The following is a 72,089-nucleotide window of genomic DNA, read 5'->3' on the forward strand; positions in this document are numbered from 1 at the left end:
TAAATATTCGTCCTTGCTCATAAAATGACTTTAGCAAATACAGAATTCTAATCACAGTGTAAGAGTATCATAATGAAATTGTAACCTTCAACAATGACAAGTCTGCAAGACATAGCAAGATGCAGTGATTCATTTGAACTCTGCAGGTACTTTGAAACTCATTTAGCCTGAAGTAACTGAGAGAAAGTTCCGTATGACAGAAGTATATCTCATCTCTCACTTACAAAGTAATACAATCCAGAACAAACAAAGTAATAGTCAGGAAAAATTCTCTGATAGAAAATAGAAGTCCTGGCTTAAGAACTCAGTGTGTGCCTACCAGATTTTAGTAATAAGAGAAAAAAAAACAAACCCAGAAAACAAAAATTAGGGTGATTATTTGTATTTAAGTAGATTTTTCAGAGTTGTTGTGGGGTTGTTTTAATCAAATATTCATCATGATTTACGGCTCCATTTTTTTTTTCTGCACCCAAATATTTAGGGAGAGGTCTAACACATAAAACAAACCAAGTATATCCTATTACCCATTTATCAGATCAGCACATCTTTTCTGACTCTTCTTTGAATAAATAGGTGTTACTTTTTCAGCTGTGACTTAAAGAAATGGCCATTGACACAGGGCAGGTCTTCATGACCCTGCAGGATGGAAAGTCAAGGACTGTTGTTGTTTACATTTCTTGGACAAGCACAGCTCCTCTGCCTGACATGCTGTGTCTATGTGATTATGGAACATGATCTATGACTCATTTTTGCTAAGAATGAAGTATTTCCTGTGTCTACAGTCACTGAGACCCACGATTGCCACACACGGTCGCTTCCGCCCTTGGTCTCCCTTCTGCTCACCTCAGAGATAAGCTTCCGGACTTCTCACGAGAACAGCATGCGGGTGCCTGATGTGTTTCCAGTGGGAGATCCTGGGTCACTGAGATACACCCAAGTATTACATCCCGGTTCTAGCTGTGACGTGAAGCCTGGCACAATGGGATTGCTGAGAGGCAATTTCTTCTAACTACGAGTATCTTGTCCCTTTCTCTTCTATCCTTTGAATTATTACCCCCTTTTCCCCTCATTTACAGCATTACTCCTGCTCACACGGAGGTTAACACTAATTCTGATATTAATGTATAACTTTCTTACTCAGGGTCAAATACCGCAATTGATGCACAAAAAGTACTTGTTATACAAGCCAGACACTGGTCTAAATTATTTTAAAATGTTAATCTTCGTAACAACTATGGGAGGTTAGTATTATCGTCCCCATTTTCCATCTGAGCAAACTGGCACAAAACAAAAGGTGAGTTCACTTGCTGAGGCTAGGCAGTAAGCAAGCGGTGGGGCTCAGATGGAAACCCGCACGAATCTGGCTTCAGAGTCCATGCTGCCAACCATGTCGTTCTGTTGCCTGCAAGAAATTCTAAACGGTCCTCCAAGGTCGGTATATTAATGTCCTCATTTTGCTGATGGAGAGACTGAAGCACAGATGGCCCATGTCATCTTTGTAGCATCATACACTGAAACCTAAGCCATCCAATTTCAGAGGCTTCCAACTTTTTCTCCTACGTGGGCTCCCTGAAGGCGATATTACTGGAGACTGTCTTCTGCCGGTTGTGTTTATGAAGAACCTCCATGCAAAGGTTAGCCCTTTGGTGGTTAACAGCTACTGGAGAGCCAGCTATTAAGAGAACCAGAAAAGGTTGTCAGTGCTTTCCAGGCTGCAAATACCATGTCTACATCCTACTGAGTCTCAGAGGCTTTACCTGGGGCCTTGACTTCAGGGACAGCGGGGGAATTCAAACCTCCGTGCTCTGACGCTCGGATTCCACATCTTTAGGAGTCAAAGCTTTCGTCTGGAGCTGAAGCAACGTCTCGGGTTCAGTCTGCAGCGCACCTGCCAATTTCCCATTAAACTGCCTGACGAATCAGGAATAATGATTCTCAGGGGGAAGAGATATTATTTGCATTTGAATTAATGTTGAGTTCAGAGCCACAGCTTCCTCATCAAGAAGGATTTAGAGCAATTGCTGATATCCTGGGGATCTGTGACCAGCTCATTATTTTCATCTTGCAGGGTAGTACTAGGATTTTTAATTTTTTTTTTTCCAAGTCTTCTTTCGAAAGTTTGGCTCTCTTTATCCCCATGATCATAATTATAATAATTTTGAAACACCAGCCTGCTCAGATATCAAGGTGTTGAACGGGTAATTTCACATTAATGAATTTGTCTCGTATGGGCTTATTTTCCACATCTGTCCTAAGCTGAATAGCTAACTGGTTAATATGAGAACTGTTCCGTTTCATTAACTTCTCCCCGTTGATCTACTTGAGGTGGAACTGATGCATTGCCAGTTGCAGAGCCCTGGCAGCTCTTTCTTTTTAGGCAAAACGTAACTGCAAATTCTATTCTAAGGCCCTGATGCCAACTACGGGGAATTAAAAAAATGAAATAGTGTGATCATTCAGGTAAACTGCAGGGTTCCGTATACTGGGTGGCTTCCGAGAGATTAGCAAGTCCCTGTCATGGACGTCACAAACACTTGGACCCGAGGCCATCTTGGATAAAATGCACACGTAAGGCCGCAAAGTCCTGGCAGGAGTGGAGAGGGAAGAAGGTCTGACGGATGAACTCAAGAGGGGATAGGAGAAGAAAAAGGCAGGCAACAGGGTGGAAGGGGACCCAGCAGACTTTGCTGGGGGTCTTGAGTTGCAGTCTAACGATTTCTAACCTTTTAGGAAGGAGGTCTCTTGATTGCCATGGTGGGCTAGGAGGATGCTTCGGGAAGGAGTTTAAGGTAAAAGAGAAGGTGTCGGTGGATTACGGAGCCTCTGGTGCCTCCCTCATAGGGCCCTAAGTTCTGCCGAGGGGGAGAAATGATCCGTTAAGATGCTCTGGGCTGTAAGAGAAAACACAATGCAAATAATCAGATAATCAGCAGGTATACTGTCTTTCACATCCAGAAGGTAGAGTGAATGCACTGCGGGATTGATTGATTCAATGACTGTATCATCGAGGACCCAGTTTTTTGTGTCTTTCTGCCCTATGCTAGCATTGGTTTCATTCTTAAGCTGTTCTCCTCAACGTTGTATGAGGACTGCCAGCAAAAATCGGGGCTGTGCACTTCCCTGCTCACTTCCCTGGGGTTTGGGAAGGAAGAGACACTCTTCGTTGGTGGAAGAAAAATCCTTCACTTCAGTCTGATTGGACCAGTGTAGGTCTTGTCCCGCACCGGCACCGGTAACTATTGCCAAGAGAATAGAATCGTGAGAGGCCGGCTGAAGGCTGAGCTCCAGGACCCATCACTGGGGTGTGGGGTTACCTAGATTATGCTGGACGAATCAGCGCTGGCTCTTGGGGCTGGTGATGGCATCAGCTTTCTGTGAGACATGTGGGCTCTGCAGAGAAAGGTCTGCAGGAATGAAGCAGAAAAGAACAGAGTAACAGTACTCACTGTGCCAATCTACAAAACAGAGCCGCTAACTCTACCGTAAGACGGTAATGATCTCAGCTCAAGTCTGCCGACCCCAGAGGGAGATCAAGGCCGGACCGCCTTCCCCTAACGCTTTGACACCAGGCTCTTTTGCTCCAGTGCTTATGAGCCCCACAAACAAGATAAAAATAGAAATGAAACCAGAAAACAGAAAGCAGCACCGAGAACTGTGTGTGGGAGGCTGTGTGTTGGGTGTGTCAGGTTGTGTCCTCCGCCATGTCCCCTAAGTGTTTAGAAGGATGGAGACTTGACTGGGGTCTGCTCTGTACCTCTCAGGACTCCACAAACCATTAATATCCAACCAGAAGAGTGAGCCCCAGTCTCCGTGTTCACACGTAGAGCATTCTTGCTTGGTGAACCTGGCAAACCTAACTCTCTAGCAGTCATAGACTCCTTTGAACATTTAGTTAATTTTTAATGCACATCATTTCAAGTGTACTTTTAGTCCTACCTAAGTATACAGAAATGTTTCACCATTGTCCTTTCTATGTATTCTTCAGTTTACCTTTTGGAATAATGGATACGTATCATCTTTTTTCTTTAAAGTTCAGGTGTGCATGAGGAAATCACCACCTCCTCCCAGATTATCCAATATCTGTGTCACTGGTGTAAAATTTTAAGGAGCTGTGAAATGGATGATTGATGTCCTAGGAAGAGCTGGATGTGGGCAATCACTTGGTGCTTTCAAATAGGATGAGCTTAAACTAGCCCATGTCCAGTGAGAGACACAACAGGGGTCCTATGAGAACAGAGGATAAAAGTTTGGTATCAGAGACTAGGGACAGTGGTAGAGGAGGGAGCCATTGATGTTGCAAGTAAGAAAGAGCTTGGCTTCCGGTGCGAGGTGTGCAGACTGGCTGGAGAGGAGGTGGCCCAGAGGGTAAGGTCAGAGACTCAGACCCCTGACAACAGCTAAGAGAGAGAAAAGACAGAAAGAAGCAGGAGACACTAGGGTCATGGCTGGAACCCTTATGCACCTTCCTTTCTCTAAAATGGCAGCGTGACTGATGTGCTGGACACACAGTGGCTCTCCCTGTACCCGCCAAGTCATTCCAGGTGTGAGGTAAGCACTGTGACAACCCAGCCAGCAGAAATGAATAGCCAGGCCATTCCACAGGGGCTTGAAATTCCTGATGGGCCATGAAGAGTTCAAGACACTTGAAGGACCCCTGTGATGGGGAATGGAAGACAGTGAGCAGAGCGGGCATATGGGTTTGTGGTGAAGGGACTGCTGAGACTGATACCCTGCAACTTGAATCTAGAGCAGGATTTCTCAGCTGCAGGACCACGAACATTAGGGGCTGGACAATTTTTGCGGTGGGAGGCTCTCCTGTGCATTGTAGGATGGTTAACAGCATCCCTGGCCCCTACTCCCTGGATGCCAGTAGCATCCTCCCACCACCCAGTTGTGACACTCAAACATTTCACCTGTCCCCTGTTGAAAGCCTCTCCTCCCCGACCCTCAGAGAACCACTGCCCTAGAGTGAAGTAGGCACTCAAAGGGTTGGGAATAATTACGGGGTTGGTCAGATGGGTGAACCGCTTCTCCCTAAGATCCCGAGGCACTGGTGAAGGTGATCAAGAATAGGCGCAGATTCCTTTACAGCTAAAGAATAAACTTTGGACCCCGGTGTAGGGAACGTTGTAAAGGTGGTTTTAGGACCAAGAAGTCAACTGGATGAAAACACTGGCCTGGACCAGTTTATACAAAAAGTGACATGAGGATCCGTTGAGAACTGAATTGGATGTAACTAAATATCTAAGAGTGAACAAAACCCACAGATAATTTTACATGGGGATCACAACAGCCGTGCTGATGACAGGACCCCGAGTTACCATGCACCTGGTGCATGCCAGGCGCTGCGGCAAATACAGACTGTACCCATTTATAATCCCACACGGCCCTGCAAGGCAGGAACTGCCCTCGTTTTGTTCATGAGGAATGTGAGGCTAAGACAGTTTTCCACAACTTGCCTGAGGTCTTGCCACATCTGTGGCAGAGGCTGGCGAAACCCAGTCTAACGCCAAAGCCTGTGCTGTTTTCTCTACAACACATTAGATGTGATTAGAATATAGGGTGCGTGTGTTCCACAGAAACTACCATGAGATCCTAATTACCATGTATGACAGTGTGTGTTACATACACACATACCGCACAGGTGCATACCGTAGAAGTTCACGTGGTAGCTCATCAAACTATTAAACACAGAAGGCAGCTGATACTTACTATTGGGACCTCTGACACCCTCATTTCCTGGGAGCCCAGAGTTCTGAGGCTCCCTAAGCTCTTTTGAATCCAAGTGGGGAGGGGGCTGGATCACAAAAGCCAGCCTGCTACTGTGTAAGGGAAGTGTCTGCTGGTGGGGCAGGGGTTAGGGTTGAGGGGTGCTGCTGGGGAGGAGCCCCGGGGCCAGGGCTCTTGGGGTCTGAGATGAAGATTCTCTAGAGCAGCTTCTTAAACTTGAATGTGCAAAGAAGTCAGCTACTGTTCTTGTTAAAATGCAGGTTCTGATTCAGAACCTGGGGCCCCGGAATTCTGCATTTGTAACAAGCCTCCGAGTGATGCTGGCACTCCTGGTGGGGGTCTAGTAGCATCGGAGAAGGAAACCTTATTCTTCTTAATGTTTCTTTGTAAAGCAAGTCAATTAAGAAAGGACCTGGCCATTAGCTACAGGACACAAGAGAGCCAAAGACAGAACGCTCAGATGTTGAGTGGGGAGGCCGGGAGAAAAGGACAAACAGGACCTTCCCCTCTGACAAAGAGCTGATCGGAGACAGAGGCACAGAGTGGCCTGAAGTGTTAAAGAACGAGCGTGCCAGGCAGTTTGTAAAATTACGACTTCACACAGCAGGTAGTGAACCTGTGGAACTCATTAGCCCTAGGCTTTAGTAAAGATTAAAATACAGTGAGGACAATGCTATAAATAAAATAGTAAATTACATGCTTGCAGTGGGTTACTGAGGGAAGGAAGGATATTTTGGAACACCTCCCTAGCTTTTGAGGTTGACACACATGTAAGCTCTGTGCTCATAGTTTCTCAACCAAAAATAGGGGTTTATGATTCACAAAGAACTCCTACCTCCTCTGCCCCCCGCCCTGTCTCTGGGTTTAAGACAATAGTGGAAGATACAGTATGGATGCCAGAACATGACCATTTCCAGGGCTTTTTGATGGTTTCTGAGAGCGGAGTGCTAAACATCTGAAGTGAGCATGTCCTGGGGAATCCAGGGTCTGTGTCCGCCCTTTCAGATACCACATTGGGCCAAGTTGGGTTGAAGACCTGATGAGCTTGTGTTCTGCACTTTGGGGCTAGACCCCCGGGACCTCGGCTCCCACACGCCAGCGCTCTGTTGGTTCCAGGGTGTTAGCTCCTCTGCTGATTTCCTAAGGTGGCTCGTAGGACGTGTCTCAATGTTCTGGTCATCGCATCTACTGAATTCACTGGTTTATTCCAGAATGACTTGTAAATGATGACATGCCCGACACTGGGTAAATGAAAACACACTAGCTCTCTCCTCTGATGACCCTCACAATCAAGAGGGGGGAAGGGGGCAGCAAAGTTTGTCTTTTTTTATGTATCTTTTCAACAGCTTACTAAAGAAGGATGGTTTACGATCACATACACCGGGGGACGTTCTCAGAAGGGATGTTTCGTGGAGGGCTCCTCTAGGGAAATGACTTTCAAGTAGAAATGCTGAGGGTGAGCAGGAGTTAGCACGACAAAGAGGGAGAAGAAAGCTCTGGGAATAAGTAAGGCAGGAAAGAGCCTACAAGTAGCATTGGTGGACGTCCTGATGGGAGTAAGAGTGCCGTCTGCCGACACCTGGAGAGACTATTCATGGAGAGCCCTCTGGGCTGCAGGAAGTTTGGGTTTCCTTCCAGAGACCCTGGAAACCTGTCAGAAGGTTTTGCGCAGGGGTGTGTCCTACCTTGCTCCAGAGCTCAGGGCACTGCAGCCGTCAACCCCGAGATGGAGACTTGAGACTGTGGCTTGGGTTTAGAGCCAAGCCCAGCAGACAGAGGGCCGCGCCCGTCACCTACTGGATGGTTCTGGGTCACTGTCCAACCTGGAAGGCACAGGAAGACGCTGTGGCAGAGAAGAGGGATGGCATGAACACGTGCAACGTGTGAAAGAAAAGAGCTGCCCGCCTCCCCCTCTGGCGTGGAGTAGGAGTTGGGGCACTCAGGGGTCTGTCACCAAGTATGTCTTGTGCCTACAAAGGCTTCTCCAAGGGTGACAACGAGAGTGCTGTAAAGGCCTCAAAAAACTGATTTTCTATTCCAGATTCTGTCACCTGCATGTAGTACTCCCTCAGGTTTGGGGGCATAATTTAGATTGTTATCTTCTTTTTTTTTGTTTTTCAGGGGGGAGGTAATCAGGTTTTATTTATTTATTTATTTTAGTTAACTGATTATTTAATGGAGGTACTGGGGAATGAACCCAGGACCTCGTGCACACTGAGCCTGTGCTCCACCACTGAGCTGTGCCCTCCCCTCTGCACTGTGACCTTCTAAAAGGGTCAGGCTCTTAGTGATAGCTGGTAGATGAAGCTGGGAAAAAAATATGTTTTTAATGGCTTCCCATATGAATAGAAAAAAATCACTTGCTTTGTCTCTCTTTTTAAAAATCACCTTATGATAAATTTAGTTTGAAGGAAATGAATGTGCATCATTCTCCTTTGCCTTATTCTCCTTGGTCTCGTTGACCTATAATCGATCTCTCAGCCTATAGATGGCAGCTGACTTTTAGCTCGCTATCCTGCCTTATGAATCGGGCATCCCTAAGCAATGAAGGGGCCCAGTCTCATACCAGGAAAGGGAAATCGTTCTTGTTTTGGCCTGTAGACCCCTAGTTAACATTTCTAGTGGTCTACGTGCGGTCTGGGAAACGGGGAAAGATCCCTTGAAAGTCTCCCATATGGTTTTCAGCCAAATAATTCACTTTTCTTATGTCCATTTTAGTACAAAAAGTTTTCAAAAAGAAATCCGTATACTATTATGGTATCCCCTCCACCTAGCCACCTCCCAAAAAGATGTCTCAAGGTTGGAATCCAGCAAAGAAAGGATGAAATTCAGTATTTGCCTCCACAGGAAGGCATATCTTGGACTAGAGAGACAGAATTTTACAAACTTTCAGATTCTAAAGTCGGCATAGCTGAGAACTTCAATTCTACTCAAGAGTTACCCACATCTGCTTGTTTTCTGAGTATGTGAAAGCAAGTTGGGAAGAAGCTGGGGCTTGGGACTCATTCTGCCTATTTTGATGTGAGGTTTCCCCACCAGTCACCACAGACAAGGAGGTTCTCCAGACGCTGTCTGCACTTGGAGATGAAAGGGAAAATAAACCCTGAGAAGACTGGCCTGTAACATGCTTAAAGAACCAGAGTGCTAAGTCTGGAGGTCTAAGGCCTCCAGCTCCCAGTGAGGCTCAGCTCGAGAGTGAGAACAGAAATGAACAGACACTTGAGCACTCAAAAGAGAAGCGTCTGTGGGCCCAGAAGCAACGTTGGAGAATGATCTTCTGCTTTGTATGGGTGGCAACAGTAATTAAAGGGTTTGGGAGCCTCAGTGGTCACCACGGCACTGTTTAATAGTAATTATTGGGTAATTACATATTATTATACGAGAGATATATAATTATATAATTGTTATTATTAAGTATGATGTTGACCATTGTGGTTCCAAGCCCTTCTTCATTTGTGGGGCCTCTCTGGGGATGGTAATTGAGATAATAAGGGCTAAAATAAAGATGAGGGAAAGTAATTGGGCGAGGGCATGTTTGCCCGGCTCAGCTAGAACAAAGGACGGGGAGACGGGACCTCAGGAATCAGTGACATCTGTACTGGAGCCGTTTGCCTGGCATCTCTGCCTGACCTGTGAGATAATTATTCTCAAAGAATTTCTGGCACAGAGTGTTCTGGCTTCATTTTTCTGTACCGCCTTTGCAGAGTGTCTAACTGTGGCCTCGCATGAGGACAGGGAACAAGTGTGTGTGATGCCCTGCGTCAGTCTCCATGCTGTCAGGGTGCCTGGAGACGGCCAGGGCTGTGAAACGGGACGTGGGCAAGGGAGATGGACACCAAAGAAGTGGGTTACCAGGGGCTGCTCTGACCGGGAGCGCCATTCCCTGAGCACGTTGACCTATATTATTTTAGTGGTCCTCCCAGGAGTTCTCACAGGTAGAGTGTGGAAGACTAGCATCAAACCCTAGTGTCAGCTCTTTTGTGCTGTGTGGCCTTGGGTGGTGACAGTGCCCTGGGTCTGTTCCCTCATGCGTCAAGTAGGGATATCAATGTCCTCTCTGCAAGGTGGTTGGAAGGATGGAGACAGTGTGCGCGCTGCACCTCGAGCGGCTCCAGGCCCGCGATGAGTGTGTAGTGAGTGACAGCTGCTGGTGGAAGGGGTTGTAGACGTCCGCTGCCCTTTGCTCATGAGGGAACCAAGCCCCGGAGAGAATTTCAGATTCAGCTCTACGAGGTTTGCCTGGCATCACCACAGCTAGCCAATGGCAGAACTGAGATTTACACCCAGGTCTTCTTGCTTCGGTGCTAATCTCATCCTCAGAGACTCCCGCCACCCTTGCTGGCCCCTCTCCGGCAGCAGTGGCCTCTTGGCAGCTCTAAGGCGGATGGTTGAGTCTCAGCTGTCAGTGCTGCCCTCTGTTTTGGTGCACAAAAGGCAAGCCCGGGCTCGCTGGCCTCCGTCTCCCGAGTGTAGCCCAGGTCACAGGGAGGGAGGTGCCCGGCAGTGAGTGGGAAGCTTCCCGTAGGCGGTTAGACTAGTAAGAGAATGGGACGGCCTCCCCCAGCACTTTTCTCCCCAAGAAGCTCCCTCTTGGGAGAAACAGGTGACTCCTATGGGGAAGAGTACAGTTGTTTCCAAAATGGGGACAATGCCCCCAAATCATCCCATAAATAATTCTATTCCTTATTCACCAGCACATCTCAAAGGCCCATTAGGAAAACGACTCAACGATGCACACGCTTAGGGTACGAGGAAACACACCATTCAGGGCAGGACGGAGCCCACAGCTGGGGTCTATTTAACCACATTCTTCCTGGAGAGTCAGGTGGAAAGAAAGCCATTCAAGATGAGACTGAGTGCGGAAAAATAAAGGACAACCGAGCTCATGAAATCAGGTCTTTACAACTAAATATTGAGTTTCTCTGGTGTTTTTCCTCTCCTGAGGACTCAGGCTACTCTCAGACACTTGGCATTCACTTGTTTATTTCTCCTTTTCATAGGGAAAAAAGTAGACAGCATAGCCAGCCCTTCTAAGTGTAGGCAAAATTACATCTTAAAATAAGGATCTTAAAATACGACTTTCACCCCCTGAAACAAGTGCTTCTATACCTGGACTGTGTGATTCACAAGAGTTTGCTCTTTTTTTTTTTTTTTTTGGTCTAATATATATACAATTTTTCATTCATACTACAAGTTTGGTTGTGAGCAGGAGGTAAATTTAGCGCTAACATGAATGACTGGCCTGAGGGCAGGGGAGTCAAAGGGGAGAGTGTTCGTTCTGGGTAGGTCATTGTGGCCACAGGTTAGGAGGACTGGGTGTTTTTAAGTAGTATTTGACATTTGGAACTTTGGGCCAGTCTGGGTGGCCAAAGTCACACTGAGTAAAGCCTCTCTGAGTCAGGAGAAGGAGTCACCTTTGAAGGTGCCTCCATCACCAGGAAAAGTTTCTTTGTCCCTGGTGAGTTTCACTTGATTCATCGCTGGCTGTGGTCCCTGGTGAGCCAGAGGAGGGGAAACTCTGTTCTGTTGGCCTGCTGTGTTGGAGATGTGGCTGCAATAGCCTAGGACTGAGAGTTGGAAGACTGGGTTCTGACCTTGACCTCTGGTTAGGGTGACAATATACCTTATCATTCAAGCCAGGACACTTTTGAGAGTTTAAGGAGACCTTTAATAGTTGCTATGGAACACCATGTGGAAACAGGACTGTCCTGGGCAAACTAGTAGATATAGCACCCCCACGTGAGTCTTGGGTAAGTCACTTAGGCTCTTACCTCAGTTTTATCGATTTTAAACTAATTAAAAAAAAAACAAACCTGTCCTCTATGACAGGATGTGAGGCTCAAATGAGGTCATAAATGTGGGAAGTGTTTTGAAAATAAGGAATCACTTACAAACCTCCAGGTTATTTCCAGATGGAAAAAGCCCAAAGGTGGGTGAAACAGGTAAAGGGGGTTAAAAGGTACAAGCTTCCAGTTTTAAAGTAAGTCCTGGGAATGTCACATATGGCGTGGAAGCTCTGGTTAACAATACTGTCTTTTCTATTTGAAAGTCGCTAAGAAAGTCGATCTTCAAAGTTCTCATCACAAGAAAAAAAATTTTAACTATGTGAGTGATGCTTGTTAACTAAACACAGTACACACACATATCAAACCATTGTGTTCTACACCTAAAACTTGTACAATGTTATATGTCAATTCTATTTCAATAAAACTAGAAAAATAAAAATAGAAAATATACAAGAGAGGGAAGTTTGCAAATAGTATTGTTAGTGATCTGTATCTTTTTTTTTTAAACAAATAATAATAATGATAATAAAGCCCAGAGGCTTAGCAAATTCGTAATAGTGCTAAACCCTGCAGACTCGCTCCACCAGTTCCGAGTTTTGATTACAAATAAACAGCTTCATTGTTCTTTTCTTAACCCTGTGCACCTGTGGAGCCCATTCCATGACTGGATTTCTCTCTTGGTGCAAAGGAGGGTGGTGTGTCCCCAGTGGCAGAGATGACCTAATACCGCCATTTCCTCCTCTTGATCAGAGTGAGGAGAAGAAATTTCCTTACCAGTGTTTTAAGACTCTCTTAACCGTGGTCCCAAGAATTAGCATCAGAAAGCCAAGGAATCAGATCCAGCTTGAGGTTTTCGTGTGGTTTTTGAAATGTTTAGAAAACAACTGGATATCCAAGCTTGTCTGTCTCTGCTTGTAACTCTCGTGGTGGTCTCTAAGTGGCAATACGTTTAAATATTATTTATTGCTCTTGTGGCACATAATTTCCCCATAACACAAAGCCTAAATATATTCCCCTCAGCTCCAGGGGAAGAATGTTGCTACAAGTGCAGGCTGTGGCAGTCTCTGTGTTTTCACCACCTAGGATGGAGTGGGGGCGGGCACTTTAAGCATCCCTGGGCCCCAGAGCCTCATTCACTCACTGCTACAAATGTGGATCTTGACTCAGAGATAGAAGCTGGGGTCAAACTTTAAAAAACAAAATTAGGAAATGTGTTATAATGACACGGTGGTGGAAGCACAGTGTGCTTGGGGCCAGATGTTGATTAATGTTAATTTTAGGGTAAACAGAGGGAAAGAAAGACAGGGAAAGCCAGTGGACTCCAAAGCTAAAAATATCCTTGCATTGCGTCTCTGCGTCTATGGGGAAACAACCTGATAATTACTTCTGAATAGTGATTACCTGTGCTTATATAATTACCCTTGAGGTTCTCTGGACGGCTCCAGCTTCTCTCCTGGAAGGCACCCGCCACTGTGATTCACACTGGACTAAACCCAGGAATGCCCGCACATGAAGGAGCCCCATTCCACGCGTTCAGAACAAGGGTCTTCTCCTTTCTTTCTGGAATACAGGACGGATAGTGCTTTTTCGAGACTAAATCAGCTGGGAAGGCAATAAGACACTGAACAGCGTTGTAGATACTTGTCTCACAGAGGGTGATGGGATCTGGAAAGGAGACACAGGGAAACTCGCGGCTTATTTTAATGAAGGCTCCTTGAAGAGCCTTTCCAGCCTGGAGTCCTTCTCTCTGTTTCACTTGGGAAAGCCCAGAAAAGAAAATGTTAAGCGGCCCTTCAGCATTCTGGCACCAATTCGTACAAGCTGTATCCAAAATAAAGAGAAAGTGAGAGATCCAGGGAGGCAGAAGGATCTTGAAGTCTGTGAGTGTGGAATGAAATTGAATCCTTTAAAGTAGAACTGGGTTGAAATTAAATGGCAGCAGCGAGTGGGGACGGGGTGGGGGGGGCGGGTGGGACACTGTGCCCACTTCTCTTTCAGAGACTGTCTGAGATGTGAAGGGATGATAATCCATCATAGCTAATCGACTTAATTCATTTTTCTAGAGCAGATATTGCTGGTTGCTTACCAACAGCTATTCTCCCTTTCATCCTTATTAACAGAACCCTGGTTTTATTTGAATAATCCACTCTCCCTCCCACAGTCACATGTCTCAGTAAGACAGTCATCCCCACGTCCCTTCCAGGCACTGTTTTTGGCAAGAGCCTGTGGCACCATTTTGCGCAGTGAAATGTGAAGGAACGTTTGCTGGGGGATGGAAGCAGAACAAGGCAGTCACCTTCAGCCTCTGTTGGATGCTGGTGCTTACCTGTGGTACCCGAGTCTGCCATCTTGCATCCATGAAATGCGTTAACCTGAATCCCAGCCAGCCTGTTGAGGGACAGTGCTGAAAGGCGGGAGGAACTTTGCTCGTGACTGATGTCAAGGAGCCCATGAATTAACTAACCTTGGAGCTGCCCTGCTTTGACACTTCTTACTATGTGTTGAGTCAGGTTTCTGTTACTGGCAGTTGAAAAACATCCTAACTGATACAGTACTTTCTTAGGAGAATTCTATCTTTTATAACAAATCCATTTCTTTGCCAGTGCATGGAGCCTCAGGTCCTTGGGAGGGGGGTCTTCTAAACCCCACAGGACATTGCTCAAGACTAGTAATAACTGTAGTAAGAACCTATACTTTTTTAGGCTGTATGTTTCCCAAAGTACTTTTACATTGATCCTTACCTGCAAGGCAGGTAAAATGAATATCATCACTCCTATTTTCAAGATGAGAAAATAAACGCAAGACGGTGGAACGATTTACCTGACTCATCTAGTGACATGTTGATGACAGAGCTAGGATAAAACACCTAAGTCTGGCAAAGAGAAATGTTTTGACAGTGAGGAAGAATGAATGTAGGAAAAGATTCAAAGAACATGGACTTTGGGAGCTGCCAGAACCAGGTTTAAATTCCCACACTACTTCTTGTTAGACAAGTGACTTCCATCTTTCTGATCTTTTGCTTCCTCACGGGCAGAACGATAATGTTAAAGCCCATGTCTCCAGGATATTTCAAGAAATTATTTTAAGAATGAGAAAATGTCCTTAAAGTACTGAATCCAGTGCTTGGTACATTACAGAGTCCCTTCTCCAAAAAAGTGTCCATAAACCCCATTCGAAGCAATTGTTGTCACTCCATTCTCACTACTTTTTAAGGATAAAATGAGCAACCATGAGTTCCAACTAAGGCAACACTAGGTGGAATTAATTTCTAAAAATCCTTCAAGGTATAAAGAGTCCATGGTAAGAAAAAAGAAAAAGAAAACCATAAAACAGAGAATTTAAATTGGAAGTGTTTTGGTGGAGGTAAATGATATAAAACAGGATGCTACATAATGGAGACAGCACTGGGAAATTTATGTGGGAATGAAAATAAGACCATAAAAATGGGCTGGGAAGGAGTTGACAATGTACAAGTATGGAAGAAAAAGAGCCAGGGGCCATAGTGGTATGCCAGCTAAACCTTAAGTCAGCTGTGTTTTGCTCTTATTAAGGAAAAGGGAATCGTAGCCTTGGAATTCACAAACAAGCGCCCAGTATGAGGGAACTTTGAGCTGATCCTCCTACCCTGACCAGCCTCTGTCAGGCCTCTCTTAGAATTCTTTCTGCCCTTACTTTTTCAGTAAGACAAAATGATGGAGAAGCAAATCCAGAGAAGGCAAATTAAAACGATTAAATGGTTGGAAGGCAAGACTGAAGGAGCTGCAGTGATTTCTCTTGCAGAAATGAGGGCAGGCAGGGAACCCAAAGATTTCTGTGCCTGAAGGGATGTGTATAGTGGTCAGGATTCAGGCCCTTTCACCCTTCTGTATCCTCTGCACCTGGTCAGATGTGTGCACGCATGAGATGTTCAGGTAACCGTTTTGTTTTTGTTTTTTTTTTTTTTTTATATTGACCATCTAAGGTTTAAATGCCTTCTGCAAATTTAGGTTGAACATTATTTAAAAAAACTTTGTGGCATGAAGTATTTGAGAACCAAGAATATAAATGACTAAACTGTCTCTTAGGAACTTTTTAGTGTATACTGTAAGAAACTGTGAAGTTAATTTTATTCCCCTGTATTTCAGCCCTCAGAGAAAATAGGCCAAGTAAAAGGATATTAAAAAGCACACAGGTCCTCTGGGTTTATGTCCCTGCTCTCACTTCCTGACTGTACCTCTGGGTAAGTTCATTAGCCTCTCTGAGTCTCAGTTTCCTTATCTGTAAATTGGGGATGACAATAGTACTCATAGATCATAAGGGTTAAGCGCAGTAACGCCTTTTAGTACTTACACGTGGGAAAAGATTAAAAAGCATGGATACTGGTCCTTAGGAATAAGTCAGCCCATATTAGCTGTTATTACTGAGAAGGGGGAGAGTATCAGTTGCTCATTTCGGAAGGTATCCTAGAAATCCCTTAGTCGTGGACACTTCTGTAAACTGACTAACATCCCCCCACCCCCGTCATGTTCGTCTACTGCCCTGCCACACCCACACTTCCTTTCCAGCTTAACTGGGACCCCACCTGCAGCCCCCTCAGAAGGGGGAGACAGGGTGGCTGCTGTTGTAACATGCGCCCCCAATTCTGTCCTAATCAGACTGGAAGAGTGTACCCCTGACCCGTGAGGGGGCCAGAACCCGTTCACAACCTCCCCTTACTCTTCTGTTTTTTCCTCTTTGTTTAATGTCTGCAACTCAGACCCTTGGGTACCTGACATCCATTATTCAGCTGAACCCTGGGTCCTCCAGTTTAATAATTTTTGAGTTAACAGTTTTAGTAATTAGCGTCGTTAAGCTACCTTTTATGTTTAAAACTTGCGAAACTGCATCTTTTGGGGAGTTGGGTTCTGAAGTCAGCGTGTGAGGCAAAGACCAAGTACCCTCAAAATTACTATGGCAAGCCCCTTATGTCGTCCTAAGGCAGATGGTGGCAGATGGGGCTTGCTGTACAGTAATACCCACGTACGCTGGGTAATGTCACACATTTAATAACGTAGAGTGTATGATAAAGGGTTTTACACAAAGTCAGTTTGCTTCCCCCCCCCCTCCGTCTCTCTCTTAGCTGAGTGCAGGCGGCGTGACGCACCTGAGTTAGGTGCACGTGTGGGGCACCGCGCTGTTCTGAGCTGCGCTGCCTCTCCCAGCCTCGGGGGCTGCCGGCGCGGGAGGAGGTGCCTGTCATCTCGGGACTGTGCTTCCCACACTTGCCGCAGACACTTCTGCAGCCCCGCCAGCAAATATACTCATCTGAGGCCTAATCAGGAAACCAAAAGGGAAAAATGAAGAGCTGGGAAAGATGCTGAAATCATCAATTATCCACCTGGGGCGCCCACGCTTGGCTTCCCTGGTAGAGATGGATTATGATAAGGAGGCGAGGGGAGTGGAAGGGCGGCCTGGGGCTCTCAGCCCGGGATCATTTTACCCGCAGCCCCGAGCTCTGAAGGTCGGGTGTCAAACAGGCGGCCGGGGCCTTGGGTTTATCCAGGCTCGGCTGAGTTTCGTGTCAGAAACGGGCAATCCCTCTGGAAAACTCAGCTCCCTCTTCCAGTAGCAGTAATGACATCCCCAGGAATGAGAACGCCCTTGTTCCCACGGAGAGCAGAATGTCTGATGGTCCACGTCTGTCTGCGAGTTTTGCACTGGGCACGACTGACTTTTTAACTAAAAATCACGTGCGTGGTGTCCCATATGTCTGATGGGATATTGTAAAAATGAAATGCAGATCTTTGTCATTCACTCTTGAGCAAATACACATGCTGTCACATCTCAGAGCTATTCATTTCTCCTTGTTTTCAGCGTGCCCAGTGCCACCAGTCCAGATGCACATCAAATGCACCAGTAAAAATGACAAATAATTTCTCAATTATTTGAACATTTAAATTTTATTTGGAACAGGTAGCATGTTTTGGATAATAAAATAATGAAAAATAATATAAATAGATCTTATAATTTTATAAAACATAATATATTTAATTTATCTTATTAATATATGTTAAATATATTGTGTCTTATTTAGTATTATATTAATTTAATATAAAATATAATAAATGATTTAATATTAAATATAATAAAATTGAATGATGAAATTACAAATAATAAAGTAATATAATAAAAAATTCAGGAGAAAATGGGCCAAGCAGGTATGTGTCTCCTAGGAGATGAAACCTTGATTCAGGGACTTGGAGATGCCATTTGAGTCCTACTCAGGCTCTGTCATACCCTGTGTCACTGGATTAACCCTGGTTCTTCTCAGTGACTCAATTCCCTGAACTTCTGTGGAGAAGAATAATCGAAGGTCACATCATCTTGACATGGGATGATCAGGGGAGTGAGAGGAATAAGCACTTAAGAGCGAACCAGAGTTCAGAAGGATGGGCTTCCACGTGTGTGATTTCACGCATCTTTGGAAACTTGACAGCTGACTTGGTTCATTACTTTTAAGAGAATTGCAGAAAAGCTGTTCTGACACTGCTGCCCCAGACAGCTCTGAGCCTGTCGTCCAGGACTGAGTTGCTGAGTGGTCATGGGTGGAGGGAGGGCCTCCTTCATCCTGGGGAAGCTGGGGTGAGCAGGAGGCTGGGCCCCAGAACTTTGCTGCCCACTCAAGGGGCGTCAGGAACTGGTCTCTGCAGCCAAGTGCGTGGGGCTGGAGCTGGTTGCTGGCTGCCCTGGTCTCCTAGCTGCTTCTCAACTTGCCGGCTTCCTGTGTGGCCTGGCAGCGTCCCTGGGGAGGCCAGACTCCCAGTGTCCCCTGAGGCCACGCAGCTCTCTATAACAAAGAAGAGGTCACTCCACACCGCCAAGATCACACAGTTCAATCATCCCAGCATCCAGGAGAACAGTCACCCTGAGTCAGCCCCGGTGCCACCCTGACTTGTCAAGCCACCTCCTCCACGGGGAAAGAAAAAGCTGATTGACAGCACATGCAGGTCCTGGCTCTGGTTCTTGGTTCATTGACTCTAATGCATCTCCTGCCAGATTCTCCACAGAAATGATGGCGCATTCAAACCACTGAACTGCCTTCTTTGTCAACAGGACGTTCAGCTCAGCCCACACTTTCAACCAACCTACTCTTCTACTGCTGCAGGAATCCTGGGAGGAAGGGACCTGAACCTGAATCAGCCAGTCCTCACGCTCTCGTTTCCAAGATGAGACATTACCCAGGCTCACGACTTCGCTACGGACAGTCTGTATCCCGGCCTCGGTCCGGTGGGTGGAAATAACCCAGGACTCTTGAGTCTCGGCTTGGGGACCTGCTGCTGGGCCCTGCCCCCTCTGCGGAGTGGAAGCCCTGCGCATTGCTCCCTGAAGGCCAGGCCCAATCTCTCTGCTGCTGCCTCTTTCTTTAACTCACGAGGCCACCCCACCTCTGAGGAGGTGAGGACCTGTGTTTACAATTCTGGAGGCTGGAAGTCCAAGATTAAGGTGCTGGCAGGTTTGGTTTCTTCCGAGGCCCCTGCCCTTGGCTGGCAGGTGGCTGTCTTCTCCCTGTGTCTTCACAAGGTCTTCCATTGGTGTGTGCCCAAGTCTGGAGTTTCTGTGACAATAATCTCTTCTTTTAAGGACACCAGTCAGATTGGAAGAAGGCCCTGACTCATGGGCTCATGGGCTCATTTTAACTTCATCACCACTTTAAAGACCCCATCTCCAAATACTGTCACATAACCCACATGCTAGGGGTTAGGACTTCAACATATGAATTTTGACAGGGACAGAATGAAGCCCGTAACATCCTGCTTCTATTTCAGCTGTCTGAAGCGTACTCTCACCTTCCCTTAAGAAAATGCACTCCCCAAAACCCAGGAAATCATTGATCACCCTGGAAACGTGGAGATGGAGCCTGTCTGGTGGGCGAGGACAGCAGTGCCCCCACGGCAAGGTCTTCCCACCTGGGCCTCCTTTCCCTCCGCTCCTCTCAAAGGGAGCTCCAGTCAGGAAGGGGGCTACCTCACTAGTCTCCAGCGATGCAAACGGAATCCCCAAGTTCCCCATGGCCGCTCCTCCTCTCTTATGGAACCCACATGCCTGAATGTTAAAAGCAGCGAACCCTGCTGCCACTCAGAGGGACAACTCCTGGCCAGCAGCTCTTTGCTGTGGCTCCTGTCAGGTGACTGCTCCCATCAGTGGTAACAGAAGTACTTTCGCTTACTGAACGCCTGGCAGGTGCCGCTCAGCTGCATGCTGAGAACTTAGTGTGACTATTTAATAGTGTCCCATAGTGATCGGTGAGTCACTGTCCTTGCTCTCATGTTACAGGTGGGGAAGTGAAGATTCTAGATGTGAAGGAAACATAGCTGGGAGACAGAGGGATGCAAACTGGAACCCCGGTGACTCCAAGACTTTACTTCTAACTTGGCACTCCACTGCCTCCTGAGCTAACCCCATCAGCTCCTCTCTTAAAATCCTCTGTGTTTCCATGGAACTTTCTCTCACTTCCTGGAATGATTCTCAGGTTCCAACCTCAGTATTACCCTTTCAGTATCATCTCTAGAAGACAGTTCAGACAGCACAGTGTAAAGGAAAGGGGGCAGACTTTGGAGTCTGGGTGGGGTTCAAATACTGGCCATGCCATTCACTAGCCATGTGACCCTGGGTAAGTTATCTAACTTCAGTAAGCTTCTGTTTCCTTATTTGCAAAAGGAGATAACCTTTATCTTACAAGGATGAAATTAGATAAGGGATGCCGGGCCTAGCACGCAGTAGGCACTCTGAAAAGGTGATTTTGGATTAAAGGAGATTTAAGAAACAGGACAATTAAATGCATTTGAAATCCTTGGTTGAATCTTGGATTAAAATTTTAAAGTGATAATTTAATTATACTAAATTAATAATATATATTAATAATAATAATGTGTGTTTGTATGTATGTATGTATACACAGTCCACATTCAAATTCTTCCAATTGTCCCAATAATGTATATTTGTGTATATATACATACGTATTTGTGACATAATATATGTTATAATATATATAATTTAATATAGTACAATATATGTTAATGTGACATGAATTATATATATGTGAAGAATTTGAATACAGACTTTGTATTAGCAAAGAGTACGGTACTAATGCCACATTTCCCGAGGGTGACCATGGTATCGTGACCATGGAGGAGAATGCTCTTGTTCCTGGGAGACACCTGCTCCTACTTAGGGATGTATTTAGTGATGAAGTATCCCAACGTCTGCTGCAAACTCTCAAATGGCTCAGCTAACAAATGAATACACACCTGCATCCTATGCACCCATGCACCCATGCACACTGAGAAAGAAGAAGCAGTTGTGACACAGAGTATTCATTGTACTATTATTGCAGCTTTTTGGCAGGTTTGACACTTTTTCAAATAAAAACTTGCGGGGTAAGAGGATTGCACGCGGAGTGTGGGACGTGAGCCTGTGGAACAGCACCATGGGGCGTGGGGTCTTATGTTGGTTTTCTCCTGTCTCAGCCACAGTCGTGGGACTGCCTCTATCCAGCCGAGGGAAACTGCCTCATGGAGCACAGGAGTCAGCCCTCCTGCTTCCCCACAGGGCCCCCACCTGGCCCGCAGGGCAGAGCCCGCCTGCTCTCCCCATTGCGTCCCCACCCAGCATTTTAGAGATCTGCAGAAGCCCACCTTTAGGGTTGCCAGATTTAGAAAATAAAAATACAGGATGCCCAGTTAAATTAGAATTTAAGCAATGAATAATTATTTTAGTGTCAGTATGTCTCAAATAGTGCATGGAACATAACTTGTACTAAAAAAAATTTCGTGTTTATCTGAAATTCAAACTTAACTGGACGTTTTGTCTTTTTTCTGGCAGCCCTACCCACACCTATGCACCACCACCATCTCATTCTCATTCCACAACCAGAGGTCATGGTCACTCAGAAGACTCAGTCTCAGCAGTACAGAGGAAGGGATTCTCATCCCCGGGCAGGGTTTATGGCCTGCCTTAACCTTGACCCTCTGCCCCACGACTCAAGCAGGCACGCGAGCAGGCGGTGGGTTGAGTGGGGGCGGACCCATGGGCTGTAGGGACGGGGACAGCAGCTCCGAAGTCCTCCCGGGGCATCTAGGTGGACTCTTGCCCTGGCCATGCCCACACAGGTGTGCCCGAGCGCCGGACCCCTCCTCCTCCATCCCTCCCTGCTCTGTGCCCTGCTCCTCCGCTCCTCTGTCGTGCCAGGCAGCCTCCCCCGGAGCCCAGTGGCTGTGAGAGCTTGGGTTTGAATCCCAGCCTCACCATTTTACTGGCTGGGTGCATCTGGGCAATAAATGAGCTAACCTAGCTCAGTCTCCTCATCTGTAAGATACAGATAATAATAGCACCTTCCTCACAGCCTGGTTACAAGGATTAAAATGAGCCAATATTTGCAGAGCACTCCGGACACTGCCTGACAAGTAGGAAGCCCTAGATAAGTGTTCGTTAAATAAATAATCCACTTGTGGAGGGAGGCTAGGGTCTCCGCGGGGTAAACCTAACAGCCTGGCCCAAGCGCCCCCAGGGCACAGCCCAGACCTGCAGTCTGTCCCCTTCCTGAACGTCCTCATCCCTTTGAGTGGTAGTGGGGGGGTCTGAATTCAAGGGTGGTGTACAGGATGGTGGAGCTTTTGGAAGGGTTAAGGTTATTTGCTTCCCTGTTCATTTAAAAAAATAATAGCTGAATTTTTTTTAACATGACAAAATATTCTGTCATCAGAATAATTGTATCAAAGCGGCAACGTCCAAACATCAGGCCCCTCCACCACCACCACTTTGCTGACTGTAGGCTCTCAACCTCTACCTGTTATTACGGTTGTTCATTTAACCTGAAATTTAACGTTACTAATGCTTCAAAAGAGAAGGCAACCAAATGGCAGATTTCTCTGGTATTACGGATATGTGCACATATAGGCTCCCTTCCTTCCTTCCTCCTTTCCTTCCTCCCTTCCTCCCCCCACTTCCTCCCTTCCTCCCTTCCCACTCTCTTTCCTCCTCCCTTCATTCCCAATGTTGAATGACATTTGAGGTTGGCCTGTTAGCCATTTACAGCAACGTATTATGCGCATCCTAATGAACCAGATACAGTCTTGTACACATTATAAATACTGATCAATTTGGTTCAGTGATGATAATTTAAGGTTTTACTTGGCCAGATTTGGCACAAAGGAAAATATCTTCTTCCAGATGTCTCTAGGCGTTGGCCAGGCTACTGCATGGAGAAAACATGTTGGGTTGGATTGCCATGCGGTACAGGGCACATCAGAACATCAGAGTCCCTCTTTCTGGGGCGTGTTTTGACTGAAGCTTAATTCACCCTCTAAAGGAATCCAAAATATATTCTTTACCTGTAGCATATATTTGGCAACACTTTGAAATTTCATATAAACCTGAACAATGGAGACACAACTAAATCTGGCAGCTTATTAATGTCACTCATGACACGTTTGATTTATGGAATTTACCCTCTCCCCAGTTCTCAGTTAGAAGCCCACACACAGTAATTAAGCCATTATAAAAACACAATAGGACATAACATAATAGAACCATCCTGCTGTCAAGGCGCACGAGCTGGGAAATCAGGGTAACACAACACAATGCATCCAATTTAGCCCTGCTGCGGAAATGTCACAAACCAGTGCCCTCTGAAGGATCAGGAGGGGGACAAAGTTATTTCCACCGACAACTGGGGATTGACTCTGCATTTTCAGAAAACAGGAAACCAGCCAGCAGACTAATCAATCCACCCAACCAATCAAGCGAGGAGCAATTGTCCACCGCAGATGAGGAGTAGGTGTCATCTTTGTACTCCAGAGGTTTACAGTGCTTTGGGGAGTAAAGGCTTAAAACGAAAATACAGTGTGACAGTGGTTCCGGATGTATCACAAGAAAGGTGGGACTAAGCAAATAAAAAAGAACATCCATTACGGAAGTCTAAAGAAATACTGGGGCAGCTCTACTTAAGGAGATAGGACTTGAAGTGGTTCTAAAATGATGTGGAGAATTTGGATAGCAAGACAGGAGAAAGGAAATGGTATGAAGAAACAAAAAAAGTGGGAAGACATTCGAGAAAATGTTTACTGCAAATATTGGGTGAAGTCATTCACAAAATAAAATCTCAGACAAGTTGTGGATATATTGTCTTCCTTTTAAAATGGAGCAATGACAGATGATAATATGTACTAAAAAGCTGTAGATGCAATATGCACATGATCCAATCCATAAAAGAAATTCATGTGTAGCAGAGAAAAAAGACTCAAATGTTAATACTGCTTTTTAAAAAATGGGAGGTAAAGGTATGTGTGATTTTCATTTTTTTCTTTGAATTTTTCCATTTTCCAAATTCTAATCTAAGCAATAAAACCTCTACAATAAAGCAAAAACCATGCGAGATGAAAAAAATCTCAAAATAAAATTTTTAATGACGTCCATATACAAATTTTACATTCTATCATTCATTCATCCATAGACTAATGGGCAGAGTGTATTAAAACAATTATATGTATGGACTGAGTTGTGTTTCCCCTCAAATTCACATGTGGAAGCCCTAACCCCTAATATGACTATAATTTGAAATGAGTCTTTTAAAGAAGTAATTAAGGTTAAATGAGGTCATAAGGGTGGGATCCTAATCCAATACGACTGGTGTCCTTGTAAGAAGAGGAAGAGACATCAGGGATGTGTGTGCACAGAGAAAAGCCACGTGAGGGCACAGTAAGAAGGTGGCCATCTGCGAGCCAAGGACACAGACCTCTGGAGAAACCTAACCTGCCAACACCTTCATCTTGGACCTTCAGCCCGCAGAACTGAGAATGAGCTTCTGTTGCTTCCATCACCCCGTCTGTGGCGTTTTGTTATGGCAGCTCTAGCAGATGAATAATAGACCATCTTTACATATATTATGTGGATAATAAAATTTGTCCACCTATATTTTTGCTATAATATTAACAAAAAATAACTCATGACATTTGTCCATCAGAATGAACCTTCCATACCAGCTGTATCTCCTGCTCTTGGTGACTTCATTTGCTGAGCACCACCAGAAAACTGGCCGTGGATCAACACCTGAAGAAGCTACGGACTATACCGGGGATGGACTCTGCAGTGCCAGCAAACAGTAAGAAGTAATCCAGGCAGACAGATGATCAGGTGGGAGGTCTCACTTGCTGCTTTTCCTCTGTATACGGCTCCACCCAGCTCTTCCTTCAGGACTGAAAGAACTATTCACTCAGCGTCTGGCTGACAGCCCTCCACCTTCAGCCCTCTCTGGGTACTCTGGGAACTCTGTCCTCTATGAAGACAGCCCCTTGACCCAAGGACTGCCCCCTTTTGGGGGGTAACCTGAATCCGATGACCAGTATGGAGGCCAATAAAGGTCGGATCCCCTTGTCCCAACTGGGGACATCTCAGAAAGGCCAGCCCAGCTCCGGAGCGACCTGTGCCATCAGCTGAGACCTTTGAAAGTCCACAGTCCAATTTTACCCTCCGGTCAATCCTGATCCCTTCCCTCCCCCGCAGGTATGAATCTGGAGATCACACCCTAATAACTTCCTGTTTGCTCATCTCTGTTGCAGAGAGTCTAGGAAACTGACCTGCAACATTTCCTGATTTATCTGCTCTATCTCTTCCTGCCCCAAACCCACATTGCTTATCCATGTAATCTCAAGGCAATTACCTGCACATAAAGGATTATAGTTGACCTTTAGCGTAGCACTCAGGTGGCATTTCGTGACTTCGGGTGAGCCGGGAGATTTATTTTATCTCTGATTTGAATTCCTATGGAAACTGATGTTGAGCGCTGGGGCTAAGTCATGCAGGTTCTTCCAGCTCTCTCTGTCTTTCTCACCGGGTGGCTTTGTCCCCTGGTGAAATGGGGAGTCTAGGTCTCCTTTGGTCCTAAGTAGTTGCTCTTATATTAGAATATTAAATGTCAAAGCACATTAGAAATTATCTAACTCTAGAATGACCGGGGTGGGTTTAACACATGCTACAACTTGGATCAATTAGTAGTGGCTTTTGGAGAGCTGCCTTGAGGATTCTGAGGATGGCTGGGATTCAGTGGGAAGGAGTGGTGTGGTTGATTATGGATGTGCAGCGTGGGTGTGGGAAGGGGACTGGTAGCAGCCACTTCATCAACGCTCTTGACAGTCCTCGTCTCTTCTTTTACTGCAGATGAAGCTGGCTCAAGGTCAAACCTACCCAGGCTTGTGTGGCTGGTTACAGGAGTCTGAACCGTAGCCAGTATGTCCCAACTAGCAGTCCAGACTCCTACATCCCACAGATGCTGTAGTTAGCCTCTCTGGCTAACCTCCTCTGTTCCAGTTCCTGATCGACTCAAGCACTTGAGTCTTGAGCCAGCCCCCAGCCCCCCTCCTTCTTGGCTGTCTTCTGTTGCCATATGTGAGCATGATTCTTCCGGCCAAATTCCTACGAGTAGTTTCTGTTTCCTCTGTGTTTCTCATCATTAAGTCCAACAAAGTTCTAGCACTCTGGGATGGATAGACTTGGTAACAGTTCAGTTCTTGTCTCTGATCTGCCGTCCCTCTCACTTGTTTATTTAAAATGTTGTAGGCACTTGCCATTGAGAATATTAAAATTTCATCTTTTTGCAGGGACTTAAATGCGCAGTAAGGCTCATTCTACCTTGTAGTGCACAGTCTCCTTTTTTTCCCTCTCTGCTAACAGTGTCTTTTCCTTCATTAGGGAACTTACTTATCCTTCCTCTAGTTCTCTCGGAACTGTCAGTCACACCACTAGCACATGCCCTGGCAACACAGGTAAATATGCAACCAAAACCTGGCTGTGATAGTCCAATAATGCCACCAGCCCCCAAAGATGGTAATGCTTTATTGTCAGAACCTGTGAATATATTTTATATATCCATTGCCATTTACATGTGAGGATGCCATTTAATGTACACTGTTGTCACATGGCCAAAGGGTCTTTGCAAATAGAACTTTACGATGGGGAGAGTATCCTGGATTGTCTAGGTGGACCCAGTGTAATCACATGAGTCCTGAAAAGTGGAAGAGGAAAACAGAAGGGTCAGAGAATGTGATAACAAGAAAAAAGAAAAAAAAAAAAAATAAGCAGGAGAAATTTGAAGCATGAGAAAGACCTGACCCATCATTGCTGGTTTTGGAGATGGAAAAAGGGGCCGTGGGCCAGGGAATGTGGGTGGTCTCTAGACGCTGAGAATGGCCCACAGATGGGGAAGGAAATGGGAAACAGGGACCTCAGTCTTATGAACACAAAGAATGAATTCTGCCAGCAAACTGAGCAAGGAATTGGATTCCCCCCTCGAGCCTACAGAAGGGACTATATCCTCCCAACACCTTGATTTTTGTCTAGTGAGACCTCTCCTGGACTTCCAACCTTCAGAACCATGAGATAATAAATGTGGTCTGTTTTAAGCCACCCAGTGTGGCAATAGAAAGTGAAAACAATGGCCAAGTACCTGGCCACAGTGATTGGCCCAGAGATGGGCATGTGATGTGAGCTGAGCCAATCAGAATCCTTCCCCTGAGACTCTAAGAAGGAGAAGCCTTTTCTCCTGGTGGGAGCTATAAAGATGTCTGGTCTCAGCCCTGCCAGGGGCATAGCCCCTGCCAGCTGGAGAAGCTGATAAGAACTGGGCAAACACACAGGCAAGAGCTGTGATGGGAGCCAATGCAGGTCCTGACAAGTTCCTTTCCATCTGTGCTTGAGGCCAACTCCACCCCTGCCCTTCCCCATCCCATAATCCAATTAACTCCTTCTTTTGTCAAATTCATTTCAGCTGGCTTTCTGCTGCTTATTACTGACAGACGTGTGACCAATTCATGCCCCCTCAAAATACCAGTCCCTGGTCTCCCATACTGAAAAATCACTTTTTGCGCTAACACATCTTCTCCAAAACAAACAAACAAACAAACAAACAAACAAACAAACTGATAAGTGTCTATGTTTCCTGGGAGACTCGGTACATTAGCAGAAGTTATTTTATCAGATAACTCAGCTTCCATTGAGTGATGACAGAGCCCAAAGGAAATGGTACACACAACTAGGGGGTTTGATGGAAGATGGGGACCAGGAAAGTTCTGGATCATGGTGGACACAGACCAGAGAGGCGTGGGAGGACGGTGTGATGTTGCATGAATGAGTGAATGCAGGTGGGAGCAAACCCTGTCAATCCAAGATGTCAGGAGAGAAGTAGGGGCTAAAGAGGAGAAGGGAGATGACCTTTCTGAAACCTGCTGAGTGCCTCTCACTCACCCAGCCATTTTCAGTCATCCTTGGCTCTCACGGCAGTTTTAATAATGTGTTCCAATCACAAGTCCCGCAGCAGGTGGGCTAGCAGTGGACTCACGCTACAGACAGAGGACATCTGTTGCCGCACGTGTCCCTGGGCTGCCAGTGCTCCCGCACAGCCAGCGTCTCTGGTTTTCTTCCATTTGAAACATTTTTATATTAAAACCACCATGGAGATAATAGGGAGTGGATTATACAATTTGCATTACATTTTAAGATAAAATGTTGACACCAAAGGCATTCCAAGTTTTGGTGGCTGCTTCAGGCTATTGTCCCGGACCCCTCCCTCCCCGCATCTCGGTTTTGCATCACCCCTCCTTTGAGAAGTCTTTCTCAAGTTTTCTCGTCCTTTTACAAATGGAGAAACTGAGGCTCATGGGCTCCTGGAATTTCAAGATTTTTAGCTCATCCAGGTCCAGCCCCATCTTGTGGCTGTGGCTGTGGCTGGACCTGTTTATGCTCAAATCTCCTCCCTTGCATCCTCGTCTACCTGAGAGCCTGGGGCGCTCACTGCCCCCCTGCAGAGGGGTCCTAAATCCTCGTGCCTGAGTGTGAGGGCCATTGAAGTCCTGGGCTTGGGCACAGAGAAAGCGCCCATAGCTTTCTGAAATATCACAAGGTAGAAAAAGAGGAGCAAGAGAAAAGCAACACAAAACAATCTCCTCGTGCCGTTGGCTTATTGTTGGAGTTTGAAATTCTGCCAAGTGTTCATACTTCTTACTTGTCAGCAGTTTGGTTTGAGACAATAGTGAAAACAGCCCTTATGGCCTCTACCTAAACTTCAGCAGAGAGACAGAGAAAGAAAAAACAAAAACAAAAACAACCAAACAGCATCAGAAGTTGAACTGGAATGGTCTTCTTACCTTATTTGCCCTGACCGCGCGCTGCACTGAGCTCACAAGGAATCTAGAACGTAGGGCATGGAAGCGCTGTGTTTACGAGACGAGGCTCCGGTTTACACATTCTCTGAGTCAGAGCCTTGGAGCGGGTGGTGATTTAGTGGGGATGTGGGAGGGAAGCGCTTTGCCAATTCAAAAGCCCCCTCTGAGGCTGAGCGTCCTAAGCAAAGTTGAGAACGCAAATCTTTCAGCTTTGGGAGTTTATTTTCTCTTGGAAAATATCGGGATCCTTTTTCTCTGTAAGAAGGGAGAGACAAGGCTAAGTAAGAGTCAAGATGACAGGTTTACTTGGGCATGAAATCACTATTGGATAAGTCATTTTTTTCTGAGTTAAGTGTCAAAAACTCTGCAATTTGCAGAATAAGTTTCCCTGAAATTACACACGGGGCGGATAATTGAGAGGAAACTGCCTGGACTGTTCGGCGGGGGCAGAGCTGCCCTTTCTGGGAACTTGGTTCTCTCCCAGTGGCGAGTTCCTGCGGCAAGTTGTTTATTTCCAGCACCAGGGTCTGACCCGCACCTGCTCAGGTCCCCGGCTCCCAGCTTTGCCCACATGCCTGATTTCTCAGCAGCCACGAGGCCACCTTCTAGGTTGTTTATGAGATCTGCAAGCATTTATTTTTATACTGTCACTTGATCGTTTTTATGTGAATCGCAGGAAAACTGGTCAAGAATTTTCCCATCTTTACATCAGGAGTTTTCCATTCCTGTTTCTGTGGGTTCCGACCCCTGGCTCTCTCACCTCCCCATCTTCTGGCTGGTTCAGCAGAGCAGTAAACCATGGTCCTATTAGGAAGCCCTGAACAGGCTCTGAAATTCCAGGTCAGCATAGAAAAATGGCTTCTTTCAAAAAGTCTTTACATAACATGGCTTTCTTAATTAATATGCTGTAGACGGAATTTTCTTAACTTTTATTTGTTCTGTGTTTTGTTTTGTGTAAGTGTTAGGATTTTGCACCGTCATTAATTGGCATGAATAATGTTACTTGACATTCAGGTAACACCAAATCCACCTTAAAAACCTGAGGGTAAATTATGACCAGTTACATAAGGAAGGGAGAGAATCTGGAAGGATAAGCAGCACAGGGAACAAGACCTCCCTGGAGATGTTGGCTTAAGCTCTGCATGCTTCAGCCTCTTGGTACCAGTATCCCAAACAGGGATGTGGCCCCAGGCATCCCCTCACAGCCCGGAGGTGTACACGGTCCCATGTTCGGATGCCACACAGTCCCTTGCTATAGGAAGCAAGAGTTGGTTTCACTCTGGACCCCTAGGAAGGGCTAGTTTTATGCTCCTGGTGTTCATGCGTTCTGAAGTGCAGACCACAGGAAGTTTCTTTCCTCCAATATCAGACAGTTTGTGAAGAGGCAAAAGCTCCCCAGTGAACAGCCCTTCTCCCAGCCTCTCCTGACTGAAGTGTAAATGACTTTTGAGAGCAGAATGAGCCAGTCGATGAATTCGTTCTTTGAACTTGTCTGACTGGGAAGTGGTTCTGAGACTTTGAACATCTTCAAAGATCTCAGCCCATGAAATCAATAGTTCATTTTTCAAGTTGTGAGTTAAGGCAAGAATTCTGCTCAGCAAGCACAGTGTGGAGGACCTCGTATGAGGGAAACAGCGTCCCAGACACTAAAAAGGCTCCTGCACTGGGAAGCAGAGGCCGTGCCCTTGAGGAACTGTCTAAGGAAGAATCAAGGGCAGGGGTGTACCCGGCTGTAGGATTGGCACAGAAGAGCCGCAGGGAGAAAGCGTGAGAACAGGCACGTTGGGGTGGAAGTCAGGTAGGGAGGAGGGAAAGCAGAGGGCTCTTTTCATGCAAGTGTTTACATGAACCAAAAGTGGGGAGATGACCGAAATCATCTGACATCTCTCACATCCTTGTGCATTTCTTGACTGATAATTTTGAAACAAACACTGAGGACACATAACATTTACTAAGCACTTACTAAGTGTCAGCTGTTATGCTGTGAGTTTACACGAGTTATCCTGAATTATCTCATTTAGTCTTTTTTTTTTTTCATTATTGCTCAGCACTACTTTATTTATTTATTTTTACTTAAGTATAGTTGATTCCCAATGTTGTGTTCATTTCTGGTGTACAGCATAGTGATTCAGCCATACGTGTATATATTCATTATAGGTTATTACAAGCTACTGAATATAATTCCTTGTGCCACGCAGTAGGACCTTGTCTATCTATTTTGTATATGGTAGTTTATATCTGCTAATCCCAAACTCCTAATTTATCCCTCCCCACCTTTTCCCTTTAGTAAGCATAAGTTTGTTTTCTGTGTCTGTGAGTGTATTTCTGTTCTGCAAATAAATTCATTTGTGTCATTTTTTTTAGATTCCACATGTAAATGATATCATATGATATTTGTCTTTGTCTGACTTACTTCACTTAATGTGATAATCTCCAGACTCATCCCTGTTGCTGCAATTGGCATTATGTCATTTTTTATGGCTAAGTAGTATTCCATTTTATAAATCAATCAGCCAACCAGTCTCACAATTTCTTTATCCAATCTTCTGGACATTTAGGTTGCTTCCATGTCTTGGCTGTGTAAACAGTGCTGCTATGAACATTGGAGTCCTTTTTTTTTGAATTAGAGTTCCCTCCAGATGTATGCCCAGGAGTGGGATTGCTGGATCGTAGGGAAAGTCTGTTTTTAGTTTTTTAAGGAATCCTCATTTAAATTACATTCCCACCAACAGTGTAGGAGGGTCCCTTTCCTCCACACCCTCTCCAGCACTTATCATGTGTGGACTTTTGAATGATGGCCATTCTGACTGGTGTGAGGTGATACCTCATTGTAGGTTTGATTTGCAGTTCTCTGAAAATTAGCGATACTGAGCATCTTTTCATGTGCCTCTTGGCCATCTGTATGTCTTCATTGAAGAAATGTCTGTGTAGGTCTTCTGCCTGTTTTTGGCTGGGTTGTTTGTTCTTTTGTTGGTGAGCTGTATGAGCCGTCTGTATATCCTGGAAGTTAAGCCCTTGTCAGCCTCCTCGTTTGCAGATATTTTCTCCCAGCCTGTAGGTTGTCTTTTCATTTTGTTTTTATTTAGTCTTTTTCAAAGACTGTATGAGTTTTGTCAATTCTTTACATTTTTTTTTTTTCAGATGAGAAAACTAAACCTCAGAGAGGTCAAGTGACCTGCTCGGGACCCCTCAGCTAGTTAGAGCAGTAACTGGGTTATAAATCCATGTCTATCTATTCAGCTCCAGTGCTTTCTCCCTCAATCATCATAATCTTTTTTTTTTGTTTTTGTTTTTGATTGGTATTACACGTTTGTTGTTGAAACTTGAAGAAGCATCTTATGTCTAGGGATTGAGAAAAGGGTCCAGCGGAACTCAGGAAGATTCCTGCACCTCTCACGTTCAGAGTCATGACTCCTAGTAGCTGGGGTCTGGGCTTCCCCGCAGGAACCGAGGGGTCAGGTTCTCTGGCTGAGGCCAAGGATGCCCACAGTCTTCCGCACATCACCCCTCCCCACGGCAGGTTCTACAAAGCTTCAGATGGGTTGGCTCCCTCTGCCAGGCTGCCTCCCTCATCCATCTGCCTCGTTGGCTCTTAAACTGCAAACAGGAAACAAAACTGTAAAAAAAAGGATAAAGGTGCTTTCAAGAAAAGGAAAAGCATCTTCCTTTAGGCAGTGGGGCTGCGAGGAGAGTGATGACTAAGAGGTTTACGAGAGGCTGTTACCTGGTGATGAGCTACAAAAGCCAGCTGCAGAACAGGCTGTACCCCGTGTGCCTGTGAGGAGCTGACGCTGAGGCGCTCTTGGTCGAGGGTGTCGAGTGAGCTGTCAGCTTCCAGCAGGATGTCAACCAAGCCTGCAGCACCCCGAGGGCAAGCGGTTGAATAAAACACGCACTTGATGAGAATGTTCAGCTTACAGATGTCCCTGAGCCAAGCTGAAGCCCCAGTTGCTAAGAGCAAATAAATCACTGCTTGCAACAGTGGACCCACAAATCTGAGGCTCTCTTTCCTCACCCGGGGGTGAGAAGGGATACAGGATAAACCCGCTTCTTGGCAGCCAATCCCGGGAATATCATTTTACATTTGGAAACGGCTGGAGAATCACTGATGAGGCAGTCCGCTGCTTTGAGTAAGCCAGGAGTGGTGGCCTTACTTCCTTGTTACCGCGGAGGAGGCCAGGGAAAGCACAATCCCCGAGATGCACGGTTGGTTGGGGGTGGGCAGAGGCTGCAGGGCAGCCCGCGTCCTGCGTGAATCCCCTTCCGCTTGGTGCGAGTGGGTGTGGTTGAATTTCCTTCTGACCTCAGACGTCACTGTTCTTTCACATTGTACACTTGGGTGGCACGTGATCTGTCAGACCTTGGGCACCTGTTCTTTCCCAGAAGACACGCTGATCAAAAACAGTGATGGGCTTTGCAAATAGCACTCACAGGTAGCAACCCAAGGATGTTCTGCCGTGTAGTGTCTCGGCAACAGTGCTATCTATGCACCTTTCCTTTGGATCTTAACGGTACGTTTTCAGGGATCACAATCAGAGAAAATATTTGTCCCTTTATTTGGGAAATTGAGATAAAAAAAAAAAAGCAACCATAATCTCACCATCCTAATTTGCTAGTTATTGCACACTAATCCCTGGCCTTTTTATTTAGGCGTTTTCTTTACATCTGTGGTTCATCAACTAAATCCTACCATGTACTAGTTACAGAGCGGCTCTGGGAAGTTTCAGGAATCCCCAGTACCTCTATTCAAACAACCAACCAGAAAAACAAACCTAATTACCTCACCCCTCCAAAAAACAAAACAAAACAAGACCCTAAACAGTAAATAAATAAAATCAGTACCACTTTTAGAAAATCATAAAAAAAGAGGACTTGGTAACTGGTGCCTTTAGGGTGAGAGGCAGGGGAAGGAGTTGATGTTCAGGATTATCTTCCTTGAATCATTTCCAGAAATCACGTTTGTGTGGCTCTTAAGCCACATTGCAGCTCTCCGTCTATTGTGGTTGTCAAATAATAATGCAAATAGCAATGATGATATTAGCTCACACTGAGTTCTCTCCATGTGCTGGGCATCGTGCTGACCCCCTCACCTGTATCATCTCATTTAGTTTTTACACCCATCTACAAGGTAGGTTCTACTATAATACTTATTTTGCAGATGAAAAGATTGAGGCTCAGAGAGGTTAGGCCACTTGCCCAAGATTAAACAGCATTTCATATGCCAACACCCTGATGGCAAACATCAGGAGAACACCTTCTAAGAGGAAGGCCCTTTCATAAATATAAGCATCAATGCCTCATTCTATCAGATTCCAGTGAGTATGAACCCTGCTGCATAGTCTATTTTGGGGGATATTAGAAACAGATCTCCCTTTACATGCGTTCTATAAAAATTTTAACAATTTGGTAAGAAATCGTTTTAAAAGATATTCCATAAATTTCTGACCTCTTATATAGATTGCACATCATTTAACCTCTTATTGAAGCTTTGTCTGGCGATCAGGAACATCCGTACTGTCATTCTGAGAGGCAGTCGGGGTGCTGAGAGGAATGGGGTCCCTGGCTCCCAGACAACCCAGCTGTTCTCTTTTCTCTGGAGCTGGCCCCGCTCCGCCTCTGCGGGCGGCCTCCGTCCCCGCTCCAGCACCCCTGGTCCCAGCTCCAGCTCTGCCGTCTGCCAAACGCTTCCTCCCCTCTTCTCCACTTTTATCTTCCTGGCTGCTTTGCCCGTTTGCTCCTGGGCTTTTGCCGGCAGCTTTTTGTCCTGTAATGATGCAGAGAGCTACTGTGTGCTGAGTGCCCGACACCGTGAGGTCTCCACGTGGTCTTGTGGAATCCCTGCCCCCTCCGAGGGGTGGCTTTGTCTCCGTTCCCTGCAGGGAGCACGGAGGCTCAGCCATCAGGCCATGCCCACTGCTCTTGAGTGCGGAGCTGGGATTTGAACCGTGTCTGTCTAATTTCAATCCTGTTTCCTTAGGTGCAAGCGGGGCCATCTGTAATAATTAGGCCTAGGAAAGGAGTCTGCTCCTGGCCTTCCATGCGACAAATGAAGACATAGCTTTAGTCTGCATGGCTTCTGCCTTCTGGCTGGTTTTCACTAGACCAGCGATGAGCTCAAGGACTAATCTTTGGGAGGCTCTGAGAAACTGTTGGTAAGGAGTCTGGGTTCTTGAGACAGAGGGGCCTGAGGCCAGGCCCTTCCTGCCTTGGGGATGACACCTGCACGTATTAGCTGGTGCTGCTGTGAGGAGTAAATGCAGTCTTAGAAACAGAACGCTAGCGGCCCCTGACGCTTTCTCAGGGCTCGCTCCGGCCAAGTGCCCCACGCTGACCACCGTCACATGCTGACCCTCTGCGGCAGGCGCCGTGACTTTCGCCTCTCGTCGCTGGAGGAACCAAGGCACAAAATGGTTAGGCAGCTTGCCTGGGGTTATGCGTCTGGGCGGTGGTGGTGCTGTGGGTGCAAACCCTGGCGGGCTTGCTTTCGCACCTGGGACGTTGGGCGTGGTCCTGTTATCTGCCAGGCAGGGTGACCTGATCTGTCTCCGTGCCCCCCATCTCTCCTTCTCTCCTCTCTCCCCTCTTTTCTCTCCTTCATCCCTCTTCCTCCGCCCTCTCCCTCCTTTGCCTCACTGTCTTTCCTCCAGTCCCCAGGTGGCTTGGCTGGCAGACTCCAGGTACTTGAGCTGTAGCTGCCAGTGTGTCCCTGTCCCCTGGTCCCTGGGCACACCTCCCCGGCAGCCGCATCCGCCCGGAGCACGCAGCCCACTGCAGGGCGCCACTGGCTACCTTGCTACCAGTTACTCCCATGTATCGTAACTGTACATTTTTTTTTTCATGGAAAGCCACATGATAAAGCTAACAGGGTTCATGCTGAGAACAGATGTTCTTATTTCTGCCCAGATGCTGTCCACGGCAAGGCCTCTCTGACTCTTTTGCACTTTCATTTGAAGTATTTTTGGTTGAAGGGTTCTTGGGGTGGGCTGAAAAATCATGCCGTCCTTCCGGCAAGGAACTGGGCACAGGTCTTGCGGGGGTATGAAGTAGCCATCCTTGGCATTTTGTAATCCATCTGCTTCCTGAGGACATAATCCTGTTCTATGTGGAGACTGCCTTTGCTCACAGTTTATAACGAAGCATTCAGATTTTCGCATTTCTGGTTGTCTCAGTTAACAATTCTTCCATTTTCAGCTTTATTTCCTCTTCTCGCCCTACTTGGAATTCAGAGAAAATTTTTTTTTCTCCACAGTAAGAATCTTGAAAGACTGTGATAATATCATTCGCTCATTTAATATTTATTGAGCACCTTCAGTGTGGAAGGCACTGGGACAGAGAACCGACAAGGTTTCCACCTTCACGGGGCTGATGTTCTGGGCGGAAGACAGACAACAAACACACACATAAATGTGCAAGCTAACTTCAGACTGAAGGGGTGAAACAAAGGCATGGGATAGAGAGAGGGCCAGGGAAGTGAGGGTTACTTTGTATACGGTGGCCAAGGAAAGTCTTTTTGAGAAGGTGGCCATGAAGCTAAGGTAAGGAAAGAATATTCTAGAAAGAAGAGCTGACAAGTGCCGAGGCCCAGAGGCAGGGAAGAGTTGGGGAGTTCGAGGTACAGGATAAAGGCCAGTGTGGCTGGATGTCCTCAGCGTGGGGAGGGGAGGCCAGACGGGGTCAGAGAGGTGGGCAGGGAACACATCTAAGATTCCCAGAGTTCCTCCCTCTCTCCCCAAATAACTGTAAGTCAGTCAGCAAAAGATGAGTAACTGAAACGCTTTCCCCAGGGTTTGTGGGTGAGTTCTGCTCTCCTCTCTGGACCACTGGGCAGGGCGTTTGTACCCGTCTCCCCTTCACCTGCAGGCAGTGGTAAACGTCTAAGTTGTGCTCTGCCCTGCGGGCTGTGGCAGGGAAAGTGGGCAGTCTACACTTACCCGGGTAGGCCTGCGATGGATCTCCTAGAGCCAGGACTCCAAACTGGGGTGAAATTTGACCACAGCCACAGCTGGCATTTCAGTCAAGCAAAGGTATCCACACTGCCCCAGTTAGCAATGCATTCTGCCAAGCCGCAGGCCCCATCTTGCAGCTTTGCTTACGCTGAAACACATACACACAGAGAGAGATGCCTGCGTTGTAATGGTGCTGCCAACGGTGCTTCTCTTCTGACCTGCTCAGAGTGGGCACAGCCCAGGGTTTCATCCTGGGGTAGCCCAAGGCCATCTGTGGTCACATGGTCACCACTGTGCTGGGCTCTCCAGGTTCCCTGTGTGGTACCAGGTTAGAAGAAGAGGCTGGGTCAGCTCACCGAGCCATGGGCCTCCCCGAGAGCATACCCAGCTTTCCTAGACGCCGCCACAAACTGGGCCTGCCTGCAAAACCTGGGCTCAGCCCATCTCCAAAGATGAGAGAGAAGGTCAGCTTGGGCATCCATCCAGTTTTGTTCAGGAGGAAACTATACGCAAATTCAACCTGTATGCAATCTATGGACATACCCAGGAGGGACATTTTGATGGGATGCTGGGATGGTGACCCCAGCCCCCAACCACAGGCGTTTACAGTCTCCACTGGCCACTCACTGGAGTCAGTTCCTAACACCTGTCCACACTGCTCTGCCTCCGGGTAGGTGCCCATCGGTGGCCCTGCGCGCTGCACACCTCCGACGGAAAGGGGCCGAGGAGGGGCTGGGATGGGCTGGTGGAGGGAAACTCAAAGAAGCGTGGAGTGAGCTCTGCAGAGGTGGGGAGCAGACAGAACATTTCTTTCAATTCTGGGGAGAACTGGACCTCAGGACTGTCCTGCCCAAGACAGAGGTAGGCAATCTGGAACTGGAGAGAACTCCTGGGGACACAGAAACCCCTGGAATGTTCGGAGGTGAAAGCACAGAACTCAGAGATTCCTGGCTGCCACCAAACCGAGACTGGAGAGGATTGTTCTGGAGTTGAAGCAATGGTGAACCATGAACCCCAGAGGCAGGAAAGGAGAGAAGCAGACTCGGCAGACGTTGGCAGCTCCCACAGACCAGCTGACGGGCCGTGTGAGCCGGGAATGGAAATGACTGTCACATGTTGAGGGCCTGGCCCCGACCCACATCAGGTGGTGAGTATTGTCCCTTCTGACCATGAAGGTCAGTGACTCAGGCGTCAGCACAGCCAGGGGCTGACGGCTCTGGCTTCTCACTGTGCCAACCTTTTTGCCCAGAGTGTGAACCTGGGCACGACGGTCCTGCTGCCCCCGGACGTGAGGGCTCATTGAAGGCCCGGGCTCAGGGGCAGAGCAGGGTATGCCGGGTTGATGTGCAGACCTCGACGCCACGGGGTGCGACTTGCTTCCAGGCACCTGTGGGAAGCATAGCTGTGTGGGCCCCCAGTGGAGCTGACAGGTGAGCTGGCTTCTGAACGGTGAGCAATAGTTGGCCGGATACAAAGTGGCAGAAGGCATTCCCAGGAACAGGAGACGGCCGATGCGCAGGTGTAGACAGGGGTGTCAGGGGGGGGCAGAGCATGCTTCCCGGTGGGATGGGAACCCATCTCACCACGTGCTCTTGGGAGATAGTATCTCCTACTCTCAGATGCCCTTTCGGACATCGTTGTGATGACGAATGTCTCCTTCCCTCCTTTGATCCCTGACTGTTTTTCAGCCCCTCCCTACGTGAGGCTGACCTCTCACCCCGACCTATGCCCACAGGCTCCACCCACCTTGATTCTCAGCACCAAGCATTGACCTTCGTATCTTACAGAGGAGGGGCCGAAACAAGGGTGCTCTGGTTTAAGTCTGGATTCTGCTTGGTCTTTTCCCCACAGAGACTTTTGCCTGGTCCCCACAGACTCACAGACAGGCTCAGAGACCAGGGTCCTGCCTAGTTTTAAATCTTTCTCTGAACTTTTGAGACCTTTTCTGGAACTTTAGCTCAACGGCTGGGGACTGGCCATGTGCTGAAAGACTTTCCTGCTGCAGATCGCTTCTAAATTGATCCACTGTTTGCTCAGAGAGGCTACTTCTTTCAGTATCCTCTGAAAAAAAAAAAATCCTACTTCTAATTATTTATGGTTCCCGAAATTGCTTCGCCGTCTCTTGGAAGTTTCCTCTCACTTAAAACTGCGTAAACCCTATGCTCTAAATTATTAGTTCTCAGCCCAGCGCTTTGTGCTCTCTAAATTTTGTCAGCATTGGGGATAGTTTTCATTCGTTCGTTCATTCAGCAGGAGATAGTGACTGAATGCCTACTATGTGCTAGGCACTGAGAGTCTAGTGGCAAACAAGACAAAGTTTCTGCCATCACGAAGCTGAAGTTTTAGTGAAGGAAAACCAATAATACCCAAGTCAGGAAATCAATGGGCAAGATATTTAAAGAGTTTGAGATGTACCAGAAAGAGGAAAAAAAAACACTGACGTGGTAAGACAGACTCTGACCGCGGGCAGATGAGGTAGGGTAGGGGAGCTGTCATTTAAAAAGAGAATATAAATGATAAAAATCGCTGGGGAAGACACATTCCAAAAAGTAGGAACAGCATGAGCAAAGGCCAAGTGGTGGAGAAAAACGCCTGGAGGCTCCAAGAGGGAGTGAGCTATGAGATGAGACAGGAGACAGGATAGGGGGACAGGAGCCCAATCTTGGAGACCAAAACAAGGTGTTTGGATTTTATTCTAAGAGCATCCTGTGTTGCTCTATCTTGGTTAGGGTGGATTAATAAAAAGTGATTGCATTGAAAGATCCCAGGAGTATGCTTCTAGGATGGAGACTTCCATAAGTGTAGGGGCTGAATTCAGAGGCAGAAGTTCCCTATGCTTTTTGCAGTGTTCAAGGGGGCTGCAGAGAGATGGCCATGGTCATCTGAAATGTTCACATCAAGTCAAACCCATGCAACCATCCTGAGGATAGAAATTGCTACCAACCCTTTTTAGCCTGGCAGCATCATATTCTCCAAGAAATTGTGGTTGTGGGGGCGGGTGTGCAGGGAACAGGAAATTGTATACCAGGCTAGGCCCCTCCTTGTTTTCATTGTAAGATTCACATATGACATTGGGCACCTTTGAGATGTCAGCTTTGGCTAAGAGGTAGTGAAGTTGCAAACAGGGACATGTGTCATTTAGGTGACCTGTTGACGCATGTCCCTGTTTGCAATTTCACCTAAATGCCCCTTTGGAACAAAGCTTGTCATATTTTCTGCAGGTCTCTGCCATGGCTTTGATGAACTGCAACCATTTCATCCAAATGTTATTTAAGAAGTGTTTTTTTCCATTAAAAAGTTATAATTAACAACCCTGGCATAAATTTGTTTTGTATCAAAAGTTTATCCTCAGGAAACAGCACTCACTCATCATTTTGTGCTGTTATGTCTGTTTAAGTTATAAGAACTTTGGGATGAATCTTCTCTATCTCGGTTGAACTGGACCATCTTCTGAGCCCATATGATGACCTGTTTACTTAAAAAGTTATTATTTGTAAATAGCTGTACAGATAGAAATTTTCTTCATCTGGCTCAACCAGAAATATAAGGGTTTCTGAAGCTGATATAAGACAGTAAATGCCCTCCATCACCTCTAGCTTGAAATAATGAAGCAGCCTTGTTCCTTGTATTAATTGACTTTTTGCATTTATATCTACTGGAGAGCCAGTGAAGTACCACTAATGTAGAAAAAAAAGTGGAAGAAAATTTACCCCAAATGAAAGATGAAAGGATGGGGATAAAGAAGTCACAGGAAGAATGCTCCGAACAGGAGGGCCAACTTTGGTCTTAAAGCATCAGTATCTTTATGTCTGCTTTTGACAGTTGTCACAATTTCAACAGCTATTACATGTACACACCCGCAAGCATATGCATATATACACATATGCATACACATACACACACACACACATATTTAAGTATTTATTACAAAAGTATTTTGCAAATGTCCACTCATTCAAATGATAGATTTTTGAGTCTCTACAAGGTGCCAGACAGTACTTTAGGCAGGAGGAATACAGAAGTGGACAAAACAGACAAAAATCTCTGTTCTCAGAGTTTCCATTTTTCTGGCAGGGGATGGGGACCGAATAAAGAAGACACATGAATAAAATATATAAATTCTAGATGGTGGATGATATGTGCTAAGGAAGAGAGAAAATCTGGGGAGGGAGGTAGAGCGTGTTGGGGAGGGAGGTGGTGGTCGTGATTTAGGAAATGACCAGGCCAGCTGAGAGTTGAGCTGAATCCCTAGAGAAGGATGAGGGAGCAGGTCCCGCCCGTGGGAGGGAGGGACCGCAGGGCAGCATGTAGATGTGTCATCAAAATATAAAGTGGAGAAGCACAGCTGGTCAATAGTGGACATTCTTGACACCCAGCCTCAACCCAGGTCCCCCTCCATGGGCAGGAGGACAAACAGATTAATGTGTCTCTTTCTGGACTTTTCAGTTATTTCTCAGAATTATTAGAAAATATTGCACTGACGTTCTTATGCACCTCTGTGTGCATAGGAGCATTTATCTGCGGGATAGATTCTTCATCCAAAACTTTCACAAAGTTAAAGCTTTGAAATGAGTTTCAGTATAAATTATGTTTTGATTCATGCCATTTTGCCAAATCCAGAAAATCTAATAAAAGTTTAGGGAAAAACTCCTCTGAGGGGTTCTTTTTCTATTTCCCTGCCTTTTGCCATTTGCCAAAAAAAAAAAAAAAAAAATTAATGATTTTCTTGCCAGTAACTGCTTTTGGTTTAGCTAGAAGCTGAACATCACAGTAGGGATGGAAAGAGCGTTTTGCTCCAAATTGCATAATTTGGCAAACTTTCCTACTACCGTAGTCATGTTTTTGCAAGAGTCAGTAAACTTGTAAAGGCTGTCTCTCCATCAGCAATTCACTGTGGCAAAACCATGACAGCATGGCTGCCTCTCTCCCCCTTGACTCCTTCCTGTCTTCCCTGAAGTTCTGGGCTCCTGGAGGTCATTTGTTCTGGGATCCCAAAGTCAGGTCCTTGCCTGGTGTTGTAGGCTTTGCCTCTTCTTTATTCCTTCTTGTATTTAAACCCATCCCCCTTATAAAAAGGTACTTCAGATATGATAATAGAAGGCCAATGAGGAGTTCACCTCCCAGAGTGCACTGGTGTGTACGCGTGTGTGTGCAGAGGCTATGGGTGTGGGCTTCCGGGGTGGCTGATGAAATGCTGTTACATCTTTGTCTAATGCAGCGATAATAATCGATCATGGTGAATAGTCTCTAGCATTTGCCTCGTGCTAAACCTACATCTTTTAACTTCATTCCTGTAACAACCCCACACAATAGGAAACCATCTCCCCATTTTACATGTGGGAAAATCAAGAACAAGAAAACAACTCGCAACTAAAAGGTGGAAGAGCTGGGATTTGAAGCCAGGTCTGTTTTGGACTCCACGTCCCCCAGACTTGACCTTGGTGCATCCTGCCTCTTTTCCTGCCTAGGCTGCATCCGAGGGCGTTTCACATTGAAGGAACGTCTTCTCTGTTCCTCTGGTACAAGTCCAAGCCACGGCCATGGGACAGTGCTGGGGATCAGAGTCAAAAGCCTATGTTCAGGGGGGAGGGCATAGCTCAGGGGTAGAGCGCATGCCTAGCACGCATGAGGTCCTGGGTTCAATCCCCAGTACCTCCATTAAAAGTAAATAAACGTAATTACCTCCCCTTCAAAACAAAAAGAAAACTCAACCTGCCCCCCAAGAATTAAAAAAAAAGTTTTAAAAAATTCTATGTTCAGGGTATTTATGATGCTCCTGGTGACAACTGTGACTCATCTTCGAAGACAGACCTACTGTGTGCGGCAAAGCTGACAAACAGATTTAGACTCAGAACCTAAGTTAGAATAGCAGCTTCATCACACACAAGCACCATCACCTTTCTTGGTTTCTTACCTTGGGAAATATTGACCATAATAACCCTTATAGGTTGTTATGAGAATGAGACAATATGTATGTAGGCACCCACTAAAGGATGCTTTTATTGTTATTTATTATTATTATTCCTAGAGGAGCAAAGACAATACAAAGTCCCATGAGAAACCATGAGTCTGAATTCCCAACCGAAGAGATACAAACATTCCTGGGAACCACTGCATGGGTGGACCTTGCAACATCATGTTGAATGAAAGAAGCCAATCACAAAAGGCCACATCTTGGGTGATTTATATGAAGTGTCTGGAATAGGCAAACCTACACAAAGTATTTCACTGGTTGCCTTGGGCTGAGAGGCTTAGGGGAAAGTGGAGAGTGACCTCTGATGGGTCTGGAGTTTCACTTTGAGGGATGATAAAAATGTTCTAATACTGATGATGCTGATGGTTGTGCGACCCTGTGAACACACTGAAAACCATCAAATTGTATACTTTAGGCAGGTGAATTGTAAAGTATTGGAATTATAGCTCAATAAAATTTCTGTTAAAAACAGTTTACGGTGTATGTTTAGTGAGAAGAAATTGAGAAACGCCATGGTCTGTCAGGGGTGTTTATATTCACTGCGTTTCTCCAAAAAAAAAAAAAATGTGCTATCTTGTAGGAACCTACAATGAAAAAGAAAATGAAAAAAATATGATGTACATGTACGACTGAAACACTATGCTGTACACCAGAAACTGACACAGCGTTGTAAACTGACTACACTCTAATAAACAAACAAAAATGTGCTGCCTCTTCTTTAGCCAAGGTTCTTAGAGGAAAGTATCAAAAACTAGGTGTAAAGTTGGGAAAAAGAAAAGAAAAGAAAACCTAAAGGCAAAAAAACCCAGGAAGAGAAGCTAGATGGAAAAATGCGGAAAGCTGAGAAGGCGACTGCCTAGAAGTCTGCGCTTGGCTTGATTCACGCTCAGCAGGGCGTGCGTCTGGAGCTGTTTGTTACAGGGTGATGGACAGATCTGCTGTGATTCATCCTCAGTCTCTTGTGGGGAATCCATGTGACCAAATGGCCTCCTGTGACAGCAACCTGACCCCGCCCCACGGGCCACACAGATGCGTGTGTGGCAAAAAGCCAAGGCAAGATGAGGACAATTGGGCGTTTGTGGTGTCAAACCATGGTGTCTGAATCCTAATGAACCGACCGATCCAGGTCCAGCTCCCCGTGTTTACTCCTCAGCAGGTGTAACATCTGCCAAAAGATGAGAAGATGCAGAAGTAACTTGGTCATAAATGTCTTGTCTCAGAAAAGAGTCAGTATCTATAAAAGTGCCTGGCTCCTTTCAGAACCTTCATGGACATTTGTGGAAAGTACTGTTGTTGGAAAGAACCCAGTCCATAAAAGATCTTGTCTCCCTTCCGGACTCTTAGGTAGTTAGTCAATTTAGCAGGAAAAAAAAAAAAAGAATTGAGCTGCTCTTTGGACATAATCATAATTTTTATTTCTGGTGATGCCTTCCAGTTTGCAGAGCGCTCCTGTATCAATCGCTCTTTTGATTTTTGAGCAACACCGAGGGGAGGCACAGAATGGTAGACGGCAGACTCAGAGGTGGCCAGTGGTTTTCAAGGTCACATGGTCAAGGCAGGGGACACGATCCAAACCCAGTCCTCTTCCCAGGGCACATGAGCTAAAATTACTTGACGTGGTTGGTCAACTTCATTTTTCAACCTTTTAAGGGATTCTAGTGATGCTATAATTTAACCAGAAAGAGGATTGTTGGTAAAAACATCAGATATGGTGATATTAGGTGTTGCCCAACCAAGCCATCCCTTGAGACCAAAATGAAAGCGTGAACTGAGCCTAAGAGCAGAGAATCCAGTGCCTGTGGGAAAAGCAGCTTCACAAGGTGGTCAGGAGCACAGATTTGGAACCACATTCTGGCTTCACCACAGGTTTATGTTACTGTAATATAAGATCGTTGCAGGCGTTTAGTGCATTACATTAACTGTGTGCTCTGTGTCTAGCATAGTGCCTGGCACAGAGTAAGTGCTTATTAAAAGGGATTTCCTATTGCTTATTTCCTTCTAGTCCCTTTTATCTCATCCTCTTGGTGTCATTCTCTTGGTTGTCATTTGCTCAGGAAAGTTCAGGGTCATCTCACAAGAACTGAGGATGTTGACCACTTGTAAGGAGGACATAGAAACACCTGTGGAATTCAGGGTCACCTTGGTGGGGAAGGGGTGATGGGTTTCCTCTAGCTCCATATTTGAAAGCAGAGGCCATTCTGATTAAGCCTGTTCTCCACTTTCTCCAAGTGCAATCCATCCATTCATCCATCCATCCATTCTGCATGTATTCATTTCTTTCCCATCATTTGTTAAGCCCCAGTCATGACCTAGATTTGAATCCCAGGCAGCTCGACCAGTGCATACCCAACCCTCTGCTGAGCTGGAAAGGCTGGGTGCCGAGTCACAGGAACCCTGGGTCAGAAATGAGCAGGAAGACCTTGCACTAGAAGGCAGGTTGGACTTGGGGTGGGTCATCTTGCAACCACACACAGAGGGCCGGGGTGATGTGAGAAATGGGACTGAGGTTCATGTGCATCTCAAAGGCAGAGCTGCGATCAGAGACCAAGTTAGCCGGCCAAACCAGAACACATAGCCTGAGTCTGGTTTCCCCACAGGCTGGACGAGGTTAGAACACAGAGGTCCCGCAGGGGGCATGCGCAGGCAGAGAGGCGGTGAGCTGGATGTCCAGAGGTCAAGGCCTCAGTCATGGAGGCTGAGGTAACAGGTGCCTGTCTGGTTTCAACACTGCAATCTGAGCATCTGGACACAGGACGTGCATGGAGAGGCTGAGACATGAGTTCAGAATTGGGGAATCGGGGAATCTAGGTAAGTGGTCCACCCAAACGCCCCACCAGACACTGAGGGTGACCCAGCTCAGGGCCTTCAGCCCCTAACCACCGGGCAGGCCCAGGCTAGCAGATAAGTACTCCCCCTCCAGGCAGAGCTCCAGCCTTCAGGAAATGGAGCTTGCAGCTGGGGGGCCCTATAGGGAATACCATTAGCTCTCAAATGCCCCAATTTATTCCCGATTATCCTAAGAAATGAGAAGTAGATGTAAACTAATAAGAGGTTCAAGTTGAAAATCTTTTGATTTCTCAACCAAAGCAGGTGTTGTTAATCAACTCTGTTGAGCCTCCTTTGAGCCCAGGAACCAATCACTGTGGCTGCAGGTGTCGTCTCTGTGTGGCCCACACATCCCTCCTCTTATCTTTCACTAAATCTTCGGTGTGCACCTGTGTGACAAGGTCAGATACATTCTTAGCACTTTGTCCACTTTCAGCCAGTACTTGCTGTAGCTGAACGTGGGTTACAAATCCGGGCCTTACATAAAACGTCAGCAGCGTGCCAGTAGGGAGAGTGGAAAATGCCATTGGAGAGACGAACTGAGAGCGCAGAAAACGCAGCTCAGTGGGGAGAGCGCGATTCCAGTCTTGGCTCTGAAATTAAATTGAAATTAATTGAAATTAAAATTTCAATTTAATTAACTGGACCATAACCTGGATTGGTCTCCGTGTCACTGTCACTGACAGTTACTGAGGGATCTTGCTTGAGTTCCTTATTTGACTGTCACAGTGATCTGTTAAGATTGTATAGGTAGAAGGACTTGGGAAACCAAAAGTGCTCAATTCTTTCACTTAAAAGAATTTGCCAGTAGCAGCATCTTGGTCGCTAACTAAATGTGGCCGGGGGAGGGTGATCAAATACTAAGGGCAGACAGAGCTGGCGTCACCTGGGGTCTTTGCTGTCTCGAGGATGAGACTGGGCCTCAGCTGCTCGGAGAGGAGGAAGCAGCGTGGGAGGAACAAGATGGAGAAGCAGGGTCTGGGGCCTGGGAGAGAAACAGAGGCAGGAAGGATAAGGCAGTCCCCTCATGTGCAACAGGCGAAGGTCATGTCCAGGAACCCCGGAGCCTGAAAAACAGAGGCTGACAAGTTCAGAAAGGGGGACTGCTGACAGCCGGCCAGTGACCCCCGCAGGCACCAGGGCGCAGCTGTCTGAGTGGGGAACCGGCATCTCCCCATCACCTCCCCTTACCAGGCCGGGTCCAAATGACGGCAGAGGAGACACCTAAGAAAACTCTAGGTAAGGATAAATAAGGTTGTGTTTTCAAACTGGAGCATGTATCTGAGTCACCTGGAGGGTGTCTTAAAACACAGCTTGCCAGGCCCCACTATAAAATTTCTGATTCAGTGGTTCTGGGCGGGGCTCTCCCCCAGAGAATTTGCATGTCTATCAGTTCCCAGGTGCAGCTCCTCTGCTGGGCTGGGGGTGGCACTTAGAGACCCAAGCACACAGTGGCAGTTGTTATGAATTCTTGACCCGTGAAAGGGAAGGTGAGCAGAGGGAGGATGTGAGGGGCGCCCTGGCTTCCTCCTCCCCGCAGCAGGTGTTCTAACCTGGTTCCATTTCGGGCTCAGCCCCACCCAGGGGCGGACACTCGGCTCGGAGCCCTGGCATGGGCGGCTCTGATACCGCCTCCTCCATCGCGTGTTCATATCAGATGTGGACAGACACTTTGCCAGAGCACCTGGTTCCCTCTCTGCTTTACCTCCAAGACTTAGGGATGCTCAGGACAGGTTAGAACTGCCACTTGTGGACACAAACAGTGTAGGGGTTCCTTTTCTGTTTTTGGAATATTTGCAAGCAGAAAAGCATCTGCTGTATCATGCTCAATCTCTTCCCTGGTGCTTTGTCTGCTTTCCTTGAGGCTGGAGAGCGGCTGTGATAAACAGGTTACATTTTCTCACTTTCTTTGATTCTTCTGAACTAGTTGTGCATCTTAAGCTCGGGGACGTTTGGGTGGCCAGTTTACTATCCATTTTGGATAAACTTCTTTGCACAGTCTTAGCCATGGGATTGGTAATTCAGGGAGGTTCTCCCCTCCCCCCCACCTCTTCTTCCTTCCTCTCCTTCCCCCCATTAAGAAGCACAGAAGCTCCACACTGTTCATTCACTATTTTCTAAATGCTCGGGTGGTGGGGAGAGAGACCAAGTAGACTATAAAGAGAAGCAGATTGTTACTCAAGCATAGAGAATGGAGTGGTGGTGGGCATGGCCGGGACAGGGCCCTTTCTCTCAACAAATGCTTCCTAACTCTGGCCACCTGTTAGACTCATCTGGTAGCCTTTTATAATCATTTGTGCTCAGGACGTGAGATTCTGATTGAAGTTCATCTGGGATGGGACCCTTGGCACGAGAAAATGTCAGTCTCTTCAGGGACTTCTAATGTGTAGTCAAGCCGGAGATTCGCTGTTGTAAACCGGTTTCTCGTAACAACACCTGGGTGCTGAGCACAGCTGCACTTTTGTGTGACTTCCTTTTAACAACCACAAGCCACGTTGAGGTGGGTTGGAGGCTGCCACCTATGGGGTAGTGTAGAAGTCAACCCCACCACCTAAGTTTAGACAGGCAAGAGTAGGAAGTAGGTATCTTGAGACCAAGTGGGCAAGGTCAAAATGCAAGTTGAGAGAGAGGGCAAAAAAAAAAAAAAAAAAAAACCCAGGCTGAGGATGACAGAGGCTGGGACCAGTTCAGGAACATGAGCCAAAGTTCAGCAGCAAGAGAGCACACTCCCGAGGGCAGGTTAGCCCAGGCCCCTGGAGGCAGCACAGGGATAAAGCTTAATTCCAGAACCAAAGGCAGCCCAAGTCAGGAAGTCTGTATGTCCCGCGTCCCGAGCCAGAACTGGGGGAGTAGGACTGAACTCACCTGGGTGTTCACAGACAGGATAGGAAATATGGGAACCTAGGAGGGCGTAAATAAAATAAAAAGTGCAGAGGATTGTTTGGTCTATGTCATGCTCAGCAACCAGCTCCATTGTTTTCATCAGACGGACCAAGTGTGTCTGATATATTGATATAGCCCGAGATGATGGGAACCCAAACACAGTGCTCTCTGAGGACGCCACCGTCATCCCTCAGTATCTGCTGGGGATTTGCTCCAGGACCCCCAGGGATACCAAAACCCACAGATGTGCAAATCCTTTCATTTTTTTCTGTTTTTTTGTCTTTTGTAAAAATTAAAGTCTGGTTGATCTACAATAATATATTAGTTTCAGGTGTGCAACATAGTGATTCAATGTTTTTATAGATTATACTCTGTTTAAAGTTATTATAAGATAATAGCTATATTCTCTGTTGTTCAAGCCCCTTATATTTGCAAATAACCTATGCACATTCCTTCATATACTTTAAATCATCTCTGGATTACTTATAATACCTAATACAATGGAAATGCTATGTAAACAGTTGCTGGAACATGGCGAATTTATTTTGCTTTTTGGAACTTTCTGGAACTTTTTTCCCAAATATTTTCGATCTGTGATTGGTTGAATTCAATGGCTGCAGAACCCCCAGATATGGAGGGTTGAGTGTACGCCTTACACTTTATTACTGCAAATGACTTCCGTGGGGAATCTTGTTAAAATGGTGACTCTCATCCAGTAGATCTGGGATGGGGCCTGAGGGGCCCGAGACTCTGCATTTCAAACAGTCCTTCAATGAGGCTGATCTGAGGACCACTCGAGCAGCAAGAGCATGGAGGACAGGGAGATGGGGCTGATGGCTACTTAAAGGCGTTGAAGAACAGCTGGCAGGCACCTGTTTGGTCTAATGGTTGTGGAAATTGACACATGCTTTTCCTCATTCCTCAGATCATTTAAGGGAGGCTATGGGTTTTGCTGAAGGGTCCGATTCCTTGAGAAAAGTAACTTTCAGCAGACAAGGACAAGGACAGCATCACCCCCCTCCTCCCCCACACATGTCCCTTACAGAAGAAGGATATTCTAAGGAGTGAGCCAGGCTTGAGGTGACCTAGTGGAGCAAGGACCACAAATAAGTAACCTGTTACCTGGGAACAGAGCAGTAATTCTTTCATAGATGAATGTCAATGAGGTATAATTTTCTGCTGTAGCAGAATTTCTACACCTGACAGTATTCTTAATATACTTTAATTAAGAGGTTAATCTGTTGTATAAATTGCTTTTCTCTGAAGCCACCTGAAATCAATTTAAACTCAATTACAAGTGGTTAGCTATTGTTTATGTGGTTAAAGATTAGAGAATACATTTTTGCTTGTCAGGAGCCATCTGAGCAAATTTCGAATGTCACGATCAGAGGAGAGTCTGAATAGTTGAGTGCTCTTTAATGGGCATGGAGAAACCATTAGAAAATATAATCAGTCATATTTGATGACTTGACCTTGGGACTCAGCTTGAAAAGGGCCTAATCATGTCTGTCCCATAAGTGCCACCGGGATTGCTCTGCTGAAATTAATTGATCATTACGTGGTTTCTGAGAGCCTAATATACCCCATTTGACGGAATATAAATTGCAAAAATAATCTGTAAATTATATAACAAGTCTTAGAATACATTTGCCCTCTGTCTCTTTAGCACAGATTAAATCTGACAGCTAGTTTCAAAATGATCAAAATTTCTTAACTCCTCAAATCGTTTGGAATGCTTGAGTTTCACAAAGGAAAAAAAAAATCTATTGCACGACATGTGCCCAGTCTATGAATGTGAATTACAATCCATTTTCAATCAGTAAAATGTAGAGATAAAAAGAGGTCTTGAAAAGGTTTTCTGGGGCTTGAATGCATTATTTTGTTCAATTGCTTAGTAAAGTACTTAGCGACTATTAAAAATTTGGATGCGTGTCAGAGACACGGAAACTGTTTTGAATCCTATCCACTTCCGTGCTAAGTGTATGAAAGAATTACATGCCTCTAATAGGCCAGCCAGCTTGCTAATGTGATACCCCGGAGCCTGGCTGAGTGATACACAGTGACAGTGCCCTCCACTGATTAGGGGGGGGGTTAAAGGTTTCTTGTCATCCTTTCAGGTGTCAAAGTGATGCATCCAATTACCTCCTCTGTGTGTATTCTTCTGGGATCAAGGCATTCTGCCATTATAGCGTACACATTCCATGACATTTTGGTTAAAGATGAAGAAAGTCTCCCTCTAGAATGCTTCCCCATCCCCATCCGCCTGAGAATCAGTAAAATAATTTTCCTTTGGGCTGACACTTTTCATAAGTGAAATAAACCTTCCAGGATTTTCTCCCATAAATGGTGAATGGTTAACTAATGGGTAGACGACCATTGTTTCTGCTAATTGGCCCAGTGAGAGAGTACCACATTTCTGGAGCCTGACCAAAAAAATGTGATGGAGTGGTCACAGAGCAGTGTTTTGCAGAAGAGACTGGGACAGCTCCCTAGATGCCAGGATGGTGGTAGGTGTTCTGGGAACTAGACTTTGAAAGCTAACATCTCTTGGAAGTTGAGTGAGAGGTGAGGCTCAGGCATATTTATTACATTAGGGCTCTGGGTCAGACGACACGTGGGTTCAGATCCACGCTCTGTCCCTTACTAATTGTGAGCCTTTGGACAGACTTCTCAGCTTCTTAAAGCCTCAGTTCCTCCAGCTGTAAAACGGAGATCATAACGAAGATTGACAGCAGCAGGGTGTATAAAATGCCTGGGCGGGCGCCATGCACGTACACTTCCCAAGCTGGTCATCATAATGAAGCAAAGCATTATGATTTGGTGTCTCTCTTTCCTGAGCCCTAAATTGGGGTGCATGACTTGAGAAAGGATTTTTCCCTGGCTTGTGAAATTTTCATATGAAAAGTCTTACAAATTTACCAAAACGAAGCCACCTGTAATTTTTTATTTCACAGATAACCTTTATTTCAGCTCCTTTTGGAGCAAGGACGGGGTTGAGGGACAGGGAAGGTGTTCAGGACAAGCTCCGCGCTGGGAGGCAGGGGCCTGAGTTGGAGTCTTGGTTCAGCCGTAAACCAGCTGTGTGAAGCTGAGAGCAAGCAGTCCCTCCTTCTCTGGGCTCCGTTTATTTGTGTAAAATGACAGGGTTGAACCGATGTCTGTTAAGGCTGTTTAGAGCACTGAAAGGCCATGAGTCTACACTGCCGGCCATCTCTGTAAGTCTGCTTCCTGCTCCCCACCCAGGACAAGGTCAGAGGGTGGGCAGCGTGGTGACCCCACATCTGTGGCTTTCCACCTCATGCCGCCTGACCCCTCTGTCTGTGGCTCATATGGTCCTACGTGGGTGGCCATATGTGGGTGGCCATTCACTAAGGAAGGGTCACAGAGCCTTTAAAAATCATGGCTCCCTTTGAGAAACATTAAACAAAAATCCTACACGTCCTCAATTCAAAGAAGCCTCCTCCACTTTGTGATTTGGGGAGTGACGCTCTGTCGCACCTCGTCCCACCCTTCTCCAAATGAGAAGAGATCACTAAAGGGCATCCTGAAGGTCAGAGTCAGCCCGCAGATGACGTTATTTGTGTCCTCCTCCAAGAGAATTTCCGCCATTGGAGTTGGTTCCCAGCATTTAAAAACCAGAAGATTTCACATAAAACCCAGATTGCCAGCTTCTTTTGAAAAATGAACAAAGAAGAAAATATCACCAGAATTTCCCCCAAAGGATGACCCAGTTCTTAGACCAGAGGGTGAAAAGCCCTACCAAGATGTGAAAAGGGCAGTGCCCTGAATCTGTCTCCCCGAACCTCTTCGAACTGACACACAACCAGTCACCACCTTGAGACCCTTGTTGCAAAGGAGTGTCTGGGAGGACCTCCCTCCTGCCCCCTGGCTTGCTTCACTCCTTCAGGTTGCCTGCCAGACCTTCCGAAGCATTTGTCTGAGCCCCTTCCATGGGTTCATGAAGTCTAACCTTTCAGAGTTCCTTGTGACCATGACCATGAGATTTAAATGAGTTATACATCTCTTTGCAAAAGTCTCTGAGAACACGACTTGCTATGAACAAAGAGGAGAGAGTTTGGGGACACATAGATTGTAGCCTGGGCTAGAGGATTAAACTAATAATCTAGGAAGGGTGGGTATGAGAGTGGGCTTGACAGCGCTCACAAATCTCCCTGGACCAGTGGTTCTGAAAGGCAGCAGGATGCAGGCGAAATGGGGAGGGACACAGCCCTTTCTCCATAGACTGATTCTCTTCCTGCCTGTTTGTCTTGGGGCATCTGTGCTCCCAGCCCTCTACTCTCCGCAGGACAAAGAATTCTCAAGGGCAATAGAACAGTGGAGAGGAGGCTTGGAGCAATCTCACTGCAACTCATTTTGGGACAGAAACACATGTAAATAAGCATGCTGCCCCTGGACCTCTATTTCTCAGATGCTAAACTGCCTCCCAGCTCTGACTTTCTACACTTGTGTTTTCTTGGCTGTCCCGTAAGAACTGTGCCTTCTGGGCACGCGTGAGTTTTCATCTCCAGTGTAAACCTGTGTTTGACTTCCCATGATACACCCCGGTTTGTTTGCCAGTCGGGTCACAGGTGAGTCCTGTGGAAAGCAACCCTGAAGAAAGTGCACTCTGGAGCCGGTTTGTATTAGAACCACAGCAGCACAAAATCAAAGCTAGTGAGGACCGCGCCGCCAGTGGCTAACGTCAACCCATGGGATCGAGTGAGCTGTGCCAGTCAATGACTGACCTCAGAAAGAGTCAAAGGCCATGAAATCAATATCTACATAGTAACCTCAGTACAATATTCAGCTTTACCTTGAATCGAGTCATTCGCTTGAGAACTCAGCTACTGAAACAAATGCAGGGACAGACGCCAGCAGAGTACACGTGCAGACCAAAGGAAATTCCAACCGAGGAGATAATCTCCATTGATTTAGTCACACAATGCAAGGTTTCGCTCCTGTGCAAAACACTTTAACAGACGAAGGCTCTTTTTACTCTAAAGGCTCGAACTCCATCTCCCCAGAAATAGCAAGCATCCTATGTCACGTTCAGTTCCTTCTGTCAGCTGAATTGTCTGGCATGAAATTTGGGGGTTGAATCGTTTTGTCTAAAAAGGAAAAAAAATAGGTCATTTGCTTTTTCTCTCCATAATTCTTTTGTTCGTTCACTGGGTCCTTCAGCCAAATCCTACTGAAGGAATGAAATGTGGCTTACACTGCATGCAGATGGGATGTGAGATTTGAAACTCTCCTAAAACTGTCAGAATATTTGTTTAAAAATAGTTAAAAACACAAAGTCTTTCATCCTTATGCAAATACCATATTTGTAGATTTTCCACTAACCCTTTGTATGTATATTTATATGGTTGTAATATAAGTTAACACAATTTTTCATTTGGCCTTTTAACTCTATACACTTGCTACATAGGCTTCATTTTTAATGAGTGGAGAAGAATCTGTCAAATGAATGTACGTACCATTGTGACAGATGGCAAAACCACTTCTAATTCTGTTTCTGCATCCTTTGTGTTGTGATTTTGTAGCTCCTTACATCAGGGGATGAAGTGGGCTCGTCTTGTGACTTCCTCTGACCACCCAAATGTAGCAAAAGTGATGGTGCGCTGATTCCAAGCCCATGCCTCAAGAGTACAAGGGGCCCCGAGTACTTCTGCTTGCCTTCTTGGAACCCTGCTATAGACTACTGTCATGAGAAAAGTCCCGAGCTAGAGACTAAGACACCATGTAGAGTGGGGACCGGTCATCCCAGCCATCACAGCTAACCTTTTCTAGACCAGCAGATGCTGACTGACCTGCCGGCTGATCAGAGTTGCATGAAGGAGTCCATCTAAAACCAGAAGAAATCCCCAGCTGACCTGTAGACTTGTATGTAAAAACAAAGGCTTACTGTTTTAAGCCAGAGTCTTCTGGCACTTTGCTATGCAGCAATAACTAACTGATACAGCCATGATCCTCTTAGCTTTTTCTTTGGTTGTTGTTAATGTAGATGTTTCCAGATTTTCTCTATTATAAAACAACAGTGTGATGAACATCTTGGCACAAGTGGAGAATATGTTTCTGTGAGGATTTTCATTTTGTTTAAGGAAACTGGCAATTAGATTTTCTCTCCTGTACCACTTACCTAAATACTATATTATGGAGTGAAATTCTGGCGTTGTCTCTGTAGAATTATTATTGTTGAGCAAATCTAAGCTTTCGTCATGCGTAAATGCTTTATATGGCCATATGTAGGGAGCAGGTAACATGTACTTTCCTTATGGAGACACAAGGCACAGGACCCTATCCAGTCTCAAACTTGACAAATCTCAAAAAACCTTAGAAACTCATAGAAACATATTTCTGCTGGCCAAACCCTGAGCATACTGACACATCTTAGATGGCTCTGAAGAATAACCCATATTCATTATTATTTTTTTAACCAATCCATCTTTTCTCCTCTAGAGAAATCCGTGATCACCCCAGTGTCTGGCTGCCTCCTGAACAGGCCAGACCACTTGCTGGGTAGGCTGTGGCCACACAAATGGTATATTTGGTGGAAGTCTCTAACAAGTCATTTGTCTGAATGAAAAGTCATTCTAACTAATGACTGCTTCATATAGACTGAAATGGTCCAATAGGAATAGCACTAATCATTTATAGTTTCCTTCTTTATATGTATGATAAGCCTTGCCCAGCAATGTCTATACTACGTCAGTCTGCAAAGATCCATATTTGAGAAGAATTGGCTATGGGAAATATCGGTCATCAAAGATCCATTCCTTTACTAAATTAGATCACAGGACAGCAGTCTCGCCATGAGGTTTACTTTAGGTCCCTTGGCTCATCATTATCATTCTCATTGTTGGTGCTGTTATTGAGCTCTCTTTAAGAAAAGTATTTCTTCTTTTATGAAAGTTTTTTTTTTTTTTTTGTAAAAAACATGTTTGGAGCTTTGAAAATCTGTTTTTGAGGATATTGTCATTTGTCTTTCTCACCATTTTTTACATTACAAACCAAAACATACATTCTGTTTAGACCTTGAAGTTGTTTTGTAGAATCTCTCCTTTGGTAAACTGTTAGGCTTCCTTTTATTAGTTATTGAGAATTAGAATCATCCTGTTGCCCTTTTTCTTTGCCTAGTAGGAAGCTCAGTTGTGTCTTTGCCTGGGTCATTCTATAACTCTTTTCCTCCCTCCATGGCTTCATTACTATTTTTATCTTTATTGCATTTATATATTTACCTATTATATTTGTATATTTTTGCAAGTTCTTTTGAATACTTTTTGCTACTGTTCCTGCCCTATTCTGACTATGCAGGCCTCCAGAAAAGTCTTAGTTGCTCTGATCACTTACCTTAGCAGAAAATTAGAACTAACATCATGGAGTATGAGAACCATCTGGTCCTTCACTTGTTTTGCAGAGAAATAAGCAGAAGCTCTGAAAGTCTGCCCACTTGAAGGGTGTTTGGTGTAGCAATGATAAGGCCAGCTCTAGGACAGAGGGTCCTACTCACGTTCTCTTTGAATTACGTACGTTATCTCCAGTATCCTTTCATTGAAAATGTGAAAAGGATTCCTGTATCATTTCACTAAGCATAAGGATCTTCACGATTAAGAGAAAGATACTAGACTTTTTTTCTTTTTTTCCTAAATCAGTAGATGCTGTATTTTCCAAGCATTTCTGGCATCTCCCTTTTCTCACCCAAACCTAAATAAAGTCCGACAGTTTGGTAAGATCATTCTCCATTTAAGTTCTGAATTTTACAATGTCCTTAACCGCTTAATGTGATTCCTGTTTCTTGAGTTACACACTAAAAAAGCTAAGAGTGTGGGTTACCTGGTTCCCAACATTCCCTCCCCATTTGTCCTGAGAGCCCAGACTGAAATGTGTACTTCTGACTCCTCCATATTCCCCCCGGGGTCACCGGCACCTTTCCATGAATGGAGAGAGACAAAAACCACCACAGCTGCCTGCATTCCACTTCCGGAGAAATGGGAGCCTCAGGTTAGAAACTAGTGCTACAAAGGTCATCAGGGCGAAAGCGCTCTGTGTACCCCTCTGCATCCGTAAGAACCCCCACTCCCATCGGTCCTCACGTATCTCAGGGCCCTTCCTACACAGCACTGCTCCATGAGACCTGGGTCTGTTACCATGCACCTAAGGTCTGCTCGGATCAGGGGCTCAAGTGATCGTGCAAACTTATACCCAACTTGTAAAACTAGATTATTTGTTTATGAGCAGCCATCATACAATAAAATTGCATCTCCCTAAAGAAATGGTTTTTTTTTTTCTCCCCAAAGAAGTGATCATTTCATTTGTCTTTATTAAATCTAAGGACTTAGCTGAACCGGAAGTGTGTAATAAGCATCAGTAATGAGCTGAACACTTTAAAAAGCTTTCAAACATTTTTCAGACCTGTTTTTTTCTTAATGGAATGCCTGGTGAACCATCTCAAATCTGATATTTAAATGGATGTGTTTTGTTGAACGAAACTAGAATCTGAAAATGTTCTCTGAAACAAATTGATCGAGCAATACCAACTTTTTTACTGCTTTGCCGTCAGGGACCCTGCTCGTAACAAAGCTTCTATCTTCTTATCACTGCCTTTACTTACCCATTCAACAGATTTCTCGTTTACTGTCCAAATAAAGAAAAGATGTGTGTATAGTGTGGGTAGGAGAGAGTCAATGGTGGGACTGGGTCCCACGATCACGGGGAGGTTCCAGGATGTGGAGTCTGGGGTTGAATGTCACCTAAAATCACAGACAGGCAATTTAAGTAGTAATAAACACGATACTGATTATTATTTGCAAACATTTGTTGGAATCCTGTTATAGATGGTCAGTTAATCTGCTTCCTCCTTTTCAGACTTAATTATCCCTTTGTTTACTATTTCCCATGACAAACGTTTACTGAATGCCCTTAGATAGGTAATGATTAGATTTCATTCATTCACTGATACCATTGTGAGCCGGGCAGTGATCCAGATGTGGGGGATATCGCCGTGAACATAATAAATCCTGGTTCTCAAAAAGTTTACATTCTAGTGGGGTTGGGGGCAGACAATAGACAGATCTATGGCATGTCAGGTGGTAAGAAGTGCCAATAAAAAACAGAAGTCAGGAAAGAGTGACAGTGACAGAAGCAAAGAGAAAAAGAGTTAAACGTTTTATGAAGGAGATCAGATAGCGTATGCATGTACGTGTTCATCTGAGGTTTTTATGAAGGAGATCAGATAGCGTATGCATGTATGTGTTCATCTGAGGTCTTGAAATTGTTAAAGGTTTTTTTTTCCTTTAGAGTAAATTCAGATAATCTACGTCTCTTTAGGGCAGCAATTCTGCAATTTACCCTAACTTGCTAAAAGCTCCTCTGCTCTGCATTTGAACACCTTCAGAGACGGTACCTGGAAAAGGAAAACAGTCCAGAGCAGCAGGAGCATATGACCCTGGAGGTCACCCTGTCCTTAACTTGTCAAACACCATTTGCAGCCGGTCTGACGTCAATCAGCAAGGGTTGACATATGATTCATCTGTGTTCATACCATTGTTGGTTCCTGTTATTGTTTTTCTCCTCGCATTGCAGTTAATCATTTGTTGGAGTTCAGTTAAACACTCATGTGCTTCATTAGGCCTTTTCCTACAGTTTCGTCTGGGCCAGACCCTTGGTGAAGACGTAGGTGCGGGTCAGGTCTCCACTGGTGATCGAAGGCCCCTCTCCTGTTCCCAAGGGGGCCAGCACGCTGGCACGAGAGGCCAGAATAAATAAATCCAATTTGTAAACCCAAATTACAAATAACCATAGGTTGGAGGACAAAATGTGTCATTCTTCATACAAGTGAACTTTAGGGAACCTCGAAGTTTCCCTTTTTACTCTGAAATTATTGTCAGGTTTTAAAATAATTAGATAATGAGCCATTGACCTGAATCCACATCAAATAATTAGAGAAGGGAGGACAATGAGGATGTAAGGATAAACACAGGAAGGACAGAGACCAGACTCCACCAGGATTTCAAAAACCCAGATCTGCTTACAAAGTACATTCTAACCCAAAGTTTCTGAGTTGAAAAGTCACTCCTAAGACATGCAGACACGGAAGGAATAGCTTAATGAAAGTCTCCTGCTGCCCAGCTGGGGAGAGGCACAGACCTCAGGAGGCTTCAGCAAGTTTTGCTTCCTTTCTTTCTTTTTTTTCCCCAAAATGTCCTCCTTCTTAGCTTCACAGCAGACAGGACAGACACCCTGGCCCCGCCTTTCTCGGTCTGGGTTGGGAAGCCTTCCTCCTTCCCATTTGTCGGAAGGATCTTTGTCCTCAAACACAGAAAGAGGTAGATCTCACTACCATCAACAGCGTCTCTCTGACCAGGCTCCAAGTGCAACTTCAGACCAGCCTGGAGTCTTTCAAAGCCAGGCCGAGCCTAAGGCTGGGCCCTGTGTGCAGAAACAGCTAATGACTTGCTGGTAAGCACCCAAGTTCCAGAAGCCTGCAAACACTTGAAACAGGGCTTCGGAAATGAAAAAGGAGTTTCTCCTCTTAGTTCATCTCATCACCATCTGGCTAGCTTTTATAATCCTTATTGCACTACGATTAATTTTTTTATGCCATCGATTTCTGCTAATTAAGTGTAATTACCAAGAACAGGAAATTTCAGCGTGACTAGACCATGTTTACCTGGAATGGCAAAGTTGGAGAATGACTCCTTAAGGGATGTTTCTTGGGACTGTCACATTTCAGAAGCTGAGTGGAGCCTCTGAAATCAACTGGTTCAAAGAGTTCACTAACAGATGAGCAAACCTGTGTGAGTTAGCCCAGCTAGTTACCAGCAGAGCAAGGACGAAAATACCAGCTTCCATACCTGGTCCAAGGATGTTTGTACCAGGCTAGGCTCCATTGCCTCGAGAACTAGTTCAAACCAGAAGCAGCCACTCCTCTCCATTAGGGTGGAATCATCAAATCCAGGATGGAATTTGGTCAAAATGTCTCATTGCATCATCACATGGTTTGAAACTCCAAGTTCTTTGGACACAGAGTTCTTGTCTATGTGATGTGAACCACTAAATTCCCCGGAAGAAAAATCGGTCCAAACACTTGGCTGGTGTCTTAGAGGAAAAAAAATATATCTGGGCGATTAAATTTTTAAAACTGAATTAAGCAGCTGTGTTTGCATCCTGTGGGCACTCCCATTAGGTCTAGACGAAGTTGTCCAAAGCTGGGGTTGGGTCATAGAATTGTTCGCTGTTTCTGTCATAGCAACATGTGATGTATCAGCCCTCGGTTTTTGTCCAGGGTGACGGGAAGCTCCACATTTTACTCCAGTGGTTACTAAGCTGTCAGGCTATGCGTCACTTCGGAACAGCAGAATTGTTTTTTTCAAATAAAATAGTTATATGTACTCTCCACACATAAAATAGATAGGGGTGAGATTTTATGTTTAAAATGATAAATTTCTCCTCTCTAAAAGAATAAATGAGAAAAATAAAATTGTCCTATCGAACTGACACTTGAACTTGTGAGTTGGAAGGGTCAGTTTTAGTCTAAGGGCTGTGTCAACACCTAATTCATCTCTGTATATGGATTTACTGGCACCGTAACTTATTCATCTGGCCTATCCGGTGCTCAGCACATGATCTGGCTCACAGGAAGGGTGAGTACATCAATGACTCTTAGCTTGTGAGCTTCGGAAAGGCAGGCACTACATCTTAATTCACCATTTATCCACCCCTCCCTGAAATGACACCTACTGCCACGACTTTAACAAAGTCGTCGTCTGCAGGCGCCTGACAGATATTGATTGGATTAGAAGGTAAAGAGTTTGTACATAATGAGGTTAAGTAAGGGTGGTCCACGAGGGCGCTCAGGGCAGTGCAGGGCTGTGGCCAAGGCAGGAAGTTCAGTGGGGCGCAGTCACTGCAAGGTGAGGGATGAACTGGAACAGAATGTGTCAGTTTGCCTCATACAGACTCTTCCTCTTCGTGGCACATTTTAATAATGGCATCCTGTGTGGCCTGGGTGGTCATCGGGGCAGGGACATATTCAGGTCCTCCTCTAGCCTTATAGATTTTATCTCTTCTGTGGCCCTTTTGGCCTCTTCAGGTAACCCCCCCACCAGCCGACGCGGGTCTTCGTCATCTTTCCCGTGGGCTATTGCAACATCACTCCACCTAATACAAGTCCACCAGACTCGAGAGTCCACCTTTGCCAGTTCATGTTGTGCTTTGTTAGAAATTTTTTTTTCTAAAAGCCAGATCTGGTCAATGAATTCACCTGCTTCAAAGCCTTCAATGGCTCCCTAGTGTCTGTAGGCTAAATTTCAAACTCCTTTGCTGGGCATTCAGGGTCGAGCTTTTCCTCCACCTCCTGTGCATCTTACTTTAACTCCATGGAGGAAACAGTTCTCTCTGGGGCCTCTGCTCCTTTGCTTGTGTTGTCTTCACCTGAGATGTCCTGGCACACTCTCTGCCTTTTGTGTCTGTGGACAGCACTGCCCATCACAGCAGGTAACACTCTCTTTTGGTGACCATTCTCTTCCCAGTGTTGAGTCCAGCGTCTAGCACAAAATATGTATCCAATAAATATTTGTTGAATGAATAAAAAAGGCTGACAGCTATGATTTGCATTGAATTAAAAATCAAATATATTTTCAATACTAGGAGATTGAGATGGCTCAGTTCAGTTCAGCACTGTACATAGTGGGAAACACAAAGACTGATAAGACAGAGTCTCTACACTTTAGAGAGTCAGTTAGGAAACAACGCTGGCAGAAGATGTGAAAACCATCAAAAGAACGGGGCAGACTATAATAGGTAAACCTTAGCAGTGATCTTACTAGATTCCCTGCCAGTAAGACCCTTAATCCATACCTGTGTCTCGGATTCATCTTCTCAAGTGTCCTTTTGAATATATCAACTCTCATCTTAAAAACCACGTGTCCTGAGATCCTTGTCACCTTCAGATAGAAATCTAAATAGCTTATTAAAACCATATATTCTTCCCAAAGGATCCAGTCTTTGGCTGCTGTGACCTGCCCCTGTGGGATTCTATCATGCTCTGGGGAGCTTCTTACACACCATCAGGCTGTGTTGGTCCATTTTTGGAAGGATGCTAAGAGCCGTGGCAAACTTAAGGCAGCAACACTGTCCTGGGAGCAGGCGTCATCTCTGCTGGTGTCTGACACCTTGCTTGTCTGGTTCCTTGGAGGCAGGTCTCAGTGTCCCAGATGGAACTTTATTTTCTATTTCTTAATACCCACTTGTTGTGCAAATTACCCCCTCAGCACGTACATTCAGGGTGTTTCTGCCTGCAGGAGCCTCAGGAGAATAGCTGGGGTTCTCTCTCCTGGCCTCTCCAGCCCTACAATCAGAATCTACTCAGATATTCCTTAGCTCAACTTTCAAGTCTCCCAAAGCCTGCTGCCTCTTTGCTCCACAGCAAAGATTCTAGCACTCAGAGCTGTGAGAATCACCCAGGAACTTGTTAAGATGCACATCACTGAGCCCCACCTTGGAGAACTCTGCATTTTAGATGGACTCAAAGTACAGAGAACAAATCGTATTGATTCACTGAGCCTACCGAGCTCCGAATACTATGATAGAGACACAGGGATAGAATGAGAAACTTACTTCCCTGGCTCCGCGGTAGCATACATGGTCTTACAAATCTGAAAGTGACGTTGTTCTTAAAATCTCTGGATGCATGTCCCTCTTTCCACATGAATTCACAACTTCAGCCAGACTGATCTGCTCAATGTCCCTAACCATACCCCGCACCTCCCCACTGCCTCTCCGTAGCTCATGCAGTTTCCCATTCTTGGAATACCCTCCTTTCTATTGTCTTAACCATCTAAGCTGAACCTCGATCCAAGATCCAGTTAATGTTCTACTTCTTTGTGAAGTCAACCTAAACCATCTCAGACCTCAGAGAACTTCAGAATATCTCTGTCCCTTATTGTTTCCTCTCTTACTTGGCATTCAACAGATACCAAGGCAGCATTACAAATCTTCTTACGTCCAGATTCCATTTCCCCAATTACCCTGCTACACGGCCCTTTGGAGGGCATTGTTCTTGCCAAATGCATACTTGCATTCACTAGAATGGTTACAAGATCAGACCCGTGATGGGTACACCTTAAATTTAAGATTTGAATGAGCATGTGGACATTGCCTTTATTGAGTTTTGTTTTGCTTTGTTTGTTTGTTTTTGGTCACATTTTCTCTGTTGTTGGCCCACTCCATTGTGTGGGCTCTGAATTCCATTCACATCTATGACATCTAAAACTTCAGTGATGGGTGTTCCAACCTATCCCTGGAGTGATGTCCATTTAAAGCCAGGAGCTTCAAACTCACATGGTTTCCAGGGCCATTCAAGTAACCAAATAGGACTATGCTCACCTGGCTCCATAGTCTTGCCACGAGGGACTATGGGAAAGCTAAGCCAAGCCTGTGCCTCAGAGTTGAGTGTGTTCACACCCCAAGGTGTACACCACCAGGGCTCTAACTCCATCAGCAATGGACGGTCTTCCAACTCCCTGCTAGGGCAGTTGGTTCTCTGGTTCGGGGCCTCTTGCCACCTTGACCCAAGTGTAAATGCCTGTCTGGACCCAAATGCAAAGACCGGTCTCCAGGTCTACCCTAACCTAAGCTTACCCCTTTGTACAGCCCGATTCTCAGTTATCTATAAAGTCTCTCCTTTTTTAAAATTAATTTATTTTTTAAATTGAAGTGTAATTGACACAATGTTAGTTTCATGTGTATAGCAAAGTAGTTATATATATATATATATACCTACAGATATATATATTGTTTCCAGATTTTTATTATATGTTATTATAAGAAATTGAATATAGTTCTCTGTGCTGTGCAGTAGGTCCTTGTTGTTTATCTATTTTATATACAGTAATGTGTTGGCTTCCACCTCTGCTCCAAGTTTGAGTAGCCAAAGGTGCTCACGAAGCGCCAACTCTCTGCTGCCCCCAGCAGGCCTTTGGCTTCATTAACTTTGCCATTTAGCCTGGTTACCTCTGGGGCTTCCAGATGAGATAAAGAAGTTCTTACAGTCTGAGGTGGATCATTTTTGTGTGTGTCAAGTGATTCTGTGTGTTTGACCATTAATTTTTTGTTCTGATTGTGTGTGAGAAGGTGCTTTTTTCTTGATCTGCTTACAGTTGTTATAGGTACGTTCTCATTTTTCTTCTTCTATGCCCACCATCTTTTCCCCCCTACCCACCATCTTTTTACCCCTTTCTACTTAAAAGAGCAGTGCTATGAAGCAGGAGTCAATAATTTTGGTAAAGACAGTATGGTTTAACTGTGACATTTGGAGTAAGACAGATCAGAGTTTGAATCTGGACTGTGCCAATTACTGGCTCTATATACTTGGGCAATATTTTTCTGTTTTTTCCCTCTCTCAGAAGGGCATTATGTAATAATATGCAAGCAAAACTGACTCACAGATGATGCTTCATGCTGGGTTTTCCCCCCCTTCTTCATGAAGTGTTTTCACTTTGAGTAAGCTAGCCAGTCATCAGCTCTCTTGCTATAGAAACCAGCAGCCACTGCGTGGGGGGCATCTGTAATCTACTTCCCCCTCCCCAACTCTTCTTTGTTGTCTTCAGTCTGGAGTCTCTTAGATGCAGGAGGGAGAATATGTGTCGGGCAGATGTTTAGTCAGCAAGCCCAGCACTTTCTCCCAGCACCGACCAAAGGATCTTACCTGACCTGCAAGCTCAGGAGCTGTCCTTTAACCACGAGCCACAACCCTCATGAGATGTTAGTTACACGACAGCTAGGCAGACCACTAAGTCCTGTTAAACAAAACTGGATCTGGAAGGGCTCCTTGGGTGACTAAATGCTAGTTTCTAAGCATAATAGCCGAATGTGATTCTGCTAGCAACATCAGTCCAGCGTAAGACCTGGTCTACATGTTGAATTTCCACTATGTCAGAGATTTTGACAGATCATATCATTTAATCATCAGAAGAGCCTTGTGTGTCAGGCTCTCATTCCCATTTGACAGATGAGGCTCAGAGAGGTGGAAGTAACTTTCTCAAAGTCCTGTAACTAGTAAAGGTCAAAGCTGGGATTTGAACCAAGGTCTGACTGGACACAAGATGTTGTGTTCCATTACCTCTAAAGACAAGGGATTCTGAGAGCCACCCAATGGGGAGTGCTGTCCGCAGGGATATAGATCTTTACTTGGCTCCACGTGGAGCCAAAGGTATTGGCATCTCGTTGCTCTCTGGGGGCTCTTAAAGAGTAAGTTGAAGGCCAGTTTTAACTATAATACTGTAAAATAATAATGTCAGATCATAGCCTTTTGTCTGTTGCTGATCCAGTGTTGATTGATAGGTTACATTTTTTAAAGATTGTGTCAGTAATTCATGCTTTATTACTTCTGAATTAGCGTAATGTTTCAAATCATCTTCTTGTAATTCAGCGTAATTATCTATAATTAAAAATAAATTCCTGTAGGGTGAGAATATTAATTCCTATCCCCATCTCTTTATTTCGATTGTGCCTGTCAACCATTACCCAGCTCTTACCCAACAACTCTGAACACTTATTGTGGAACTGACTTTGCTCTGTTCGATGAGTTTCCACTCTCTGAACCTGGTATATTTTCCTCTCTTTGGGGTCAGCATTTCACCTGGTATTTTGCATTAGTAAATGTTCATAAAGTTATTGGCTTTTGTTTGTTTGTGGTTTAATACACTTGGAGATTCTAATGAGAGCTGTGAAGCACATTCAAAGACAAAATGACACAGGCTCATATGCTCAGATTGTGCATGGACGTTCAGGAGAATCAAGGATCTCCTAGGACCCAGCTTCTCCAACTGGGGTCCCCAGACCAGCAACATCAGCATTGCTGGGAACTCGTCAGAGAAGTAAAATCCTTGGTTGCTACTGAATCAGAAACTCTGGGGGTGAGGACCAGTCATCTGGGTTTTAACAAGCTTTTCAGATGATTCAAGTTTGAGAACCATGGCACTCGGAGGAGTTAAGAACCTTGCCCTGGTAGGATGTCATTCACACACTGCAATAAACATCTGTACTTCTGAGAGCAGTCAAGGTAATGGATCCTTGCAAGCTCTGATCTCATTACCCTCCCTGGGTGTTGACAGGTGCTTCGTGTTTCAGCCCAAGGATCCATTTACTCACCAGCAGCAAGGAGGATGCTGGTGGCCCCTTCACTGAACACGCTGGGCTACCCGGGGAAATGCTCCCAGGTGCCCGGGAACATTCAAGAACATTCAGGTAGTGACAGAAATGGCGGGTCCCCTCCCTGGGTCCATGCCCATCCTTAGATTGCTCTCCAGCCCCACCTGTCCTGGTCTAGGGGTCATTCTTGCCCTTGAGGCCAGAGCGCTCTCTCCAGAGACTCACATTCTATAGCAGAGCTGAGTGAGATTCGGGAGAAGAGTTTGGTGCTTAGAGTTTCAAGAAGTCAGATTTTGGAGTCAGTCTCTAAGTTTTTCCATACAAGAAATTTTACTTCTCATCTAGGTAACTCAGTCATTAGAGATGATTTTTTTTTTAAACTATGTTTCCATGTTGAAGTTTTATTATGTGAGGAAAAATTACTTAGAGTCAAAAAGAAGTTCTCACCTAAGGGCTGAATCTGTCTGGAGTAAATGCTTTGACACACAGCATTCATTGCCCTAATCAGCCATAGTTATCTGTCCTTTCCCAGCTCTTATTCTTCCTGTGCCTAAACCCACCCACCCCTCCCCCAAATTCAGTGCAAGGAATTTAAAAACATGTAAGAAGATTTCGTAAAGTGAGCTTCCATGTGGAGGTCTGTTGTGTCTTTGTTTCTGTTTCCTCTTTAAAAGGTGAGAACCTTTGAGGAGGTCGTGCGTTTTGAATTTTTCATTTTACTATTTCAGTGCATTAGAATCGACCTTGAGTACTGCAAGGAGGGTGCTTGTGAGAGTATGGAAATGGGGTTCTTTTTTATGTTGACCCATTGGCCTGTGTTCAGTGGCCAAATCTCTTAAAAATTCATGTTGTTAGGGTCAAGGAAGGTACCAGATTGGAGCATGTAAAAAAAAAAAAAAAATTAGGAGCAACGTACTCTTTCCATAAGCTCCTCTGTCCTGAATGCTTTCTTGCCCTTTGGAAGACAGTCAAACGTCTACTCATTCTTTAAGACCACGTTACTGTATATAAATAGATAAACAACAAGGTCCTACTGTAGAGCACAGGAAACTATACTCAGTTTCTTGTAATGAGCTGTAATGGAAAAGAGTCTGAAAAAAAATATATGTATATGTGTAACTGAATCACTTTGCTGTATACCTGAAGCTAACATTGTAAATCGACTACACTTCAATAAAAATAAGAATTAAAAAAAGGACCCAGGTTAAATAGCATGACCCTTTATACTAACACTGTCTTTGGTTACTCTTTTATTATACACTTATAAAATTGTTTTGTCAATGACTGTCGAAGGCTAGAGTGACTTCTCTTAGCTCTATTGGCAACCAGAAAACCAAGATCTCTTTTCAGAGTCCACTCCATTCCTACGATGCAAGAGATCTTACTCTCTTAAAAAGAAAGGAAAACAAAACAAAGCAAGAAGAGAGGTTATTTAATTGAATATTTGAATGGGTCCCAAATGGCTAAGCACTTTATGTGAATCTCAAAGTGAAAGTCCCCTGACTTTGTTTCTCTCTCCAGCTGACACCCCACCTCTCTTCTCTGCTGAGCAGCTGCTACCATTGCTTCACCCCCATCAGTCCACTGACGTGGTCTTTTGCCAAGACGACCAGTGGCGACCCTGACTCTCCATCTTGGAGTCTGCAGTTCTCTCCTTAGAGGACTCCTCAGCGGTACTTAGAGCTGCGGGTCACTTCCCCCTTTGGAAGTTCTTCCCTTCTTTTATCAAAGCACCTATTTTTGTAACTTTTTTTTACAAAATTGCTGTTGTTTCTTGGATGCTAGCCTGCCTGACACCTTGTCGTTGTGGGTTGCCGTGTTCCCCTCGGGTGGGTTTCCCTCCTGGTGCTGGAGGAGATAGGGAGACATGTCAGGACCCACGGGACCAGCACGTTCCCATCATTCACAACTTCACCCAAACCATCTCCTTTTGGTTCTATGAGGTGCCGTTCTCCTTTCCAGCCTGGAAACTTGACACACTCGGCTCCTCTACCTGGAGGTCTCCCTTCCCACCTTTGCCTTCAGATCTCAACACAAACGTCTCTCCTCCCAGGAAGCCTTTTTCTGACCATCTGCTCACCTCCATGCTGGGCAAGTCATTTTTATTATTGTTCTCATGGTACCAGATGCTTTTCCTTCAAAGCCCAAGTATCTACATGCATGTCTGTTTCCGGTCAGATGCTTTATACCTGCCTTCCCATAGCCAGGAAGCTCTGTGAAGACAGGGACCTCGTCTGCTTGCCTGTAGTGAGTGCTCAACCTTTTTTTGGCTAAACAGTTATGTTTATTATCTCATTGAATTTTTAAAATAAAGCACAGAACTCTGACCAGACAATTCTTAGGGGGCTCCATCCCTCCCTTCACCTGCATTCCCACCTCAACCACACAGTGAAACATCTGTGCTTCCATTTCACTCTTCGCCAGAGAGAGGAGTGCCTGAATTTCTCTGGCAAGTTTGAGAAAAGCAGCTCTCGGTCCATACATCTGCCTGGACGTGGGCCGGGCTCTGCTCACGGCCTGCTTGTCTGAAAGCTTGTGGGCTGATGGGAACGGGTGATTCCCGCTGGGTTGTGATAAGATGGGTACCTACGCCTGTTTCCAGGGTGAAGCCCACCCGCCGCTGGTCTGAGCCGTTTCTCCGGGCTAGCTTTATCAATCAGTCTGACATTTTGACTTCCATCTCTCTGACCTTTTCATTTTCTCGGTGAGTCAGCACTGTGGATGCTAAAAGCCAGGTGTTAATTCAGCACTCTCACGAAAATGGCAGCCTCTTTAATTGTCCCTTTTCCCCCTGTGACTGATGCCCTTGTCCCCTGAGCGCTGTCTGAGTGCTTTTTGTTTTCTACAAATTGTGCTATAAACCTGTCAGTTTCATTTCTTCCTCGGAAACTCTTATTCGAGCACTTGTTGTGCCAGGAGTTTCAGTAACTTCCTCACGCAGTCCCGGGGTCGCTGACAAGAGAGGAATCTCTTGTATCTTAGCCCCTTGCCTCACCCTGACTTCCGGTAAGAAGGCTGTGACCAGCGGACCACGCTCTAGACTTACCAACAAAACCCCCCGCTCCAGCACCGGAGATGGCCTTCGGGTTAGGGGCATTGACCTGAGGGTGGAGACTCAAAGGAATTACATTTCTACCTGGCTTGCAGCCTGTGAGGGAGCCCGGCACAAAAGCAGCGTCCAAATAAGGTCAGAAAATGATTAACTAGGCCAAACAGACTTCTTCTGGGAGGGAATTGAATTGGAAGTGTGACCAAGAAGAGAAGTGATGGAAAGGCCGGAATCTGCTAATCACTGAGGATTGTTAAAGGAGGAACAGCAGAGAGAGATCACTGAGGTCCTGCTGCCGGTTGCTATCCGGTTGCTAGAACTGCCTTGGATGCCAAGTGTGCCCACGCTCCACCCCTCAATACTGCTGGGAGCCCGGGAACACCTTTTTCCTTTGCAGCCAGCAAAGCTCAGTAAAGACGCTCACAGTTCAGGGTGCTTCTCTTTGTCTCTCCTGAATTCCCTGTCCGACTCTCCAGCGCCCTGGAGGAGTCTTCTATACGGTATTCCGTAGCACAAAACAAGAGCATGTCTCTATTTCCTACCAAGCAACTCTATCCACGGTCCTGGTTTACTCCCAGCTTGACGCATGACCTTCTTGGCCACAGGATCCCAAGTCATCGGCGCGGTGGAGTTGAGCAAGCCATGTGGGGCAGAGGCGGCAGGCACAGACGCAGCGTGCAGGCTGGTCCCAGCCCCTTGACGTGTGTGCTTCGGCCTACATGTATTTGCAAGAAAAGTTTTGGAATTAATTTCTCATTTAAAAAGAAAGAGAGTCCCCATAAAAATCCAGGGTCCTAGATTCCCTGAAAAATTATGAACAACACCTGACAGCGCTGGGCCCCCTCTCCCTAGATGCAGGCAACGGTCAGAGCTGAGTAGTGGCCACCAGCCCCTTTCCGTTGAGCACACCCTCAGCCCTGGCTCATCCTGGCCGGCCTCCATCAATTCTGTGCCTGTCTGAGCCCTTTTGTCATCACTGGACCTTGGACCCACTGCTAGAAACAGAAGGAGGGAGCTAGAGGAGGAGAACCAGAAGTTAATCTCATAAGCCAAGGCCAGAAAGAGAAGTAAGGAAGGAACACAGCCAAGACGGGGTGGCAGGGAGCGGTGGCAAGGATGGGGACCAAGCCGTGCCATTGAATTCAGTTAGGAGGGGATCACTGATGGTTTCCATGAGTCCAAAAGTCGATGTCAAGAGGATAAAGAAGCTGAGGATGCTCAGGTGGGAAATTCAAAGAACTGAGTCATAAAATGCAGAAGAGACACATGAAAGTTTTGGAAATGTTAAATAATGACCATTGATATTGTCTTTAGAATTTCAGAGACATCTGAAAGCTTCCAACAAGGACCGATTAAGCCCACGATATAAGGGAAAAACAGATCTTGTTTGAAAAGGAGGTGATACATCTATAGGAAATACACAAATTGGGAGGGAGAGTTCTGACTACTTCATGGGGAAGGTTAGCCTCCCAGAGCTAGAGGGAGGCTCTCTGTCTCCTCTGAGGTTTGTTAGGTTTCTGTGTCATTTTGTCCATATTTTTGTTTTTCTTTCAAGATGGAGGAACTCAAAAAGTTTGACTCACAAGGGATAGCAGTACTTCCTCTTAAAAAATGTCCCCATGATAACTTTTTTTGGTGAAATGTTATCCTGCGGCCTGTGTCATTTTTCTCGGTGCTCTTGGGAAGATCTCATATGAAGTAAGCATCTCAGAGTTATATGAAAAAATGTGATCTATACAAAATATTATGGAATAGCCATTAAATGTTATTTGGCTCGTCTGCACATCATCCCTGAGAATCATGACTTCTATTTACAAATCCATGTGCCTCAACCCACACCTGCTGAAACTTCATTTCATTCAAGACCTTAAAATAGAGTTGGTTTGTGTTCTGCTTTCGTACCTTCCTGAGAGTCTTACCAAATGGACCCACTTATGTCTTCTTCCAGCTCCTAGGCTAGATACATCAGCTCTTGAGTAAAGACTTCATTATTCATTAGGACTAGACCTTCTCACACAGCCACGACCAGCTCCTGATGGAGGCTAAGAAAACTGAGAAAAGAAACGTTCACATACTGAGGTGGGGGGAAAGTCGTTCTGGCTTATACATGAGTTAACTTGAATTTTATGCTCACTAAAACAGCCTGTTTGTGGCTTATCAAACAGACATGGTACATCTACTTTACATTAAAGAAAAGTGCACCTTAACCAGAAGTAAAGGATGTCCATGTTCAAAACCAAGATTAAATACCTCTCTTCCAGGACGCCAATGCCAGGACTCCTTTGATGGTAAGATTCCCTTCCCAATTGCTGAGGCCATACTGACTTGCTTTGTATGTGCTGGTCTGATTTCTGGGGTTTTTTTTAAATCCTGAAGAAATGTATTCCTGACTTGTTTAATATTCTTTGTTCTGACAAGGTATAAAACTGTGCTGAAAACCCTGCTTCTCCAGAGCAGTTTCTCAGAGTCATCAGGGAAGCTGGCTTCCAGGATGTAGTCCTCAGTTTGGCTCACATAAAACTCTTTCCTATTCTTATTATTGATTATTTTCGTCAACAAAATTTTTTTTTTCAGAGTCACTCACGTGAAATGCCACCTCTTCATGCTCCTGTGGCCTCAGGCTTCTTGCTTCCTGGTTTGTTGAAATCTAGAAGTCAGTGGGTAATTTTTGCCTCTCTGGCTTGGACCTCTACCTGAAGCACCCTGAATGCCTGAATCCCCTTCTGGGTTCAGCAGGGGAAGAGGACTTGGCGGCCTCCATTGGTGGCCGCCATCTTGTTTCTACTCCCAACTCTCGTGTTTTCCCAGCCCCTCCTTGCTGGTCAGCTACTTCTCCCAGCATTGACTCCCTTCCCTACGGCAACTCCCACGATGCACAACTGGGAGTTTCTCTGTTTACAGTTTGCTGTGAGGTTCATTATATTTATTTGATGGGGAAGGTTTCAATTACACCTCAGCTGGTTCACCCTCTTTAATTTATACTCCCACTACCTGCTCTCTTTACCTGTACTTCTAAATATTAGTCATCTCTGTGGAGGGAAGATATTGAAAATATCCTTCTGGGTTGGCCCAATTGTATGGTTCTTTTCAAATAACAACTACTTATCTGAAAGGAAAATTAAAGTCTAAGGGCAGTGAGACATTTAGAATATCCACAGCATTGACGTTCTTTGGAGCTGGAAAGGTCTAGGAGAGAATTTAATCCAGACTCTTTACTTTTCAGATGAGGCTTGGGGAAGAGATGTGATCATTGTATTAGCTGACGTCAGATATCGTGACTTCCTGGACAAGACCCTATCCACCCCGGAGTATTTACTGACAACATGATTATACCTCTGTAGTCATACCTACATGTAACCTAGTCGTGTGTGTGTGTGTGTGTGTGTGTGTGTGTGCACCTAAAGAATGTCTCCCAAACCTGTCAAAATCCTCTGAGATGCCTTTAAAAAAAGACAGTAGCATGGGCCCCCATCAGACACCCTGAAACAGAATCTCTGAGGCTAGGCCCCGGAACCCAAGGTCTGGCCTGCTATTTTGTGTAATTCTCTTGCCCTCCCCTGTCTCTTCCTCTCG

General features: G+C 45.5%; 1 long non-coding RNA gene across 3 annotated transcripts; it reads right to left on the reverse strand.

Annotated features, from left to right (window-relative positions):
- Positions 1–366: 366 nt before the first annotated feature.
- On the reverse strand, positions 367–28,759 carry LOC116668550. Of its 3 annotated transcripts, none has more exons than XR_004325687.1 (5): positions 28,670–28,759; positions 12,936–13,076; positions 2,724–2,891; positions 1,758–1,888; positions 367–1,672 (listed from the first exon to the last, which is right to left on the reverse strand). It is a non-coding gene; the product is annotated as an uncharacterized LOC116668550 (long non-coding RNA). The 3 variants fall into 3 exon arrangements; XR_004325685.1 differs by having other exon boundaries at positions 12,918–13,076; XR_004325686.1 differs by having other exon boundaries at positions 1,758–1,911; positions 12,918–13,076.
- Between the last annotated feature and the right edge of the window lie 43,330 nt (positions 28,760–72,089).

The sequence above is a fragment of the Camelus ferus genome, chromosome 14 (genome assembly GCF_009834535.1).
Source record: "Camelus ferus isolate YT-003-E chromosome 14, BCGSAC_Cfer_1.0, whole genome shotgun sequence".
NCBI lineage: Eukaryota > Metazoa > Chordata > Mammalia > Artiodactyla > Camelidae > Camelus > Camelus ferus.